Source organism: Macrotis lagotis, chromosome 6 (genome assembly GCF_037893015.1).
Source record: "Macrotis lagotis isolate mMagLag1 chromosome 6, bilby.v1.9.chrom.fasta, whole genome shotgun sequence".
Taxonomy (NCBI): Eukaryota; Metazoa; Chordata; class Mammalia; order Peramelemorphia; family Peramelidae; genus Macrotis; species Macrotis lagotis.
In genome coordinates, this window is record NC_133663.1 from 132040466 (window position 1) to 132112554 (window position 72089).

A 72089-nucleotide genomic window follows, 5' to 3' on the forward strand; every position below is an offset into this window, starting at 1 on the left:
CAAGGAATGCAGGGTTGGTTCAATATTAGAAAAACTATCAGTATAATTGACCATATCAATAACAAACCTAACAGAAATCATATGATTATCTCTTTAGATGCTGACATTTTTTTGACAATATACATCACTTATTCCTACTTAAAACTCTAGAGAGCATAGGAATAAATAGATTATTCCTTAAAATGATAGGCAGTATCTAAAAACCATCAACAAACATTATATGTAATAAGGACAAGCTAGAAGCATTTCCAATAAGCTCAGGGGTGAAATAAAGATGCCTGTTGTCACTACAATTATTCAATATCAGAAATGTTAGCTTTAGAATAAGAGAAGAAAAAGAAATTAAAGGAACTAGGATAGGTAACAAAGAAATAAAACTCTCAGTCTTTGCAGATGATATGACAGTATATCCAGAGTACCCTAGAAAATCATCTAAAAAGCACCTGGAAATAATTAGCAACTTTAGCAAAGTTGCAGGCTATAAAATCAACCCACATAATGCTCAGCATTTCTCTATATTACTAACAAGATACAGCAGCAAGAGGTTAATTTAAAATAATTTCAGACTATATAAAATATTTGGGAGTCTACCTATCAAGGCAGACTTAATAACTCTATGAAAACAACTAAAAAACACTTTTCACACAAATAAAATCAAGTCTAAATAACTGGGTCAATATCAATTGCTCATGTGTAGGTTAAGCTAATATAATAAAAAATGGCAATTCTACCTAAATTAAATTTCTTATTTAGTTTCATATCAATCAAATGTCCAAAAAGTCATTTAGTGAGTTAGAAAAAAATATTAACTAAATTCACATGGAGGAACAAAAGAGCAAGAATACCAAGGGAATTGGTGAAAAGAAATGCAAAGGAAGGTAGCATGGCCATACTAGATCTAAAATTACATTATAAAGCACCAGTCATCAAAACTGTCTGGTACTGGCTAAGAAATAGAGTGGTGGATCAGTAGAATAGTACAAAAAGAGAAAGCAATCTTTGATAAACCCAAAGATTCTGGTTCTGGGATAAGAACCCACTCTTTAATAAAAAAAAAAACCTTATGGGAAAACCGGAATTTAGTATGACAGAAACTAGGAATAGCCTAAGATCTCATACCCTATACCAAGAAAAGGTCAAAATGGATGCAGAAGTTAGACATAAAAGATAATATTATAAATCAATTAGGAGAGCAAGGAATAGTTTATCTATTAGATCTATGGAAAGAGGAGCAATTTATGACCAAAGAAGAGATTGAGGACATTATAAAAACAAACTGGATAATTCTGATTACATTAAATTAAAAAGGTTTGGAACAAACTAAACTACTGCAACCAAGATTAAAGGAGATGTAGTAAATTGGGAGACAATTTTTACAACTAGTATTTCTTACAAAAGGACTCATTTCTAAAATATATAGAAAACTGAGTCCAATTTATAAAAAATGTCACTCCCCAATTGATAAATGGTCAAAGGACATGGAGAGGCATTTCTCAGACAAAGAAATCAAAGCTATCTATATTCATATGAAAAATTACTTCCAAATTAATCAGTATTGATTAAAGAAATGAAAATTAAAGCATCTCTGAAGTATCACTTCACACCTCTTAGATTGGCCAATATAACTAGGAAGGATAATGATCAGTATTGGAGGGGATGTAGCAAAACTGGGACACTAATGCATTGTTGGTGGAATGAACTGTTCCAACCTTTCTGGAGAGCAATTTGGAATTAAACCCAAAAGGCAATAAAACTGTACTTACCCTTTGATCCAGCAAAACCACTACCGGGTCTGTATCCTGAAGAGATTATGAAAAAGGGGGAAAAACCCCACATGTACAAAAATATTCATAGCAGTTCTTTTCATAGAGGCAAAGAATTGGAAATTGAGGAGATGCCCAGCAATTGTGAAATGGCTGTGGTATGTGTATGTGATATAACACTATTGTTCTACAAGAAATCATGAAAGACAGGATTTCAGAAAAAACTTGGAAAGACTTATATGAATTAATGCTGAATGAAATGAACAGAACCAGAAAAACATTATACATATTAATAAAAACATGGGGAATTGGTTGGCCATGATGGACTTGTTCATTTCAGCAATGTAATAATCAAAGAAAATTTAAAAAGATTTGTGATGGAAAATACCATCCATATCCAGAGAAGGAACTGAGGTGTTTAAATGAAGACCAAAGCTTATTATTTTCAATTTTTAAAAGTTCTCTTATGTATTATGTATAATGCAATTTTGTTCTCTCCAATGTTTTATTTCTTCTGTTTGGATCTGATTCTTCTCTTCCAACACATTCAATTTCAATCCACAGTTTTAGCTTGGCTACTAATGTAAATCCTGTATCACATTGCTTTCTTTTGGAAGTAGGGGGAGGGAAGGGAGGGAGGGGAAAAACTGTAAAACTCAGAGACTTGCAAAAATGATTGGTTAAAACTATCACTGTATGTAATTGGAAAAATAAAATACCAAAGAACAATCACACATCACATTGTGATGCTATTGGTCCTCTTTGAAAATGAAGGATGAGCAGCAACAGCCCTCTCATAAAAAAGTCATAGTCAAGTAAAACAAATTTCCTTTTTAGTCATGTCTAAAACAAAAAAGGTATACACTTCAGTCTGAAACCTCTGAAACCCATTGTGTTGATACATGCACCTAAGTTGTTCAGAATTGTTTGTCTTAGGGGCATTTAGGTGGCGCAGTGGATAGAGCACTGGCTCTGAAGTCAGGAGTACTTGAGTTCAAATCCAGCCTCAGATACTTAATAATTACCTAGCTGTGTGGCCTTGGGCAAGCCACTTAACCCCATTTGCCTTGCAAAAAAAAATCCTTAAAAAAAAGGAATTGTTTGTCTTATAATACTGTTATATATTTTATGATACTTTTGCCTTTCTCACTTGCATGTTTTAGTACACATATCTTCCTTGAATTTCAAGAGTCACTTCTCAGAAAGAGGAAAAATGGTTTTTTTGACCTTTCCAAGTGTTAATATAATGTTAAAAATTATTTTTGCTACTGTTATGATAGGTTTTGGGGGTTGTTTGCATGAGAACAAATCCCTGGCAATTCTTTTTTATCTATTTTACTTTTTTTACTTTTTTTTGTTTTTTGCAAGGCAACGGGGTTAAGGGATTGCCCAAGATCACACAGCTAGGTAATTATTAAGTGTCTGAGGTCAAATTTGAACTCAGGACCTTCTGACCCCAGGGTAGTGCTCTATCCCTTATGCCACCTAGTTACCCCCTTTTTAAATCTATTTTAGATGTATTTTTATTAATTTTTGAAAATCATTCACATTTATTTTGGTATTCCGTCTTTTTTCCCTCCTACAGAGTCATCTTTTATAACAAAAATGAGGCAGAAAAACATAGCAACAAAACCAATAAAAATATCTTTTAAATTACATTATATGACATCTCTGCAAAGTAGAGGGAACAGGAGTCTTCCCATGACTCTACATTGGTTTAATTTTGATATTTTCTCAACATTCAGTTTTGACTATCATGTGATAGTTCTTTCCATTTACACCGTTTCAGCTATTGTGTACATTGTTTCCTAGTTCTGTTCACTTTACATTGCATTCAGTCCCTATTAGGCTTCCCATGCTTGTTCATCTTTTCTAGAATCCAGTCATACTTCATTGTAATAATTTATACAGTGCTATTTAATTACATTTATGTGCAAGATTTGGTTTTGCCATTTCTGAATAGATGGACTTCTTTATTTCCAGGTCACTGCTACAAGAAATGCCACTGTAAACATTTTGATGTACCCAGAGTCTTTTTGTCAGTGACCTTCTTGGGGCTTAAGCCTAGCTGTTGAATGTCTTTGTATTCTTCCTATTTAGAGAACAAATAAGGAGGCTTCAAAAATGCTGCTGATGTTGGTCACTTTTACTGATTCCATTATGGCCATTAATGCTTCATTAATGCAGAGTAACTGGCAGTCTTTTTTTTGCAGTCATTTGTTTTCTTATTTTGAGGTTTTGAAGGCTAGTCAGGATGTAGATAATTCTTTTGCAAAGGGGCATGGATATTGATAGACCATAATCTGACTTCATTCTAGCTGCTGAAGTTCATAGCCTCTAGATTACGTGGGTGGGGGAGAGACAATTAAGGACAGATAGCAGCAAATGACTCTACCATTATCTCTACAGAGATTGTTGGGGTTTTTTGGGTTTGAGATCACAGAACTAGAAAAACTTGGAGTGTGAGTGTGTATATGTATATGTGTGTCTGTGTGTCTATGTGTCTGTGGGTGTGTATCCATGTCTGTGCAGTTGCAGTTTGAACTGAATAAGGAAACAAGATGCAGGATCAAAATCCAAACTTTCAATTCACAAAAGCAACCTATCAAGAAGAGCAGACAAAAGATTGTGATCTAAATCCATATATAAATCCAAGTGATGCATGGTCCATTGAATATAATATCTTTTCATATGGGGATTCCCTCCAAGAAATGTATATCACAATCCAACCTTGTCCATATCATCCTATCAGCTTGACAGAATAAGAAGGATATTTTTTTTTATTTCTCTTGGCAATGTTGGTGTGTCCAACTCTTCTTGACTGGATTTGTAGTTTTCTTAGACAAAGATACTAGAATGATATGCCATTCCCATTTCCAGCTCATTTTATAGATGAAGAACTGAGGCAATCAGGGTTCATTGATTTGAGGATCACACAGTCAATATCTGAGACCAAATTTGAGCTCAGAAAGATGAGTTTTCTGAATCTAGACCCAATGTTTTATCTACTTTATGCCACTTAGCTGCCTCTTGATACTAGGGGAAAAAACTAGTAAAGGACTTGGTCTCTCCTTCAATTATCCTTTGTTCTGCTCATGTGACTAGATCATTTTTTAAATGACATCTGTTATTCTGGTTCACTTTCAAAATTAATTATTTGTAATATCTTACAGTATTTTCAGGACTCCTTGTACCTCTTCACTGCCCTATAAAAGATAAGCATTTTTAATTCTTCAAAGGCTTTCAAGATCCATGGTTCAAATATGTATGATACCAGAAGTATGTTGATATTTTAAAAAATGTGTTTTTGTTTCAAAGGGAAATTTAAAGTCAAAAGCCGATTGATATCTGGGGAGAATTTAAGGCACCAAGATTAGGAAGACATGAAGGAAGTATGAAGCAAAGGAAGGAGAATGTTGACCACTTTCTAAATTTGCTATAGTCCCATAGCTGTGAATTTCCCCTAAAAATAACTCTTTTTCACCCCACCTAATCCAACCTGTTCCACTCCAAGGAGGGAACCCCTTCCCCTTTACATAGTTTCCATTCATTGTACATAAGTCTGTTTCATAAATTTTGTACAGTTCTGTGAAATTCAGAGAAAAGCTTTTCATGTAACTTTAAAAGAGGTTCAATTTCACTTAGAATATTCAGGCCAGTGAAATAAATGAGACTGCAATAAAATAATTTATGACTATTTTGTTTAGACTAGCTATTTATTAGCTACATGGAAATGCCCAGGATGCCAAAATCCATTTCATTATTTATCAGGGCCAATCAGAGTTCCAAAGGATTTCAGTAACCATCAAATGTAAAAGATCTAGACTTCTCTGTATCCCTTTTCTGAAGTAAAAACAGGGTATGTCCTATATGATGGTCTAGCAACATAGGCTTATAGGGAAAGGCTCAAAAAAATGCTAAAAATTATTTCAAAGTTCTTCATCCTTTCTTTTTTTTTGTTTTATTAAAAATTGGTGCAATTTCTAAACCAAGCAAGTACATATAGTAAGTAATATAGTTAGAATTGCAGTATGTACTGTCAAGGGAAAATAAATAGATATTTGTAAAGATTACAACGTCACAACTAAGTATTTGGTTCAGTGTGTTTCGTCAGATGGGAGAAAAACCCCAGAACCATGTTGTTGGAAGACATCAAAATTATAATTCTGTTGTGGGTGACTAGGCAAATCTAGGAGTGGTGGCAAAATTACCATTCTAGCAGAAACAGTCGCTTGTACCATCAGTCTCATCTGCACCATTAAAAATAATTAAAAATATTGAACAACTGCATAAGAATAGGAAAATCAGAATGTTAGTAGGTATATCTGTTCCCAACCCCAATAAAGCCCCCATAACCACAAACCAGGGGAACATTACAATGGAATTCATAAACGAAATGGGTATTCTTTCATAGATAAAATATTTTCACATCATTCTCAAACTTGTTCTGTGAAGTATGTAGTATAATTATCATTGTTTCCATTTTATGGATGACAAAACAGAGACTCAAAGAAGGGCCAGGGTTACATAGTTAATAAGTGATGGGACTCATTTCTCTCAATATGTGCTGTTAAATAAATATCTTATCCTGTCTATGTAAGGCACTCAAATCTGGGTAACTGTTTGAATGTATGTAATAAATCATTAATGAGTATACACTGTTTAATCATTAATTAACAATATATTAAGAGGAAAAAATAAGCAACAAGCCTTAATGTATCTAGATACTAATAATATTATATACCTATTGATGCATGCTATTAATTAGTTGTCTAATGTCTTTTTTATTAACAATTTGCAATTAATTGATTGCTAGTGATTGAATGGCACTAACTACCCAAATAGCATTAGTTTTGTGAGAATATGTGACTGATTTTACTTAGTAGCCTTGAAGTAATATTCATGATGAAAAAGATTTGGTCCATCCTAGTTTCCTTTTCTTAATATGCCTGATGTCAAAATAGTTTATTTATAAACATAGTTTTATACCTACTGCATTTTTATTTGTTTGTGAGAAAAGATTCCTCACATTTTCTCTCTTTGGGGATTAGCTGAGGATGAGCTTTAATGGGTAATTAACTTCAATTCCAATATAAACAACTACAAAACTCCAAGACAGTTGGAGTCTGATATTTGTTCCCTTTCCACAGCTTTGGCATATGTTACCAAAACCCATATAGCATGAAGAATATGCATGTTAAATATTCATGCATGTTATCTTGACTTTTATTCATATAACAAACCTCTTATTTAAACATTTTATTAATGCTGCTAATAGCAGAAATATCAGTATATATTTCCTCTAATTATTTCATGTAGTTTCATCATGATACTCCTAAGTGCCTGGGGTCACATAGCTAGTAAGGGTGTGAGGGCATGTTTGAACTCAAGCCTTACTGACTGTAGGCACTCTTTGCACTATGGCACCACCTAGCTGCTATGTGAACCAAAGACAGTTTTTTTCTTATCATGAAAGGTAAATTTGCTCAATAGTAAATTATTTTAATTAAGATTATAATATATTGGTAATTACTTGGAAAATGCTAAAAGTAATTTATGCAAAAAGTGGTAGGATTTAACACATAAGTTCTGGAATTGACTTTCCCATGGTCACATGATGTTGATGATGATGTTTGTCCTTCAGTTTCAAAGACCATGTCATCAGGGAGGTGATACCATGACATGCACACGAATTGGATTTGAGGGGGTAGGGAACTGAGCAAAGTCACCAGGCTCACTTTCTCCTCCAGAGATATTTCAGTGGTCAGAGTTGAACCAGAATGACTGGAGATGGCCTGGGTTTGAGGGTTAAATGACTTTCCCAAGGTCAGAGCTATTAAAGTCAAATTTTAACTCAGATCCTTCTAACTTCAGGTTCAGCATTCTACCTACTGTACCATTTAGTTGCCCTTAGTTGTGCCTAGGATTACATTGCTCTTAGGGCTAAAACAAGCTTTAAAATCGGGTCATCCTGGGGCGGCTAGGTGGCACAGTGGATAAAGCACCAGCCCTGGAGTCAGGAGTACCTGGGTTCAGATCTGGTCTCAGACACTTAATAATTACCTAGCTGTGTGGTCTTGGGCAAGCCACTTAACCCCATTGCCTAGCAAAAAAACTAAAAAAACCAGGTCATCCTAATAGTAGTGCTGTTATATCTTTTAAAAATAAGTTCATCAGAGAACCATAGTCACTTTTTTAAATTCCTTGTCTTCTTTGTAATATTTGACATTGTTCACCACCTATTTGTTTTTGGATAGATACTCTTTTTTTCCCTGGCTTCAAGGGCACCTAACTATTTAGTTTAACCTTCTATTTCTAAATGTTACTTCTCTGTATTCTTCTGACAAGACCTGAGAGACCACCTATAGGCACCTAACTTTTAGATCCAGATCACCAATCCTTACATCGTTCATTAAATCTCAATAGGCTAGATATACTAAGAAAACAGGCTATGCATACATCAAAAAATCCAGCAAATTAATGGAATGTGAGTGCAATATGAATTAATAATGTGATATAGGATTCCCCCAAAACCTAGTATGATTTTAGGCAGCATTAAGAATCATAGATTCTCAGGAGGTGGAACCAAGATGGCAACAGGAGAGGATCGTCTCTTAGGTCCTGTCTCTCTGATATTTCCAAACTTATAAAATAAGGACTCTAACTTAATTTTCGAGAGACAGAACCCACAGAGGGATCCAGTGAGGCAATTCTCCAGTCCAAGGAAACCTGGAAAAGAGCAGAAAGGCTCCTCTCGACAGGGTTAGAGAGGTGGCCTACCAGAGTAAAGGAACTTCAGCCTCCCGGAGGCAGCCCCAGGGCACTGGGAGCTGTGACTCCAGGCAGCAGGGGCAGTTTCCTGACTTGCACCCCTGGGAGCACCAGGTATAACTTGGGGGATCAGTGGGGGGGGACCTCTGCCAGAACGAGCCTGTGAAGCCCAGCCCTTAGAGCACTCAATGAGAAGCATGACCACAGCAGCCCAGATCCAGCAACTGGAAGCAGAAGTTGGTAAGCAGGAGCCCCCAGGGCATGACTACTTAGCCTAGGGAGGGGAGTGGAGAGAGACTACTGAGGTCTGTCTTCTGTCCCTAGAACAGGATTCTAGGACTCTGACCACACTCAGATCCTGATCACAATCTAGGCACCCCCATAGAACAGCAGGTCCCCCCCAATCTCAGCCTCATGGCCGAGGGTTGTGCTCGTGGACATTCACATACCAGGAAGGAAGACAGAACCTCACACATGGATATCCTTGTGGGGGAGGGTGTCACAGTAATACTCAAAAGCTTAGGAAGCACCCCAAAACCAGGCACAGGCTGGAGAAATGAGTAAGCAGAGAAAAAAGAGGAACACCATTGATAAATACTTTGTCTATGATCCCAATAAGGATAAAATACTCAATCTGAAGATGAGGAAGTACAAGTTCCTGCATCTAAAGACTCCAAGAAAAACCTGAAATTGGGCTCAGGCTATGATAGAGCTCAAAAAAGACTTTGAAAATCAATTGAGGGAGATAGAAGAAAAATTTGGAAAAGAAATGAGAGAGAATGCAGGAAAAACATGAAAAAGATGTCAGCAGCTTAGTCAAGGAGATCCAAAAAATGCTGAAGAAAATAACATGTTAAAAACCAGCATAGGTCAAATGGATAAAACAGTTCAAAAAGTTACTGAGGAGAAGAATGCTTTAAAAAGCAGAATTGGCCAGATGGAAAAAGAGATAAGAAAGCTCTCTGAGGAAAACAAATCCTTCAGATGTAGAATGGAACTTAGGGAAGCTGCTGATTTTATGAGAAATCAAGACACAATACTTCAAAACCAAAAGAATGAAAAGTTAGAAGAAAATGTGAAACATCTCATTGAAAAAACAGCTGATCTGAAAAACAGATTCATGAAAGATAAATTAAAATTTATTGGGATACATGTAAGTCATGATGAGGAAAAGAGCCCTGCCCTGATATCCTAGAAGCTGAGGACAAAATAGAAATTGAGAGAATCCACCGATTTCCCCCAGAAAGAGATCCATAAAAAAAAACAACCCCCAGGCATACTATGGCCAAGTTACAGAACTCCCAAGTCAAAGAGAAATTATTACCAGCATCCAGAAGGACACAATTCAAATACTGTGGAGCTGCAGTCAGGATCGTACAGGACCTAGCAGCAACTACATTAAAAGCTCATAGGGCTTGGAATATGATATTCTGGAAGGCAAAAGAACTCTGAATGCAACCGAGAATCAACTACCCAGGAAAACTGAGTGTCTTCTTCCAGGGAAAAAAAGATGAACTTTCAATGAACCAGGGGAATTTCAAATGTTCCTATTGGAATGGCCAGAGCTGAACAGAAAGTTTGATCTTCAAATACAGCACTCAGGTGAAGAGTAGAGAGTGGAGGAGAAGAGTAAAATACGAGGGACTTGATGATGAACTACTTGTATTCCTGCATAGAAAAATGATTCTGATAATACTCATATGAACCTTCTCATTTAATAGAGCAGGTAGAAGGAGCTATTATAGATGAAGCACAGGAGAGAGCTGAAATTGAAGGTATAATATAGGGTAAAATGGTGTCAATGGCTAAAAGGGAAATGTAATGGGAGAAAGAAAAAGGAGATGTAGAATAGGCTAAGATATTTCATATAATAAGATTTTTATTACAACAAACTATGAACTATTGCAATGATATGGAAGGGGGGGAAGGCAAGGGGGAATGAGGGAACATTTGCTATCATCAGAGGTGGCTAGGAGAGGGAACAGCATATATACTCAATGGGGTATAGACATCTAGAGTAAGAAGGAGAGAAGGGGAACAGGAGGAAGGGGGGATGTGAGTGATGGAGGAGAGGATGGAGCATGCGGGGAGAGTGGTCAGATATAACACATTTTCTTTTTTACTTCTTGCAAGGGGCTGGGATTGGATGGCCTGTCCGGGAACATAAGGCCAGGTGGATGCTGGGCCTAAGGGGTGGTATGTGGGTTTGGGACCTCTTTGCCCCAGTGCTGGGGATTTGTATGCTGAGCCACTCAGCTACCTTACATCACATTTAAGAAGAGGGACAGAGTTAAAGGATAGAGAAAATATAGTATATGGTGGTGGGGAAGTACAAATGAGGGAGTTGCGATCAGCAATGGCAACAGTGGAAAAATATGGAAGTAGCTTTTGTGATGGACCTGTCATAAAGAATGTGATCCACTCATGACAGAACTGGAGGCATTGGAACACAAACTGATGCACAATTATTATTATTATTATTATTATGATTATTATTATTATTACTATTATTATTATTTTGGGGGGGAGGGTTTGTAGGGCTAATGGGGCTGGGTGGCTGCATGGGGCTGCACAGTTGGGTGTTTGTTGGATGTCTAAGGCCAGATTTGCACCCAGGTGCCCCTGGCTCCAGGGCCAGTGCTCTTTCCACTGTGCCACCTGGCCTCCACTGCGATTATTATTATTATTAATATTAATTTATTCTATTTGGGGTCTTTTAGTTGCTGTTTTTTGCAGGACAGTGAGGTTGGGGTGGATTACCCAGGGTCACACAGCTGGGTGATTGTTGGGTGTCTGGGGCTAGATTTGGGCTCAGATGCTCCTGGTTCCAGGGCCAGTGCTCTGTCCACTGAGCCACCTGGCTGCACCTATTATTATTATTATTTTTAATTTTAATTTTAATTTTTTTCTCTTTACTTTATTGCTCATGTGAGTCTATATTTTTTGGGGGAGGGGTATCATGTTTACTCTTAAACAAGAGTATTTTAGTAATGTATAAAAATCATTTGTACAAAAATAAGAATAAATAAATTTTAAAAAATCATATAATCCCAAGAATTCTAGCCAAGATGGTAGAAAAAAGACATGCACCGTGTTAAGTGCTCCTGATTCCCTCAAAAATAACATGAAAGAAGCCTCTTAACAGAAATTCCATCGACAAGACCCAGAAAGAGAAGCTAGGAGAAGAACACCTAACCAAAGCTCTGTCTCAAGGGGATCATGGGTGAACCCAGAGGGGAGACCAGAGGGCCAGCTCAGGGATAGCAGTGGGGGGAAGCCAGAGGACCAGCCTTAATCACAGAGGCTTTGGTGAGTGGCAGGTTCAAGGACCAACTTAAGTCACAGAATCTTTGGCTGAGGCAGGGGTTGGGGGCAGGGAGGCACTCTGATGAGCCCCAGATGGCAATGGTCTGAATTCTAACATGCAGAATCACAGAGCATGCCTGGAAAATGACCAGCTGGACCAGGAACTGAGCTCCATACTTTTTGTGGAGACTTCTTCCCAGAACGAAAGGTAAACAAACCCCCACCCCTTCAGGCTCAGGTGAGGGCAACAGAGTTCACTCAGCTTAAAAGGAGATTAACTCCCTCTCCCAGGGTCCAGACCACTGTTCAAGTTCAACTCAGACCCTGCTGCTGAGAGCCTCAATCACTCCAGAGAGAGCAACAAGTGCCCCCCTACTGGCTGACTCTTGGAATTACTAAGCCAAGTGAACAAAGCCTCTAAGGGTTTCAAAAGCAAACCTCTGAGAGCCAGTCGACCCCAAAAATAAGATCCTAGGAAAATGAAGAAATGCCAGCAGTAAGGAGGTCCATGGAGAAATACTTAGAAGAAATAGATTCTAGTCCAGAGAGATCTAGCACTTCTTATGGGAATATGAATTGCACTCCAGCCCAGAAAGACTTCCCTGAAGAAATCAGGAAGGAGTTTAAAAATCAACTGGAAAAATTGAGAAATGAAACTCAAGAGAAAATTAACATGTTGCAAGAGAAAATTAACATCTCACAACAAGAAAACAAATCCTTGGAAAATACAATTGGACAGGGGGTGGCTAGATGGCACAGTGGATAGAGCACCGGCCCTGGAGTCAGGAGTACCTGAGTTCAAATCTGGCCTCAGACACTTAATAATTACCTAGCTATGTGGCCTTGGGCAAGCCACTTAACCCCATTTGCCTTGCAAATATAAAAAAAATGCAATTGGACAAATACAAAATGAGAACAATTCTCTCAGATCCTCAATTAGGCAAATGCAAAAAGAAAATAATTCTCTGAAATCCTCAATTGGGAAAATGCAAAAAGAAAATACTTTTCTCAAAACTATAGTTGGGCCAATGGAAACCTCCTTCAAAAATAGAATTGACCAACTGGAAAAGGAGTTGCAAAAGGTAAATGAAGAAAATTCTTCTCTTAAACAAAGAATGGAATTGGTGGAAACTAATGACTTCTTGAGACAACAAGATTCTGTTAAACAAAAACAAAAGATCAAAAAAATAGAAGAAAATGTAAAATGCCTCATCAGCAAAACCACTGACTTCAAGAATAGATCAAGAAGGGACAACCTGGGAATTATAGGCCTTCCTGAAAACATTGTATAGAAAAAAAAAAAGCATGGACTTAATATTACAAGATTTAGTGATGGAAAATTGCCCTGATATCATGGAACAAGAGGGAAAAATTGTTATTGAAAGAATATATCAATGTCCTCCTGAAAGAAATCCTAAAATGAAAACACCAAGGAATGCTGTGACCAAATTCCATAACTATCAGATAAAAAAGAAAATCCTGCAAGCAGCCAGAAAGAAACAATTTAAATACCAAGGAGCCACAGTAAGGACTATGCAGCACCTGGCTGTATGATCATTATGGGATTGAAGGACTTGGTATGAGATATTCCTAAGAGCAAGGGAGCTTGGAATTCATTGAAGAATCGACTATCTAGCAAAGCTGAGCCTTCTCTTCCAGGGGAAAAGATGGAAATTTAACAAAATGGGAGACTTCCAACATTTCCTGATGAAAAGATCAGAGCTAAATAGAAAATTTGGGCATCAAACAGGATACCGAAGAGACATTTTCAAAGGTTAAAAAAAGGGGGGTAAAGGCAAAAAAACTGCTATCCAATAAGATGAAACTGGCTATATCCCTACCTAGAAGAAAGACTCTAATAACTCTTGAGAATTGTAACTCTATTATAGAGAATATACATAGCCAGAAGTAATGGACACTCATGGTTTTCCTGTGACTCAGATAGAATGATTTAAAAACAATAGCTGCTTAAAAGGGGGGGGGGACAGTAAGGAGAGGAGAGAATGGAGGAGATTTAATGGGGTAAATCTCATTAAATTCAGAGGTACAAAGGACCTATTGTAATAGAGGTGAAGAAGGAAGGAGTTGAGAACCACCTGAATCTTAATCACATCAGACTTGACTTAAAATTAACTTAAACACACTCAGTTAAGTTAAGAAACTTATCTTACTGAACTTTCAGGTATTAAAAGGCAAAATGGGGAGGGGAGTACAGTAAGGGGGAGAAAAGGGGGAACTAGCAGAAGGAAGGGGAGGAAGAAGGGGAAAGGGAAAGGGGAAAGAAAGGGGAGGAGCATGATATAGGAGGGCAAACACACTGAAGGTGGCAGTAGTCAGAAAAAATACTGGTGAATATGGATAAAGGGAAAAAAGGGGAAAATATAAACAGAGGGAAGATAGCATGGAGGGCAATAAAGAGTTAGTAATTATAACTTTGAATGTGAATGGGATGAACTCTCCCTTAAAACGTAAGCAAAAAAGCAGAGTGGACTGAAAACCAGAATCCTACAATTAAATACCAAGGAGCCACAGTAAGGATTCTACAGGACCTGGCTGCATCAACATTATGGGATGGAAGAGCCTGAAATAATATATTCTGAAGAGAAGCCAAGAATGCAGCCAAGAATCCACTATCCATGATTTGAAGCAGAGAGATACATATAAAGTAAAGGTAAAAGGTTGGAGCAAAATATATTTAGCTTCAGTTGAAGTGAAAAAAAGCAGGGCTAGCAATCTTTATCTCAGACAAAAAAGCTGCAAAAATAGATAGCAGTAAAAGAGATAAGGAGGGAAACTATACCTTTCTAAAAGGTACCATAGACTCTACAATAATTTCAATACTAAATATTTATGCACCCAAAGGTATAGCATCCAAATTCTTAGAGAAGTTGAAAGAGCTTTAGGAAGATATAAACAGCAAAACTCTACTAAGTGGGAGACCTCAACCTCCCACTCTTAGATTTAGATAAATCATAAAATAAATAAGAAGGAAGTTAAGGAGGTAAATAGATTGTTAGAAAACCTAGATATGATAGACTTATGGAGTAAATTGAATGGGGATAGAAAGGAATTTTCTTTTGTTCTGCAGTACATAGCACTTACACAAAAATTGACCTAGTACTAGGTCATTAAAAACCTAATGATCAATTGCAGAAAAGCAGAAATAGTGAGTACATCTTTCTCAGATCATAATTGAATAAAAATCATATGCAATATTAGGCCAGGGAGATATAGACCCAGTACTAATTGGAAACTAAATAACCTCATTTTTTAGGGTTTTTTTTCTGTGGCAATGGGGTTAAGTGGCTTGTTGAAGGCCACACAGCTAGGTAAGTATTAAGTGTCTGAGGCTGGATTTGAACTCATGTACTCCTGACTCCAGGGCCAGTGCTCTATCCACTGTGCAACCTAGGCACCCCTACATAACCTCATTTTAAAAAATGAGTAGATCAAGCAACAAATTATAAAAAGTATTATTTTATCCTAGATAATGGCAATAATGAAACAACATACCAAACAAAACCTATGGGATACACTGAGAGTGGCTGTCAGAGCATATATTATATCTTTATATGCTTACATGAATAAATTAAAGAAAGAGGAAATCAATGAACTAAATATGCAACTAAAAACGTTAGAGAAAGAACAAATTAAACCCCCCCCAATTAAATACCAAATTAGATATTCTAAAAATTGATGGAGAAATTAACAAAATCAAAAGCAAGAAAATCATTGAACTAATAAATAAAACCAAGAGCTGATTTTATGAATAAAACCAATAAAACTGATAAAACTCTGGTCAATTTGATTAAAAAAGAAAGAAGAAAACTCAAATGCTAGTATCATAAATGAAAAAAGGTGACTTCATTACAAATGAGGAGGAAATTAAAGTAATAATAATAATAACTCCTTGCCAATAAATTTGACAATCTAAGTGAAATGAACAAATATTTACTAAAATATAAGTTGCCCAGATGAAATGAAGAGGAAATTAAAAACCTAAATAATCCTATCTCAAAAAAAGAAATTTAACAAATCATTATTGAACTCCCTAAGGAAAAATCTCCAGGGCCAGATGTATTCACAAATGAATTCTATCAAACATTTAAGGAAGAATTGGTTCCAATTCTACATAAACTCTGGAAAATAGGTGAAAACGGAACTCTGCCTAAGTCTTTCTATGACACCAATATGGTGCTGAAACCTAAACCAGGAAGAGTTAAAACAGAGAAAGAAAATTATAAATCTCTCTCCCTGATGAATATAGATGCAAAAATCTTAAATAAAATCTTAGCAAAATGATTGCCACAAGTTATCACTATGATAATACATTATGACCTTGTAGGATTTATCCCAGGAATGAAGGGTTGGTTCAATAGTAGTTAGTATAATTCATTAGTATAATTAATTATATCAATAACAAACCTATCAAGAATCATATGATTATATCAATAGATGCTGAAAAAGCTTTTGACAAATACAGCTCAAATTCCTACTAAAACACTAGAGAGTGTAGGAGTAAATGAATTGTTGCTTAGAATAATAAGCAGTGTCTATCTGAAGCCATCAACAAGCATTATATGCAGCAGGATTAGGCTAGAGGCAATCTCAGCAAGATCCGGGGGTGAAACAAGGATGCCCATTATCACCACTGTGATTCAGTATTGTATTAGAAATGGTAGTTTAAGGAATAAGAGAAGAAAAACAAATTGGAGAAATTAGAATTTGGAAGGAAGAGACAAAACTCTCACTCTTCGCAGATGACATGATGGTATATCTAGAGAAACCCAAAAATTCATTAAAAAACTACTATAAATAATTAACAACTTTGGCAAAGTCACAGGTTATAAAATAATCCCTCATAAATACTCAACATATCTATATATGACTAGCAAGATGCCACAGAAAGAACTACAAAGAGAAATCCCATTCAAAGTAACTTCAGACAACAAAATAACTGGGAGTCTACTTGCCAAGGCAGACTCAAAAACTTTTTGAAAACAATTACAAAATACTTCTCACACAAAATCAGATTTAAATAACTGCTAATATAATAAAAATGACAATTCTACCAAAACTAAACTACTTTAATGCCATACTAATCAAAATTCCCCCAAAATTATTTAAATGGGTTAGAAAAAGTTGTAAGTAAATTCATATGGAGAAATAAAAAGTCAAGAATTTCCAGGGATTCAATGAAAAAAATACAAAAGAAGGATGCTTATCTTTACCAGATCTAAAATTATATTATAAAGTGACAGTCATCAAAACTGTATGGCATTGGCTAAGAAATAGAGTGGTGGATCAGTGGAATAGACTAGGTGCAAAAACAGGAAATCATTATAGTAATCTGCTATTTGATAAACCCCAAGAGTCCAGCTAATGGGATAAAAACTCTCTCTCTTCAATAAAAACTGTGGGGGAAATTTGGAAGTTAGTATGAAAGAAACATGCATTAGATCAAAACCTCACACCCTATACCAATATAAGATCAAAATGGATACAGGATTTAGACATAAAAAACAATATAAGCAAACTAGAAGATCAAAGAGTAGTATATTTGTCAGATCTATGGAAAGGGAAGCAGGAAGAGTTGGAGAATATCATTAAACACAAACTAGATAATTTGGATTACTTTAAATTTAAAAGCTTTTGCACAGACAAAACCACTGTAACCAAGGTAAAAACAAATGTAGTAAGTTGGGAAACAATTTTTACAACTAGTATTTCTGACAAAGGATTCATTTCTAAAATATACAGTGAACTGAGTCAAATTTTCAAAAAAACAAGCCATTCCCCAATTGACAAATGGTCAAATGATATGCAAAGGCAATTTGCAGATGAGTAAATCAAAGTAATCCATAGTCATATGAAAAATTACTCTAAATCACTACTTATTAGAGAAATACAAATTAAAGCATCTCTGAGGTATCACCTCACACCTCTCAGACTAACCAATATGACCAGAAAGGACAATGATCAATGTTAGAAGGGATGTGGCAAATCTGAGACACTAATGCATTGTTGGTGGAGCTGTGAATTCATCTAACCTTTCTGGAGAGAAATTTGTAATTATGCCTGAAGGGCAACAAAAATGTGCATAGCCTTTGATCCAGTAATACTACTACTGGGTCTTTACCCTGAAGATATGATGAAAAAGGGTAAAAACATCACTTGTACAAAAATATTCATAGCAGCCCTGTTTGTGGTGCAAAGAACTGGAAATTGAGGGGATGTCTATTAATTGGGGAACTTCATAAACTGGTATATGTATGCGATGGAACACTATTGTTCTATTACAAACCAGGAGGGATGGGAATTCAGGGAAGCCTGGAAGGATTTACATGAACCGATGCTGAGTGAGATGAGCAGAAGCAGAAAAATATTGTGCACCCTAACAGCAACATGGGGGTGATGGTCCACCTTGATAGACTTCCTCATTCTATCTGTGCAACTATCAGGGACAATTTTGGGCTATCTGAGATGAAGAATACCATCTGTATCCAGAGAAAGAATTGTGGAGTTTGAACAAAGACCAAAAACTATTACTTTCAATTTAGGGAAAAAAACCTGTTATCTTATTACATCATTTTTCTATCTCTTATACTTTATTTTTCTTCTTTAATGATATGATTTCTCTCTCATCACATTCAACATTGATTGATGTATACCATGGAAACAGTGTAAAGACTAACAGACTGCCTTCTGTGGGGTATGGGGGGAGGAAAGCAAGAATAGAAGAAAAATTATAAAACTTAAACAAAATCTTTCTTTAAAAAAAAAAACAGAATCTCATAAAACCATCTCTATCAACCTTCTCTGAATAAAATCCTCCATATAACAAATTCAAAAAATTATTTCTCTGGTCTTTGCCTGAAGAGCTCTAGGACGGTAGACTGCCATTTCCTAACTAAGTAAATTCAACTTTTTTCTACCTGGTTGGTTTTCCTGAACTTTTTTATGCTATCACTGTCCTGCAAGAATCCTGCAACCTGAAACTTGCTCAGTTCTATTAATCCCTGAATTTTAGGTTCCCTCCCTCTCACTGATTGGAGATCCAAGATCCTCCATTTCCAGAGGGAACTTAGGGCAGCCACCTCTTCATTTTCTTCATGGCTGTACTCCACTGGACTTCATCATGCATGATAGATAGCTGTCTTGCTTGCCTTCCTTAAATGGACTGATCACCTGTCTCTTTCCCCCTTTTCAGCTTCTTTTAACACATGATCTTCCCTCCCCCATTAGATTGTAAGCCAACTGAGAGCAGGAACTCTTTATCTTTTGCCCTTCTTTGTATTCCCACTGTTTATTAGAGTGATTTATATGATTAATATATATATATGTATATATACATGAGTACATATAATAGATGTATAATAAATATTTCATGATTGACTGATTTTTGCATAATGGTTATTTCTGAGAAGGTGATTATACTTTGTCCTGGTCAGATTATATCTGGAGTATTATGTTCTGTCCTGAGTATTGTATATTAGGAAGGATGGTGATATGTTGAAGAGCATCTAAGAAGGACAATCAGGGAAATAATTGTCATGGGATTTCTGAACATATGAGGAGCAGGTAAAGGAACTGAGTGGATTTAGCTTGGAGAAAAGAAGATGTGGGTTTGGACATGAGAGTTGTCTTCAAGTGATGAAATTCAATTGTATGAAAGAAGAATTTGCTGAGAAGCAGATTTAGATTTGATATAAAGAAAAAACTTCCATGTAATTAGAAGTATCAAAAATATAGAATGATCTGTATTCAGGAAGGGGAGTTTCCCTCACTTAGGGTCTTCAAGAATTGGATGACTATATGTACCCTTTGTGAGTGAAAGGAGTGGCCACACTGCAAGTCAGTTGGATTATAAAGCCTTTCTACCTTTCTTTTTTCCCTTTCCTTTCTTCTCTCCTTTGTTCCTTTCTTCTTTTCTTCTTTCCTTCCCTTCTTTCCCTCCCACTTTCCCTCCTTTTCTTCCTTCTCTCCCTTTCCTTCTTTTTCTTCCCTGCCAATGCACTGCCTAAAAGCCTGGTAAGATATCTTGGGGTTCATAGTCCCCAAATAACTCTGTTCTCATTGATTGATTTTCAAAGGGTCTCAAACTAAACCCTGGGTCCTGATTGGCTCAGAGTGAATGTAAATAGCAATTGTTTCTGTTTTGACCAGAAACCCTGAGAGTCTTCCCTCCTCAGATTGTGGTGTTTTTGTTTTGTTTTCCTTTTAACTATGCAAAAGAAGATATTATTTGCTTCTTTTCTTTCTTTCCTGCATCTATCACTGACAAACTCTGAAGGTTTTTCCCAGCCAGTTTAATTTTTTTTGGACTGTGTAAAAGTGGTCATTATTTGCCTCATATCTTTCTTATATAGCCTTAATCACTGAATAAAAATTATTTCAATCAATCTGAGACCTGTTAAAAGATCTTAGTTCAAAAAGACCAAGGTCTCCTACTGTTTCCAGGTCCATTTCCAGTCATCCTGATCCATATCTGGCCACTGTACCCAAGTGACTCAGGATGCTGGAGACTTTGCACAGTGCAATCCCATGCCCCCTCCCCTTAAATGCCATGGTCTTCTTCTTCAAGAATAGGGACAAACAGCAAGAATAACAGATGATATTGGGACCTCTTTAGGACCTTTTCAAATAAGATTCTGATATTCTGAGTTAGATTTCCAATTGCCTACAGTTTGTCCTTTCCTAAATACTCCCTTCAGCTATATCTCAATTCATATGGAAGAGTTTTATCCTTTCTCTTAAACCTGCTCCTTCTCAATCTAGCATCCTGGGTTTGAATCTTTTGATTCCCTTCCTAACTTCTCTTCCAATTTCTCATCAAACCTTAATAATTCCTCCTCTGCTACATATCTAATAACCATCTATTTCTTCTCCCCATCTCATTATTTGGTTGGTTGTCCTTGGTTCTAAAAAGAAAACGACATCTCTATATTAGAATCAAGTTATAGTAAATTGGATTGTGGTTGATCATACCAGAATATTCAGTGCAGGTTGGGCACAAATAGTCTCTAAATTTGTGGATTTCATGGGGTTTTTTTTGAGCTACTTCAGTTATACTTTACTCAAAGAGCCCAGGATTTTCTCTGATATATATCCTCCGGCAGGCCTGTGCCAGTGTCTCCTTTGCCACACAATCAATTCCAAAGTTCTTAAGAGAAATCTTATATCACTTTTCTGACCACCATGTGAGCACCATCCTGTGTTAGTCTCCCTAAAATAGTCTTTTTGACAAGTGTACATTTGGCATTGAAACAAAGTGACCAGACCTCTCTGTAACCCACCTCATTATCACCTCCCTGAACAATTTAAATTGTTTAAATTAGCAGGTTTCCTACTACAAATACTCTCCTTTTCCAAATCATCCTCTACAGCTCTGACAGTACTTGGTAAATATTAATTGTACAATAAATTTTATATAATTATTTTGTATGATTAATCATATATTATATATTATTTATTATTTGTATAATTAATTATATAATAAATATTCGTGGATTAATTGATGGAATAACCTTCCCTATGTACAAATTTAATGATATAATTTCTCTCTAAATGTATAACCAGTTTATATTGATAATATAATTTGTTCTTAATTTTTATTAAAAGAAAATCTATTTAGTTCATATAACAATAATAAATTCTTATTTCTTTTGAATTATCATGATAAAATCATATTAAATATGATTTTATATGTGCATATATCTGCAAAACGATATACATTATATTCACAAAGGCATAAAGATGAAAAGAGAGAAATTAAGCAAAAGAGACTGAAAAAGATTGAAAAAGAGATTTTGAGAAAGACTGAGAAATAATGAGATCAAGATTGCCTGCTGAAATAAAGTTCGGATTCTTTTTACTCAGCATTCAAGGCTTTTCAAACAGACCCTACCCTACTTTTCCCTTTTTACCCTCTTCTACTGTTGAATTTCTCACCATCCTTTAAATTTCAATTCAAATAATATTTTCTTCCATCATTTCTCAGTAATAATCTCTTAGATTTCTCATAGTACTTTGTATTAGCTCTTTAATACATATCTTTATTACAAATTTCTGTGTATTGTATCAGTGACTTCTCTGTGCCCATCTCAGTTAAGATCCATGAGACAGGGAACAGCCTAAACTAAATTCTGCATCTTCTCTTTCACATAATTGAAATTTTTATTAAATTCACTTGAAAGTTTGTATGTAGATAACAACTAATTTTTTAAAGCAAAAATAAAAACCTGGGAGGGCTTTATCATCTGAATCTACTCATTCAGTTCTTGCTGTGGGTCATGAGAGGGTTAAAAAATGCCATAACTCCAGTTCTATTAGAGGTAGGCAAAAGGGGAGCTTAGAAAAGGAGGGAAAATTGACCAAGCTAATTAAGCAATTAAGAACTGGCTGAATCCTCTTTATCAATATAATCTCTGGGACTTAAGGACCATAAAATCATTGACTTCATTTTTATTATTTGTAAATCATTTTGAAACTCAGACAAATACTTATAGTTGTATCTCACTAACTCCTTTTATTTATTTAACTTTCCTTTTGTTAGTTATTTATTCTTATTATTTCTAATCATGTGCAGTTTGACATGTTGCTTAACTTTAAAAATGGGGGGGGCTCTTCTTTGGGAGAGAAGGGAACAGGAGATAACTGTATCTAGAACTGGGAGAGGCAAAGGAGAGAGGAGACCTGGTGTTAGGGAAAACATTTAGTAAAAAATAAATATTAGAAATAGTGAAAAGTTTTAAGGAGCTTGTTACTCCACATGGTGATCGTCTTTGATCTCACTCTGTCCTCTATTTGAATAAGACAATTAAAATATTTTTTCACTTGCAGGGAAATAGCTTATAGCAGGTGAGGTAAGCAGACATTTCTAAAGAGTACTTATTTTACTTGTTGTCCATTTCCATTAGCTTCTTGGTAAGAATATGGTACTAATGAAGCCAAAATCACAGATTCGATTCTTGTAAAGACCAATTAATTTTTCCCAGGGAAAAACTCTGTTCCCAGGCAACAGGCTGCACCCTTAACCTCAGCTAGCTTCATCATTTCTCAGGAGTGAGATTTGGTGAGTTGAGTTCAGATGGCTCAGTGCAACCTATCACTACTGGGAAAAGAACTCAAAACATGCATTCATCTTTCTGTCAGTGTGCCAGTAGTGTCCCCACCCTAAATGAGGCCTGGCCCGTGGATTCTAAAATTGTCTGATTCTGTCATAAAATGAGCTGCAGCAGTCTTATTGAAAATTTAGTAATTTTTAAAGCATCATTCTATCAATTTACTTCTCTTTGAAAGACATCTACCTAATAATAGGGCAGATTTTCTTCATGCTGGAAATTTTCAAAAGACTAAAGTCACCAGTCAAATTAGTCAAGTTCTGTGTGTGTGTGTGTGTGTGTGTGTGTGTGTGTGTTTGGGGAGTTTGGAGTGAGGAATAGAAGAGGATGGGGGCCATATTGTACAATTTCCCATAGAATAAGATGTGACTGATTGAACAAAAAAAAAATACAAAGATATTTATTTTGCCCAGGAAATAAAAAAAGTGTAGCTAAAACATGAATGGACACTTGGATTATTGCCACAGGGGGGAAATAACAGCATTTGAAATCTATTGATCAAATGAAAAATATATGTCTGAAAAGTAACAAACCAGGTTAAAAAGGCAGGAAACACTAAATACTGCCAAGCTAGAAATTCCATATAAATAAATTAAATAGTCTGTTTCAATCGAATCAACATCTACTATAAAACTCATGTTTCCCATAAATTATATGAGTCCTAAAGGATTTGTTTGCTACAAAGATATGATTATATCATCAGCAGTTATAAAGGACATTAGGGTCTTTTGGAAAAACAAGTCATTCAATTATCATAGACTAAGTTTAGAAACCTCTACCACTGCAATGTGGGTACCACCTTTGCACTTGAGCTCTTGCAAGAACATCTACTATGACTCCAAAGGTCAACTTAATTCTTTAGGTAATGTGGTTGGCCCACAGCCAAACTCTGAATTCCTTCCTTTGCTTGGTTGCTTAATTAAAAACACCTGTTCCCTTGCAGAACTTTCTATAGCTTCAGTATTGTTTTTCTTTTCTTCCTTGCCAGTAAAAAAATGGAAGAATATGCAAAAGAGGAGCACATGATGAAGGAGAAATTTTTAAACATTCCTAAAAATGTGTCACCTTCTCCCACCCTTTCTCCTTGCATTTAAAAAATGTCCATCAGAAGCAAACTCTGTGGCTACTTCAAAAGGCATTAATTAAACATTACATAGAGTAGGAGGAAAAACCTGTATCTTCTTTTATGGGAGCAAATACCATATTCAGACATCATCAGTATTTTTTCCCCACTTGAAAAAATATTCCATTTTGAAAAGATGTTGGATTTAAACCCCCTTTTCAATGGAACAAATAAGAGGGAGACTTTTTACGTTATCTCCTTGCAAGCCCATGTCAATCATTCCATTTATAATACAAATGGATATGAACATCCTAAACAGCCCTGTTGTCTTTCCACCTTCTATTTTAGTAGCTAAGTAGGATCATAAATATTGAATTATGAAACTCAAGGATCCTGAAAACCAGTAGCTACACTTAAGACATTATTTCCACATCATTTTCCCCCTCTGCTACCTTCCCCAGTAACTGTCAGTAGTTTAAAAGGCTGCATCTGAATGCTTATGTTTTCACTGATTAAATAACTTAATTTATTAGCTACTAATGAATGAATTGAATGCCTATCTTTTCACACTAAACATTTCTATGGGCATCTTGATTTAGTCATATTAAGTACACAACCCTTCATTTTCTTCACATATGACTAAACCACTTTCTATTCGAAGAAATACTTTACTTATATTAATTGATTTACCAGCACCTCTTGATTTGAGAAAAGGTCAGGACTAACTGCATTTCCCCAAAGAAAATCTATAATTTGTGTGTTTGTGTGTGTGTGTGTGTGTGTGTGTGTGTGTGTGTGTTTTCTTTCCAAATTCACAAGAAATCATATGCAGTAAAGGGTGCTTGTCAAGGAAAATGTCAACCAAGTTTAAAAAGAATAGTCTGAGAAAAACTAAAAAGTAAATTATTTAAGTGGAGTTGTAGCAGAAGCTTGAAAGAATTCTGTTTGGAGAGTTTCTTTGCTTCATTCTGCCAATGGAAGGGAAACTCTGAATTTCTCACTAGTGAGGCTCTGTCATAACTAGGGCTGACAGTTCACATTGAAAATTCTGTTTTCTTCCTTCCCAGGAAAGCAAGTCAAAGTTAAGCCAACAAACTGTTGTTGGCAAGTACCTTACCTTTGTTTCCTGTTCTTTAAATTAACCATTTGGGGTTTCTAACTTACTTTGTGAATGGATTTCTAGAACTGAGAACCTCAGTTTGTCAGTGGGTCTGAAAATGTTTGGTGAAAAGGAAAGTGTAGACCTTTTTGTGGTGAATGGTTTGGTTAGTAGAACATAGAATTCTGGATCATAAGGAGAGATCAATAGTGATGGGTAGAAGAAGAGGATAGAGAAACTTCTTGGTCAATCATTGATCAAATATAGTGGTAGGTTTGTTGTTGTTATATTTTTTCGTTTTTGTGAAATGCAAGTGACAATGGAAGCTTGCAATGGAAGCTACCTGAGAATAGATATTCATTCTATAGTTTTCTAGCAGATTTATTTCATTCAGAAGAAATCTATGATTTTGAACCACATGGGCAGCTTAAGCCATGTTTACTGTAACATTTTTCATTTTCTTCATATATGACTCTCATTCTACTCACAGAAATATTTTACTTATATTAATTGTTATGTATAGTTTTGTCATTATGGGAAGACCTGGTAACAAAATTTGGTTTGTGGTTTTCTTTTTGTTTTGATTTTATGTTTGCAAAACTTGCCTTGCCAATTAATGACATAACTAGCTGGTATGCTATTTTGACATATAATCTTATTACAGTTATGGTATAGAAAGGCACACTTTGCTTTAGGAAAAATTTGATAATAGTATTATAGATTTTCAACTGAAAAGGCTCTTAGAGATCATTTGGTTTTATGCTCTCATTTTATATATGAGGAAACTAAGATTCAAAAACCTTTGATTTGTCAAAGGTCATACAAGTAGAATTGACAAAATTACATTTCAAACACAAATCTTCTTACTCCAAGCCAGCACTATAAACATTTTACTAAACTAATAAAAAATCTAACCTTCCTACCAGATTCAATCATGCAGAATTTGGCAAATATTTGTATTAGGGAGTGACTATTCACACTTCACAGGAATTCTGGACTTTACAAAAGGACTTACTTGAGAATTCCTTTAAACAACAAACTTCTCTGCTATAGCACATGGTAGGTGCACAGTCAGTGCTTGATGAATCAGTTTAGTTAACTTTGCATTAATATGATTTGACTTACAAATTTCTGATTAAACATAACTTTTCAGGATAACATCTATTACATGAAACAAGATACACCTGTATTTAATATCAAGCCTCAAATCATTTAGAAACATACTGCCAATTTTATTATAGTTTACTTTGGACAGAGAAATAAAGTAAACTGTATATGTTTTCCATAGACTATATAACTTCATGAAGTAGTTATGTGTATACATTGAGTGTGTATTAGCTGTATATTTGTTTAGCTAGGTATCTTTATGGGTGTCCACCACATCCCTACACAGACACATGACTATGTCCTTTCCCTAATTGACTTATCAGTATCTACTACGGCATGTGCAAGGCCAGTTCATTAAGGTTAATTTGTTCAAAAATATTAGAATCATTAATTTCTGGCTCCTAGCTAATGGTGGTTCTCAGCCAGTGTCTTGTTTCATCATTAGTGTCAGTAAGATTATAACTCACACCCAACTGTTTTTACACGATCTAATAGAATCAATTGATGCCATGGTTGACAAGATGCTGGTTTGCATTTTGTCATCTCACTAATGTACATGGCTTAAAGGCATTGGCATCCATAATGTGGGGCAGTTTCGTAGGAGGCTGGAATAGGCTGAAGCTGCAAGGGCCATTTTCATAAAATATTAATGAAATTGAAAAATACACTGGGGTTGAAGGCTTGTCTGCTAAATGTAAGGTAAAATCTATTCTGCTCTGCTTTCTGATGACTGTAATTAGCAGCCCTAATTAAAAATTCAAACCTTGTGTATATTTGAAAGCATGAATCTTAGCTCTCATCGTGTTTATTTCCTTTACAAAGTATTTTATTTTACAACACTAATTGAACAGGATCCTTCCTAGTCTGACAGCCACAGCTGGCTGGAGCCAGTTTATGTATCCAGTCTCTCTAGACTACTTCCTTTTGTAAGCAATAAAACATCTTTAAAAAACATGTATATGCTCTCTATGAGCCATTAACTCTGTGTCATCCAGCACCAGGCTGGCCCTTTCCCTCCTCATTGTTGTTTTCTTCACTTAAATGTGACCTCTTTGAAGAGGCTGCTTTTTTCTGATCTTCAATATTTAATGTGGATTTACTTACATTAAATGACCACCTTTCTAAAGGAGCATGGGCCCACTTCTGACATTATTTATGAACCATGTGCACAGTGCAAAAATACGGAAGGAATTGCCCCCTGAATATCTATTAGTTCCGGTAGAAAAAAATTACTTTTTTTTTCATCATTTTGTGTAGTTATTTTGAAATTGGTGGTCAAGATGTTGAAGTTTCACTGGGGAATGTGTGACAGCAATCAACGTCTAAATTGATTATAATCATATTACATAGTGAGAAATAGGGACAAGCAGGCAAAGTGAAGGCAGAGGGTAGATCCTGAGCCCTTCACATTTGAATGAACAGGAGTCCTTTTCAGTCCCCTTTTCCATGACCAAAAGTATCAAGACACCATCCTATAACCAGTATTTGTCTAAGATAAAAAAAGAAAAGAAGACATATATGAGCTCTCTGATTTAAAATAGTCACCAGAAGATGCAGTCTTTTGTTTATTTGGCTAAATGGCATACCTACTTTTCACAGGTTGATCAAACCATGAACAAAAGGGAAATGGAACTAGGAAACAGGCACCTAGAATATATGGAAAAAAGTATGTGCCTTAATCATTTATATTACTGAATTTGGAATAAGAAAATCTATTTAATCTTTACCATAACAACTATTATTTGTCTATTCATCAGAAAATCACTCCCACCTCTCTGAGTTTCAATTTCATCATCTGTAAAAAATGAAGGGATAGTAACACATTACAAAAAAAAAATCATTTCCAGAGGTAAAACCTATAGTACACAAAGCATACAAAAATCAATGCTTCTCAAAACTTAAAAAGAAACTTGTGGGATTAGGGGAGGAAGGAATCAGCTTCCGTCCCTCACTCTCTCTTCCATGCCATATCCAATTTGTTGCCAAGGTCTGTTGATTTTAATTTCATAACATCACTCATATACTTTTTACTCTGTCATTGCCACCACCCTGGTAGAGAGCCTCATTACTTCATTTCTGGATATTGCAATTGCTCTATGATTAGTTTCTTTACCACAAGTCTCTTCTTACTTCAAGCCATTATCCATTCAGTTGGGAAAATGATTTTCCTAAATAAAGCACACATCTGACCATGTCATAATTCTTCTCAATATACTCCAGTGATTCCCTATACCTCCAAGAATTAAATATAAAATAATCTTTTTAATGCTTATAACCAAAGCTTCCCTATCTTTTTTCTGCAAGCAATGGGGTTAAGTGGCTTGCCCAAGGCCACACAGCTAGGTAATTATTAAGTGTTTGAGACTGGATTTGAACTCAGGTTCTTCTGACTCCAGGGTTGTCTCCTTATCTTTCTAATCTTCTTACATCTTCTTACACCTGATACTGCCTTTCCCATGTAAATTGTATTGCCATATATTGGCTTTTTTGTGTTCCTAGCATAAGATGCTACATTTCTGGTCATTTTCACTGGTTGTCCTCTAATGCTTGAATTGGTTACCTCTTCCTCCCCTTCTAGGTCTCCTGGCTTCCTTCAAGTCTGAGCTAAAATCCCACCTTATAGAGGAAGGCTTTTTCAATCTCCCTTAATTCAAGTACCTTCTCTCTGAGATTATCACTAATTTAGCATTTATATACCTTGATTAAAGAGGTATAGTTAGGAGATATTGTAGGTTTGGTTCCAGATTGTCACAATTAAGTAAATATCTTTAAAAAATAATCACATGAATATTTTGGTTTCCCATTGCATTGAAAAGTTATCCTTATTTAATACTTCAGTCTTTTAAATGTGTAATAGTATTATGCCTTGAAAAGCAATATACATTTTTAATTAAAAATACTTTATGGCTAAAAATGCTTAGTTATATCATTTGAACCTTCAGCAAGTTGCAGTCTTATTGCTGGTAGAGGGTCTTGCCTTGATGTTGATTGCTACTGACCCATCAAGAGAGTGGTCACTGAAGGTTGGGATGATAGCAGCAATTTCTTAAAATAAAACAATGATGTTTGCTACATTGATTAACTTTTCCTATCACTAGAACACTTAGAAGCCATTGTAAGGTTATTAACTGGTCTAATTCCAATATTGTTGTGTCTCAGGGAATAGGAAAGCCAGAGGAGAGGGAGAGGAGGGGAATGTCTAGTCAGTAGAGCAGTCAGAACACATGCAACTTTTATTGATTATGGGAGCTGCTTGTGGTGTCTCAAAACAATTACAATAGCACCATCAAAGATCATTGATCACAGATCACCATAACAGATGTAATAATAATAATGAAAAAGCTTGAAATATTGAGAAAATTACCAAAATGTGACACAGGGATATGATGTGAGTATATACTATTGAAAAAAATGGCACCCATAGATTTACTCAATGCACAGTTGCGACAAAAAATTCACTATCTGCAAAGTGCAATAAAGCAAACTATGGCTCTATATGTTGTCTTATATATTAAGCTGCAAGCTTCTTGCAGTCAGGGACTGTTTTTTTTTAATTTTCTTTATATTCACAGTGATTAGAAGATTGTTTGGCACCCAGTAGACATTTAACTAGTATTTTTCTTTCCTTTCATATTTTAAAAAGTTCTGGGGTATTTTTCCAAATATTCTATTCTAGATATTTTCCTGGAATCCAAACATACACAAAGTTTGGTATCATTTGAAAATTAAGATTATAATTGGTTATATCTCAATCCTTGTGTTTTTAAATGATTAAAGGTCAGCCTTAAGATACTTTTTTTCAGGTTTTTGCAAGGCAATAGGGTTAATTGGCTTGCCCAAGGCCACACAGCTAGGTAATTATTAAGTGTCTGAGGTTGCATTTGAACTCAGGTACTCCTGACTCCAGGGCCGGTGCTCTATGCACTGCACCACCTAGCCTCCCCTTAAGATATTCTTAATTAATGAATAAGCAACACTGTTTTATGGGGAAAGGTTAACAGCTGTATAAAAGACCAAGAGTTTTCATTATGGGTAATGAAAATAGTTTATTCTCTACAACTCCATACAACTTAGTTTGCAGGATCCTTTAAGCTGTAACCTAAGTCTAGGGTGTGTGTGTGTGTGTGTGTGTGTGTGTGTGTGTGTGTGTGTGTGTGTGTGTTTTCTGAAGTAAGGGATATTGAACATGAAACTATTAAGAGCATGTGAATCCTGCAAATATTTCATTTGGATCACCAATCTCAGGAGATAAATGTCATTTATTCCTCTTCCCACAAATATACCTTTCCTGTTGATTATTGAGGCTGATGCTTCCTGCATTTTAGAATGTGTAAAAGAGAGAAAAGTAATATTTATTTCAGCTTTGATTGTGTAGAGATGTAAACATCTAATGCCTCCTTCCTCCCTCCTTTCTGAAGAAAAATGGCCAGGAATAGTCAGAGGACTCTTAGTCAGAGGACTCCTAGGTTTGCCTAGAAGGGAGATTGTCAGGGCAATTCTTAAAGACTATATCTTTTTTTGATCCTGGGACACAGTAGGCAATTAATAAATATTTATTGATTTATTACAATAGTATTAAATACTTATTGTATATTATTTGGTTCCAATGTGAAATCATTAAAGATGATGAAAGACTGAAAGATTGAAAATTAAAGATTGAAATTAAAGATTGATGAAATATGCTTGAAAGGCGTCTAGCCACAAGTAACCGATGTGTGACTTGTTGGCAGCTAACTGATCTGGTCTACTAGCAAAGCCCATACTTAAGAGTGAGAGAGAAACAAAGTGAAATTTGTCTCCTCAGTTCTAGGAGACTTAAAGTAGAACCTGTTCAGAAGGAAAAGGAGGGGAATAAGAGGAGTCTGTCCTTTTAATTTTATCCCAAAAAATCATCACTAAGGGTCACTCATGAAAATGTTAAATACATTTTTATACTAATGTATCCTGTCTTTATACCTTTACCCTAGGTGTCACTCACACTTAAAATCACCTACTCCTCACTCTATTCTCTTAGAAGGGTGAAATTCCTCCAAAGCTTGGTTCAAGTGCTGCTTCCTTTCTGAAGCCTTTCTTGAAATTCACCCATAACAATTACCTTGTATATTATTATTATGCATGCATTTTCAGATATATATATATATATATATATATATATATATATATATATATACATATAAACACAGTACAGGTTATCTTCCTTTATAGAATATTAATTCCATGAAGGCAGGGTGTATTTTCCTCTGTATAAGCACCACATTACTTAACAATTGTAGACACTAAAAAAATTATTTACTGTTTACTGGTTGGTTGATACTAAAGCATGAATTTAGAAATATACTAAAGTTGACAGATAAACAGGCTACAATTTTTCCCTAAACACATGGGGTGCAAAATACCTGCAAATCACAGTTCTTTAGAGTTTATCATTGCAACATAGATGTTCATAATTGTGACTGTCAAAAAAAAAAGCCTTTATTTGGAGGTTCTATATCATAGCTCTTGAAAATAACAATAGTCTTGTTAAAAATAAACTACTTTTATCTCATTGTTTTGCCATCCCTTAGATCTACCTCCTGGCTTTCCTTTCCTAGACTTTGTCATTTATATTTCATTTTCTCAAACTGCCTCTGAAATGCAATTCAGATTTTGGTTAGTTATCAATCTATTTTTTGCAAGATTTGGCCACATTGCACTTCCCTGCAGCATACAGATAAGGTTGGAAGGCAGGTCCTTCCATATTGAAAAATTTTGAGTATGGACCTGGTCTTGATTTGATGGACATTTGAACTTGGAAAATCTTACTAGCAGAGGTTGTTAATCAGTCAATTAGGTTTTTGTTTGTTTGTTTTTAGCCCTGAAGAAATTTGATTGAGATAATATAGGTTTGTGATAGATAAGAGGCACTACTAACAAGGAAATGATGAATATTTAATGCAAACATGACTAGCCAGCCTGTTCAGTGTGACATATCTTTCTTCTAATTTTCTGGACCATTTACCTGGGTGTTTGAAGGATAAATACATATTTTTTCTGGCATCATGGACAAGCAAATTAATTTAAGACTAGAACAGATCTTAACTTATCTGCAATTATTAACTACCTCCTGCATGCTCATACTAAGTACTTAGGATTACAAACACAAAAATGAAGTAGTTTTTCCCCTTAAGGATCTTAAATTTCTTTCAGAAGACAATAGTTTACCTATTGATCTTTGAGTCTGCCATACATTCATTGGAGTCTCTACCCTAGGATGACCATGCATGTATTCTTTTGAAACCACTTACATGGAAATAATCTGATACATATCTTCTGGTTACTACTGACAATGATCCAAACTAAAAGGTTTAGTCAAAGGCTCTGCCCCTCACATAGGCACATGAAAGAGGGAGAAATAAGAAGAGCATGCTTCTGAGTTAAATCAGAAAGTGTTCCCAAGGGGCGGCTAGGTGGCACAATGGATAAAGCACTGGCTCTGGAGTCTGGAGTACCTGGGTTCAAATCCGGTCTCAGACACTTAATAATTACCTAGCTGTGTGGCCTTGGGCAAGCCACTTAACCCGTTTGCCTTGCAAAAACCAAAAACCAAAAACAAAAGAAGCATTCGCAGAGAATTGGGAGTTTGTGCTTTCAGACTATAGGAGTTTGATACTTCCTCACTCTCCCTCTCTCCTCTGGACATTTGTGTAATGGATATAGTACCAACCTGGAGTCAGAAAAACCTGAGTCTAAATCCAGGCTCAGATGTTTACTAGCTGTGTGACCTGGGGCAATAAACTTAACCCTGTTTGTCTCAGTTCCTTCAACTATAAAATGAGCTGGAGAAGGAAATGACAAAGGACTCCAGTATTTTTGCCAAGAAAATCTCAAAAAAGGGTCAGAAAGAGTCAGAAACAATTGAAAATGTCCAATCAACAACATAAGACAAGCCCAGTGCAGAAAAGGTAGGAAGGAAAGAAAGAAGGCCAGTATAATTCTTTTCATTAGATCTTCTAGAGTTAGCAAGGTGGCAAAGTCGGTGTAAAATGTTCAGAGGAAGTGAAGTTTGTGATGCCCTCTCATTTCCATTCTACACACTTCTTCAATATCTCATAGACTTCAGAAACTTTTTGTAATCTCTTCTCCTCACACCACTTTCTGGCCGTGAAAGTCTATTCTCCTCTAAAATGTAAATGTCTCAGTGCATTCCCTCTATTTCCTTTGCCTTCCTCTGCTAAAATGCCAGTTTCCTTCATGGGGACAAATACAGGCTAGCGTAATCATTTTAAAAAAGGCTATAATCCTCTCTCTCTCTCTCTCTCTCTCTCTCTCTCTCTCTCTCTCTCTCTCTCTCTCTCCATCTTTCTCTCCCTATCCCGCTCTCTCTTCTCTTCCCTTCCCTCCCTATCCCCTTTTCTTTCCTATTCTCTTCCACTCCCTCCCTCTCTCTCTCTCTCTCGTCTCTTCTCCTCCTTCTCCCACTCTCCCTTTCTCTCTCTCTCTCTCTCTCTCTCTCTCTCTCTCTCTCTCTCTCTCCTCTCTCTCTCTCTCTCTCTCTCTCTTCTCTCTCTCTCTCCCCCCCCTCCTCCTGTTCTCCACCCCTCTCATTCATGGACCTTCTAAGCTCCTTGTCTAATTTTCACTATGCACTATGAACAAGAGTTTATTGGTATGTTTTCCTAAAGTAATTCATACAGTCACTCTATTGACTAGATAATTCACACTGCTGTTCCCTTGATAAAGAATAGCTAGAAGTAGCTGGGCAGCACCCGGGTTGAGAGCTATATACTAAGCACAATTCAGTGCACTATTATTGGTGTATTATTTATTCTTTATATAGGGCATTCCTTCTGAGCTGCCCAAAGTACTTTCCTGTACACTAAATAAATGATTAACCCTCAGAACCCTGCTATGAGGAAAGCAGATATGCAAAGGAGATGAGAAGATAAGGAGAAATTTAAATCCCACACATGGAAAAAAATATATCAAAAGTGGCTCAGAGCAGTTTCTGGGTCTAAAGATATAAAGATAGGAATTGAATGGGGGAAATGTAGTCCCTTAGCTACACTACCTTGGGATCCCACAATGATGTCCAAAACACTTTTCTATACAAATTAGGTTTCTTGTCATTATTGGGTTCAGGAATATAGATGCCACTCTGTTTACAGTTACATTACAAAATAGCTAAAATGGATTAACTGGGTCTTTAAAAAGGTGTAATTTCAAAGATATGGACATTATCTCTGGTACTTCCCTTTATATTCATCCAAATGGAACTGTCATGGCAGTTAAAGGCTCTTGAGATGGGTCTTGATTATTCTACAGTTCAAGATAATTTTGTTTTGACATCCCAGAGCTACGGGATCCCTTGACCTCTAATAATAAGGGCTCTCCCTTATTTTTCCTTTGGATTCAGTAATCTGTTTCCTTCATTCATGGCAAGGTTTAGTGAAAGTAAAAATGTTAAAAGACTATCTAATGTTAAAAATAGGTGCTTGGTAGCCTGCCAGAGTCACTGATGTACATTGATGATGTAAAACAATACATTATTCCCGTCCTACTTCAATGGCAAGAAGAACTCCAGTTCTCCAATTTCTTCTAAGGATGGAGATTCTAGCCCATTGATTCATGGAATCAAATAAGAAAGTATGAGGGTGTATCCATTTTAAATTCTATAGATAAAGAAGCAAAAATTACATCCTGCCCTGTTACTACTCCCACTGACAGGTTGTAGCCTGCTTACTAGTAAACCAATGTCATATAACCTCCCTGGGACTCAGTTTACTCAAACTGAGGAGCTTAGATTCAATGACCTTAAGTCTTCTTTTAGTCTCTTATTGTCTAACTTCTAGAAGTAGTGTTTACTTGTCTGTTTTAGGGTGTTCTGATATCCCTTATTCTACCTACCCAGGGTCCATTTTGTTAGAGAGAATCATTGGGTCATTTCCAATTTTTATAAACATTTCTCTAGTCCTCCCAAAGTACTTGTTTTGGACCTTATTTTTTTAACCACTTTTTGCCTTACTCAGCTAATTTTGTTTGATGAGAGGTTTGACTATTAACTCTCAATATATCATTTAGCTAATGACTTTTTTCTGTAATCTCATCAACATACTCCAAGAATGATTAAAGTCCAGAGTAGTCTGAAGGATTCCATTTAGAAGTTGCTTTTGGACTCTCCTCTTGATTGGGGGCTATTAATATAGTCCTCTCAAAACTTAACATTTCCATAGAAGTGTTGTAGCCACAGATAATAAAAATCAAATTTGTTCACTTTGCAGATAGAGAAACTGAAGTCTAGCCAGACTAAGCTACATTCCCAAGGACATGTGGCTAATAAAGGGTAGACATAGATCTAGACTTCTGGTTGTCTAAACCCCAGGCCACTATTCTTTCTTCTAAAGTATTTTTGTCCTCTTGAATGCATCAAATATAACATTTATTGGTTGGAATAAGAAATCTCATGTGCATATGAAATTAATGTCAATTATGCCCCTGTTTCTGTTGGAGATATTGTTTGGAAATGAAATTTTTTTCCCAAATGACATTTTCAGGAGGTGAGTCTATAAGATGTATGTAAGATTATTCCTCTGTAGGTTCATCAGAATAACTACATTTATAAGACCATTCACTCATGGACTCAAATATAGCTACCTAGATCTTCATTTGTTCATCTGAATAATATAATATTGTGTTTGCAATTGTGAGCACATAAAATCATAAGTCTGCCCTTCATACACAGAAAATGTTATAAAGGGTTCAGTCAGAAGACATTTAGGTTTGATGCATGCCTCTGACATTAACTTAGTGGTAAAGATGAAGTGCCTGACTTTAAAGCCTCAGTTTTCTCCCTTGTAAAATATAGATAATACTTGCTTTATCATTAGTTCTTATGAAATTCAAGTAAGATGATGTATAAATAAGCCTTAATTTGCAATTGATGACACAATTGCAAAAGTGCTTGACTTGGAGTCAGGAAAATCTGAATTTAAATCCTGCCTGGAATTTCCTACTCCTTGCCTATCTGTATAGCCCTGGACAGGTCCCTTCACCATTATCAGTCTGTTTCCTCATCCGATAAATAAGAATAATCATATAATTATAATATATACTTCACAAATTGTGAGGATCAAATTAGACTAAATGAAAAGTACTTTGTGAATCTTAAGGATTTAAATGATTGCTAGCTATTATTATATCAGTTATTTTATATGATTACTGATAGTCATGTAAAAAACTAAAAGATTATAGTTTACTTCCCTACAACCCTATGCAGTATTAAATAGAAATATGAAAGTCCACATTTTATAGAAGAAACCAAGACTCAAGGGATTAAGCAGCAAAACTAAGATTCAAACACAAATCTTTCAACTTCAAGATCATGTCTCATTCAACTACAATTTAGAGTTAATATGCATGATGTAATAATTTATATAAGGTTATTATAATAACCAACATTAATGGAAGTAAAACTATAAGTTTTGCAAAGTGCATTTCATATAAGTTTCAGGTTTCATCATTTGATCTTCATCACAACATTGTGAAGTGGTTATTATTATACATATGGAATATAAGAATTGCCATTATATGGTATAGAACAAGCATCTGAATGAATCAGCTTTGTAAAAGTCCTTTTTTAAATCAACAAGAGGCAAATTTCAGAAAATCTAGTAAAGAAAAACTTAATAATTACAGCTTCCAAAATGGAATGGCCTCTCTTTTGGGGCGGGGAGGGGTTCCCACACTGGATGTTACACAAACAAAATTAATGTTCATCCTTCTTTTTCCAAGTAGACTGATCATAGGATGGTGTCTTGTTTCATGTATGAATTGTATTTAAGCAATGAAGAGTTACACAAACCTGTGAACTTCACTCTCTCTTCCAGAGTCATCAAAGATCAGTGACAAGACAAAAGTCATGATGACTGGCAATGGCCCAGGATGTCGTGGATGACGTTAATGTCTAATCACTCAAGCTAATCTAATGGCTTCAACTGTTTTATGTCTCTTGGAACAAATTGTTCTCATTCACCCATTCTGCTAGGTGAAGTATTTACAAAATGCTTGGGGTAGACATTCCCTCAATAGATTTGAAACTTTTCAGTTATCTTCTGTTGGCTGGGATATTCAAGAAGAACTAGACTCTCTGGTGTGAGGGCTTCCTGAACCTTTTTCAGGGACACCTTTGGTGTCCACCTTACAGCCAACTCACCTGTGGCTTCAAAAAGCTGTGGCATGCACAGAGGTTATGCCCAAGTAAAATAGCTGTTAAGCTGTTAAATGATCATTCTGTATATGTATGTATATATATATATATATATGTATATGTCTCATATATAAAATTGTGGGATTTACTTTTTGTATTGAGTGTAGTGATTGGCCATTAAGGTTTCTTCTAACTCTGAAATTCCAATTCTGTTCTAAAGCAGTAATATATGTATATATTTTCAATTCAACAACTAGTCATTACTGAGTAACCTACATGCTTTAATCTCCACTTCCCCTCCTAATACTTACCTTTCAACGCTTTGCAATCAGGCTACTGAACTCCTAATTTATCTATTCTTAATCGCACACTCGACCTTTTCTCGGTCCTCATCCTCCTTCAGATCTTTGTTAGTACTTAACTACTCTGAGAGTAGTAATACTATTGCTCATCAACTCAAATAAGAGAGTCAAAAGCCTCTGGCCTATGGATTCATAATCCAAACCCAATTGGTTAGAGGAGCAACTAATAATATGCAAAGATCCAATTTTGGTTATCAGAAAACTATGGCCTGAGTTAGGGCTTGCTGAACTCTTTTCAGAGCTAATTATCCAACTTTGGCATTCATTCAAATTTTACCTGGAGTTCCAGGAAGTTGTAACAGGTGTTATAGTCATACCCTGGTAATGAACTGAATCAGACTGAGGGTAACCAATAGAATTAGAGGTATGTATTGAGAATGTGAAGTCTTCCCTCAACAGACTTGGAGAATGAGAACATTTTGTTCCAACAGCCATGATGGCAACGAAATCAATGTAGTTTGATTAGAGATCAGTCAGACATTAAAGACACCAAAGTGATCTATTGAATTTCAGATCATTGTCAGCTTTCTTGACTTTTGTCATGCCACTAGACTTCGATGATTCTGGAAGAGAGTGAGGATGATGACTGTGCAACTCTGCCTCACTTAAATCCAATTCACATACAAGTCAAGACATCATCCTTTGAAAAAAGGGACAAACTACTACAACAAATCCAAAGTGGTTTATAGGAAGACACAGAAAGGGGTTTGGAGAACTAAATGTTTTAAATAAATAGTGGTCTTTTTTCATAGCAAGAATGTTTCCAAAGCTGACAGCCTTGTCTGTCCTGCATCCACTTTTGCCTTCTAGAAGTTCAGCTAAAGGCAATAAATCTGTGGAATTATTTCCTGTGGGCATTCCTTTAGGTGTCCCAAAGTTCATCATTTTGCTTGTGTGTTTGTGTTGCTTTGTCAACTATTATCACAAAAGTATTATGAGACAATTTGGGGGAATTCATTTAAATAGATGTGACGTAAATAGAGGGGAAACTTTGAAGCCTAGAAGACCTGCAATCCTCTGACATACTGGATGCAGGCAGCAAGGCCATTTAACCTTTCTGAGCTCTAGACAACTCTTTAAGACAAATAGTTGACAAGGTACTAATTTGCTTTGGCAAAAGGAATTTTGTCATTCTTATTTTCTCTATATCAACACAAACACAGGTCTAGTCCCTATCCTTTTGATTTGTTCCATTATCATTATCAACACAATTATTATCAATCAATCAATAAGTACTTATGAAGTATTGACTATGAGTGTTTAATATATAATTTTAATCCCCCAATTCTTAGAAAATACATCCTGTATTTTTCTTTCTCTGGGGCAGCTAGGTGGCACAGTGGATAACAGCACTGGACTTAGAATCAGGAAGACTCATCTTCCTGAGTTCAAATCTGACCCCAGACTCTTGCTTGCTATGTGCTTCTGCTCAAGTCACTTACCCTGTTTGCCTCAGTTCCTCAACTGAACTAGAGAAGAGAAATACAAAGCACTCCAGTATCTTTTCTAAGAAAACATCAAAAGTGGGGTCATAGGGGTGGCTAGGTTGCGCAGTGGATAGAGCACAGGCCCTGCAGTCAGGAGTACATGAGTTCAAATCCAGCCTCAGACACTTAATTACCTAGCTGTGAAGGCTTGGACAAGCCACTTAAGCCCATTGCCTTGCAAAAACCTAAAATAAATAAATAAATAAAAATTTAAAAATGTGGTTATGGAGAGTCACACATGACTTGAATGCAACAAAAATTTTCCTTTTTCTAGCTTGTTAAGCAAGCATGTTTGTAGAAAAATGTTACTTTAAAAATTTGAAGTAGCAGAACATTATCCCATGTTCTGGTTTCTCATTACTTTGAGAAAACCCACCAAAAAATCTAAAAATAGAATATAAAGAGGTGATTAGTCAGATCACAGAAGATAGATTGCCAAAAGGTCCACTTAAATAGGAAGCTCCCAGAGTTCAGTGAAGTGTGTTTGTATCATGAACACAGGAACATAGATTTAATACTATAAGAAACTTCAGAAGCCATCAATTCCAAACCCTCCACTTTTCCAGAAGAAGAAATTGAGTCTGAAAAAGATTAGACATCTTGTCCTGGTATGCAACTAGTCAAATATCTAAGGAAAGGATTTGAACTCAGATCTTGCTGATCCTAAGACCAGCATTCTATTTATTACACCACTTTGCGGTGCCTGTAAACTTTTCAGGAAAGATATTTTACAAATTCCTTGAATAAATCTTTGGAGAAAGATTTCAAATTTGAAATGCAATATGGATTTAGCACTTGGTTCTCAATGTCTATTCTATGTCAGTGGAGGAAAGCCTCTTGTGATTATTGAGAGGAATGCACTTTACAAAACTCAATGCATAATATATCTGTGATTTATTAGCAGTAATTAGCAGGTGGTTGGAGAACTATGAATTCAGGACGACCTCAGTTAAGTTTCTATTTTTTGACACATACTGGCTATGTGAGTATAGGCAAGTTATTTAATTTCCCAGTATCCTAGGCAACCCTCTAAGACTATAAATTACTGAGATGATACCAATCTGCATTGAAGGAGTTTCCTCATCTTGGAGTTGAGAATGATAGTAGTGATGATGATAACCAATATTTATATAGAGCTTTAAGGTGCCAAAGAGCTTAACATTTGTTATCTATTTGCTCAACCAATGAGTTCACAAGGAATAATTTTTATCCCCTCTTCATACTATTAGTAGTATATAGAAAGATTTCAAATACAGGTTTATTGTTCAATAGGTAGCCTAGTTAAGTTCAGAGAGACTCATCATCAGAGACCTGGACACTGAGAGATAAATAATTTAGCCACAACACTTGTTAAAGATCTTCTAAAGCATAGAGAAGGCAGGATCTGTGTTACTAGAGAGTCCCACAATAATGGAATTATGTAATCTTGAAATATTGAAGTATTAAAATGAAAGTCATTTATTTTTTTGTTACTATCATCTATTTACATATAATCTTTATTTTCAAATGCAACCTCTCTGTCCCTATTCAGAAATATGTCCCTTAGGATAAACTGTAAAAGAGAGAACAAAAATGTAGCTAATCACTTTATGTTGTATTCCAAAACTATAATCCCTTTGCCTCTGCAAATAATAATGAAGGTGCATTTTTTCATATTTCCTGTGTTGAAAACATGATCAACATAATTATATAGCATTCCACTTCATCTTTTGTTCTTACTATTTTTATTGCTATAGTCATCATGGGTATTTTTTCTTAGCTTATTTTACTTTGCATCAGTTCATGTCTTCTACTTCTCTGAATTCTTTATATTTGTAGTTTCTTATAGTTCAGTAACGTTACATTATATTTAGTACCAGTTTGTTTAGCCTATTTATTGATATCTACATTGTTTCTAGTTCTTTGATTTTACAAAAATGTATTTCTATTAACATTTAAGTGTTTATGGGGCCTTACTGTCTTTGATCTTGCTTTTCCTCACACACATCTGCCTCTGTCTCTGTTATTTCTTACTTTTTAACCAGTTATTTCCCATACCTAGAATGGTCTCCCTCCGAACCTCTAACTCAAAGAATTTCTGACTTCTTTCAGGACTCAGTTCAAAGGCTAGCTTCTGCAAAATGCCCTTCTGGGTTCCCTTAGTTGATATGGCCTTCCCATCTCAAGCTACCTTCCATCTGTTCTATATGTATTTTGAGTATAATTATTTGTTTATATGCTATCTTCCTATTAATATGTGGGAATTTGTACATATGATGGTGATCATTCCCTATAATCACCTCTATTTAGTCAAGTTGAATTCAGAAAATATTAATCAAATAGCTATGAACATTTCTTAAGTACCCATTGCAAGCTGACTACTATACTATATGGTAGTTTTTGCAGTAGGTTAAAATCAATTGCATGTCCACTCCAAATCCGACATATCTATGGTGAAACCTTGGGAAAGGTAGGACTGCTAGGCTGCCTAAAGAGAGACTTGAATCTGAAATGGTCTATCAGAAACCCAGTAGTACCAAAATATCCTTGCTGATCCACATTAATATCTGACTGTGGAAGGTCATTGTACTTCAAGCCTCGGAAAAATAGAAAGACCCATTCATATAAAGATTCACAAAGAGGGAAAGAGTTCAGACTTGCAATTATTCCTCACTTATTTTATCTGTTATATTAGTTTTATCTATGTGGAATTTTTCTGACAATAAATGATCATTTTTCCCAGATCAGAAACTCAGTATCACTCCTTTTAAAAGAATCATCACATTTGAGAAGTGGAACCACAAAAATTGATCTCCAGAGTTTCTTAGGGGGAAAAGTCCACTTGGAGACAAATCAACAAGCATTTTATTAAGTATTTTCTGTGTATCAAGCACTATGCTGAACTTAGAATAGGAATACAAGTATAAAGAAAAAGAGTCCCTGCCCCCAAGACTTTACTTTCTAATGGGCAAAGACAACAAAATAAAAGGAGCTAAAAATGGAAATAATGAGCTTAGGAAAGAATTTCATGGGTAGTTTTCCCTTCCACCTTATGACTTTCCCTATGTAGGTTTTGATCTATAATGGGCATAAGAAATTAAATGAGAATTTGGGGGAAGAGTGCAAAAACTGCAGATGACACACAAAAGTCAGAAGACAAAACAGAAAAAAACTTTAGAAACTCAAAAATGCATAAAACAGATGTATAATATTGTATAATATCATCATATTTTTATCTTTTAATTATAATTAAAACTTCTGTAGTATGAAAGGAAGGTCAAAAATTTATATAGATCGGGCAGATTGTGGAGACAAGTGTCTCCACAATTTTGAAGGGAAAACTATAGATAATGTCTGGGAGAGCCAGTAATGTTGCCTGAAGAGAGTGAAGACATGGCTGGTCTGAGCTCCTGGTTCTTTAATATACTGCTTCTTGGAAGAATCAGACAATCGGAGGAAGAGGTTGTAGGTGGGGCGAGGGAAGGGGAAAGATACAGTATGAGAAGTTACAGAATGAAGTGAGCTTCCCAGGTGAAAAGTTTCTGGCACATTGTAGAGAAAGTCATAGAGAATCAAAAGTTTAGCCTGGAAAGGAATGAAGACTTGAAGGACTCACTCTGAGGTTTTCTGGAGATACTAAAATCCATTTTATTTTTAGAAATTTAATAATCAGAGTGCTGTGTCAATTTTTGTTCTTAAGAAATATTCGAGGCAATTCAACAAACATTCATTAAACATCTATGGTACACTATGAAAAGCACTGGGAATAAAACTCAAGTCAAATAAAACAAGCATTTTTAAACACCTACTAGATATATTGAACCCTATGCTAATACAAAAATGAAAGTCTCTATATCTAAAAGTTTAAATGGACAAGGGATTAGATGTAGAATTATATACATTGGAAAATCTATATTTAAATACATTCTCTTTTCCCCCTCTTCCAATTATCATTGAAATTGCTTTCTACTGTTTCCTACCACCTTGAAAAAGTATTTGGTTATGAAGTGTGAAAGGTAGGATCCAGGGTATCATGGTGAAGATTATCCTCAATATATTTCTGTGTAAATAAGTTTCTATCTCATTACATCTCCTAGTATTTCAATGAGAGGCACTAGCTCTCACCATTGAGATTTAAAACCACATTTGAAATTATATAGCATCATTGTTAGGTTTCACCAGTGCCATTTTAGATGTACAAAATTGAAGTGTTAACTGAGAGGAGTGGGGGAGGGTGGCTATGGGGGAAGAGAGAGGGGAGGGGAGACAGAGAGATAGACAGACAGAGCAGACAGAGGAGGGAGAGAGAGAGAGAGAGAGAGAGAGAGAGAGAGAGAGAGAGAGAGAGAGAGAGAGAGAGAGAAACTCATGTATAATTTTAGATGATTTGTTAGCTACATATCATGATAGATTGTTTTTATTTTCCCCATGCAATTTGGACCTGAATTTTTCACTGTGATCTACTTGCAGTTGCTTTCTTTCTGTGTTCCATTTTTTTTCCATGTGAGTTGGGTAAAGATGAGTTTTTCAACAGTACCATTCTTATGGATGGTATGGGACTCATTGGTTATTCTGTTTATTAGATAATAAATATGAACTCAAGCACATTGCTGCAGGTCTTCAATAGACTGCATTCACCAGCAATGAACACATAGTGTCACTGTGACCACACACTAATAACATACAAATTCTAAAAAACTTTGCCTAAATTTCAGTTATTTGCTTGTCATCTGCGTGTTCCTTTGGAACTTTTCCTATTAATTGTCTTTAGTTCACATAGCACAAGGTTTGAATTTTAATCATCTTCATTTTCACCAACAAGGTTTTCCCATCTTCTACAGTGATGCTTCTTCTGACAGCATAAAAAAATCAGGAAAAAAACAGTCAGAAGACCTCACTAGTGTAGTTTTCATGTCCGATGCATCACCTTTGTGAATTAATGTGCAGAGGAGAAATAAATTGGTTTGTGGAAGTCAATAATGACCCACTAGCATGCATTTCTGGTCAGCTATGCTTAATCAATGTGCTAGAAAAAGATGTTCTGCTCAAAACAGTAAAGAATACAAATTCACCCAGAATGGCTAATGTTTGTCTTGGATGGTAATTGAACTCTTGAAAAACTGCTACTTTTTTTCCCTTTAACTCATATATATGCTTATCAACAGTTACTGTATGTGGTACTTTTGAATCAGCATAAAAAGACTTTGTTCTTCATTTTTGTTTTCTCCCTCATCTAATTATATAAACTTTTCCCATGATAGAATGAAGGACATCAAGAAGCATGATAGAGCAAAGAATAGATAAATATTCATTTAATGACCACTACGTGCCAGACACAATGCTAGGCTCCTAGGCTTTAGAGCTAGAAATTAAAAAGCATCTCTACCCTCTGGAGTTTATATGTTACTGATATATTTGTATATTTACATACATAAATATATATATATGTATGTATACTGTATATATATATATATATATTATAGCTAGTTTATATAGAGAGATAATGTAATTAGTATCTACGAATAATGAAGTCAAAGTTAACATTTTCATGTAAAATCTCCCAGACAATTTAATCCTTATTCTACAAAAACAAATCATTTCTGGAGAAGGTGGGAGGGAGACATCATTGAACTTACTGCCCTCATTTGTTCAAAAAATTGTTTTTTGTGGGATGCAAACTAAAATGAAATTTCAGCCCTAATTGAAAACCAAACTAAATTATATAACATCACATAAGCCATGACTAAAACAATATTCTCTACTGTATTGCATTGTAATATACTATACTGATCTCTTACAATCTTATATATTTCCCTTTTATTTTTTGCCATTTTCCTTTGTTCAGTCTGTTTTTCTTTGACCTGTTTCCTCCAGGCTAGTTCTAACTCGCCTTGACCTTATTGTAGGTCAGAATACATCAGTTCACATTGCTTTCATCTTACAATTTTTCGAAATCATACTCACATTGGGATATGGAGCAAAAATATCTTTAGGAATCATTATCCCTTTACTAATCAGCATGGGGACACATATATACATCTCCCCCCACCCCAGTAGTCCCAGAATTGGAAGTTCTGGCCTTAAGTCAAATCTCTGCCACTTCTAACTGGGTGCCAATGGGCAGGTCATTTGACCTGAATTTACCTCTAAAAGATTCATCTCTCAGGAGTGTTGTAAAGATTAGTTAAATCCTGTGAAGAACCTCAGGAAAAAAAAATGAAATGTTCGATATTATGACTAAATTTTAAAATGTCACTTGTAATGAAGTTGGCATGAAGCCGATAAAATTCCTTCAGCAACAGCATGTCAAAAAGGTTCCTTTTATTCCCCACCCAGAAGCTGAAAAAACTGCACCTGGAGCATTATTTGACTTTTTAAACCCCCCTTGAGTAATTTCCTTTTTAAGAGTTTAAATTGGCAAGGTTCCAAAGTCATACAAAGTTCTACTAACTCACCTGCAAGGTCTTAGTTTCAGAGTGTAAGTTGAACCAAATTCTCCTAGGAATTGAGGTCCCTCAATTTAATGCTGCTATTGAGATGAGGAGTTTGGAAATGTTCTCTGGGGAAGGAATGTTTAAGGACTAAAACAAAAAAAAAAAAACAAAATCCATAAATTCAAGGCAGAAGACTAAAAAAAGAGTGTTATCATAAGATCTCATAGTAATAGATATATTTTATATAGTACTTTAAAAGATAGTGCAGTCTGATTGTATTATCTTAATAAAGTCTTTTAACAATTCTGTGAGATAATTACTAAAGCTATTATCATCTATATTTTGATTTACAGATGAGGAATTGTTGCCCAGAAAGGCTAAGTAACTTGCTCAGGGACACACAGCAACCAAACATGATTCAAATCCTGAATTTCCAGGCTCCAAGACAAACACACTCTATTCACCTCAGTGCATTGTTTCTCTTATATAGACTATAAGAGGTTTGCTTTCTTGAAAACTGTTTTTTGAGGAAATGAAGGCAGTAAGTTCAATGATGCCCTCCTGCCCTCTCCAGCAATGATTTGTTATTGTAGGATAAGACAGAATTGAATTGTTCAGGAGATTTTGAATGGAAATGTTGCATTTTATTTCATCACTCTCAGATACTAATTATAGTATCTACATATCAGCTAGCTTTTATCTTTTATTAAGAAAAACAAAAAAGTTAGGAGTTCATAAACTCGGTGTGTATATAAGTCTCATGAATTTGACTACTATCAGTCTATTTTCAAATAGCATGAAAGTGGGAACAAATAGATAATAATAATTCACAATTATATCATAATATAAATTTTAAGAAAAATTTTTATTCTTAACAACCATATTATAACCTGAAATTTACAGAAGAGCAAACTGGAACTCAGAGAGGATATAGCTTTCCCAGCCACTGGTCAGTAAGTCTATACTGACCCCCAAAATGCCCATTCAGAAGACTTTCCAGCAGGACAGAGCATAATGTAGATTATCTTTGTGGTAGGCATTTCCATCTTATTGGAGGATCAATAAGCATTTATTAAACACCAGTGTGGCTTCAGATATTGTGCTAGGTACTGTGGTTATAACAACTAGTTTTGCAGGTGAGAGTAGGGAAGAAGTTAGAAATCCTGCCTCAGCTACTTAGTTTAATTTCCCTGGACAATTCACTCAATCACCAAGTTAAGCCTCAGTTTCTTCATCTGTAAAATGGAAATAACGCATTTAACTCACAGGGCTGTGGTCAATTAGATAACTTGTAAAGTATTTTGAATATCTTAAATTGCTGTATAAATGATAGCTATTGTCACTGTTCATATTACTACCACTATCACTATTATTATTAATTATCGATACTTATGGGACAGTGAGGTGGCATAATGGATGGAGTGCCAGAACTGGAGTCAGGAAGACTCATCTTCCTGAGTTCAAATCTGGCCTCAGATACTTATAAGTTGTCTGGGCAAGTCACTTAACCCTGTTTGCCTCAGTCTCCTCAGCAGCTGAAGAAGGAAATGTCAAACCATTTTAGTACCTTTCCCAAGAAAACCCCAAATGGAGACACAGAGAACTGGTCATGGAAGGACAAAAAAATGATAATTACGGCTGACTAGCTACTCCAGTCTTTTGTAATTTTGTAATTTTTGTAATTTTATCTAGGGTCTTACTGTTCTCTTCACTGCTACCTTTCTCTCAAAGGGTTGTAAAAAGGCTAGGGGCAGTCAGAGATTTGCTCTAGACCATCATAATTTAGAGCATACAGCTTATATAGTCCTCCAGCTGCTAGAAACAATTGAATTTAGCACCTAGTTAGTAATAATACTTAATTAAAATGAGAAGCTGAAAGAAGAGATTTCCTGCCTTGTCTCTGACCATGGACACTGAACCTTTAGTAAGCAAATTTATCTAAAAAATGTTGGTCTAAAGGCACAGCTTGTGATGATGCTTATCTCAGGCACTGAGATTGCTAATTATGACTCTGCTCACAGTAAATTTCTCCCAAACCTTGCTACTCAAATCATCTCCCTGCTCCATTCATTGACTTCAACAGTAATTGAAAGCTCCAAACTTTTCCCTGACTTTCTGATTTTTCATTATCAAACTGAAATTGTTCACATATACTTTCAAATCTTTTGCTTGTTCCTGATTTCATTTCTTCAAATATTCACCTTCTTTTATTTCTTCAGTGGAGACTGACTGCTTTATCCATCCTTGGGAAAACTCATTTCTTCCCTCACAGACAGTTTTTTCACTTCATTCAATATTACCTCTTTCCCTTAAAACAAATATCAAGTTTAAAAAGTGCCAGAAAAATAGAACTTCACCTCCTTTAAGAGAACATAAACATCAACTCTCTATTCAGCTCTCTTAAAAAACAAAAACAAACAAAAACACCATTCTAATAGTGAGATAGAGAAAAATTATTTGTTCTCACACCAAAATTATTTGTTCTCACAACTGAACTGGAGAAATTTAGTGAAACATCGTAAGGCATTAAAATAAAATGTGTGTCTAGTATTGACCTTCTACAGAAAAATAATAAAGGAAGAAAAAGGAGATCTGGTTCTACTTTTAAGGGAATCACATGGAAGACATTGCAGTTAAATGGAGAAATGGAGAAATTAAAAAAAAGCTAGATTTCATTATTTTTCTTGGAAATGAAGAAAGAACATATAGTCGGTCCCTTCATTACTAAAATTTTCTACCTTTTAGCTGAAACTTTGATCATGTCAAAGTGATAAATTGTTAAGGAGACTGGAGTATTGATGTTTGTGAAAGGATTACTGTATTGGTCAAATTTCAGTAGTAGGTTTAAATCAGTGATATCACAACCACATGCCTTATGTCTGCCAGCAACACTTCCAAATACATCTTGAGTCTTATCAAAATGTAATTGAAAAATATTTAATAAAACAAACAAAATATAATAAAATATAGCTAATATAAATTTGTGGACTTTTTAAGTCAATTTTTGATCATATCCACACTTTAGCGACCCTGTTTCCATTAGGTTTTGACACTTTTGATCTAGATTATTTCTAAGACCTCTCCAATTCTATGATTTTATGATTTTATGATGCTATGAAATAGACTTCAATAGTTTATCCAGGTATGTGATTGTACCATGAGGAATTATAAATACATTTTTTCATATTTGGAGTCATACAATAAATGGCATATTCAAAATAGAGAATAGTGGTTTCATTCTTCATCTTTTGTTTCCTTGTTTTCATGTTTCTCAAACTTATCCTAGTTATAGATGGAAAAGGACAATTCTTTTTTATATTACAAAGTACATGTGGTGCTAAAAAGAAGCCTAGTCCCTAACCTTATACTTAGTCAATACTCAGCATATAACATCCATAAATAAATCCATCAGTAAGGCAATCTATACATTTCCTCCAAATAAGGCTACTGGAGGGCACTTCCCAACTACTTGTCATGAACAAAGGTGGGAGAGCTACCTAGTAGAGTGGAAGAGTCCTCTTTCTTCTCTGTTACCTTCACTGACTCCTGTGCCTGCCTGAGCAGATGGAATTGTCACATCTTTCATTGTTTTCCATCACATGTTCTACACAGTTACATGGAAATTATTCTAGAGCTAGGGTTGTGTCTCTTGTCACTCTAATTACAAGATATAAAGTATAGCAGATTATTCTACTGATGGCCTTATTTTTAGATTTCTGTTCCGTGGGGTTGAAAATCTGGCACAGTCCATTAAAATAACAAGAAAATCCTGGCAACCATAGTAAAACTGAATAAAACATATAAAACTATTTATATGGCATGGTCAATTACAGTAGCTATGAGAATTTTTCTTGTATCCAAATGCTATCATAATGGCAAGTAGTTGATCCAAATCCTAAAGAAAATGTTTTCATTCAAATGATGTAACAACTCCATATGCAAATTTTATGATGCTTTGATTCTTGGCAAGAGGATCTCTCTCTCTCTCTCTCTCTCTCTCTCTCTCTCTCTCTCTCTCTCTCTCCATGTATATATATAAAATATTTTATATATATATTATATATATAATATTTCAATTAAAGGTTAATGCTAATAGATTGAATGGATTCATATGACATCAGTACAGATAACTGTAAGTACTGGTAACTGATAAGAGGTTTTATTGCTGTTATTATTATTTAATTATTTCAGTAGTGTACATCTTTTGTGGCCCCATTTGGTGCTTCCCTAGCAAGGATACTGTAGTTTTTTTTTGCCATTTCCTACTCTGGTTCATTTTATGTTTAAGAAAATTGAGGCAAACAGGGTTAAGTGATTTGCCTAGGGTTACATAGTCAGTAAGTGTCTGAGGCTAGAGTGGTTTGCCATTTCCTTTTCCCCTGTGACCCCATTTTATAGATGAAGAACTAAGACAAATAGGTGTTAAGTGACTTGCCCAGGGTCTCATAACTATTAAGGTTCTGAGGACAAATTCAAACTCAGCTCCTCCTGACTCCAGGTTCAGTGCTTTATCCACTGCACCACCTAGCTGCCCCCAGGGCTTTAACTATTGTGCCACCTAGCTACTAGGGTTCTATAAACAAGGAGTCATTTAGGAACCTAGTAGGAAACACAACCAAGAATGCTAAGTTCCACCATGATAGCTGACAATGCTATAAATAACTATTGACTTCAAAACTAATCACAATGCATAACAATTCCATATATCAATTATTCTTGGAAGGAGCAGAGGATCTGGAATATGATTTCACTGATATGAACTCCTTTTATGAAAATTTTCTTCATTAATGAAGCTAAACAACTCTTGATAGATACTGATAAGGGAACTGAAGCTCATTGCATTAAATGAATTGTACTTGGTCATACAGCAAATAAATATCAAAGGTAATATTTGAAGTGAATTCATCCTAACTTAATGTCCAGCAATCTATCCATTAGTCATTCCCTCTTCTCAGTTTCTTAAAATGTGTCAAAAACACTTTTTCTTTGTCCTTCAGGGAAGGATAATTGTTTCTAGTATATGTAGGTCAAATGATATAATTTATGCAAAGGATATGTGCAAATTTTAAAACTTAATATAAACAAGGTCAGTTACTTTAAAGTCATTGATCTTGGGTTCAAATCCTATTTCTGACACTTCTCCCTTCTCTGTGACCTTGTAAATATCATTTAACCATCTTGAGTTTTAGACTCTTTAAGTGAGATAATATTTATAGAATATTTGAAGAATTTGTAGGCAGTTAGGTGGCACAGTGGATATAGCACTGACCTTGAACTCAGGAGAATGAGACTTTGAATTCCAGCCTCAAATACTGGACACTTACTAGCTGTGTAACCTTGGGCAAGTCACTTAACCCTGATTGCCTCACATCCAGGACCATCTCTAGTTGTCCTGATTCATGTATGACCATTGGACCCAGATGACTCTAGAGAAGAGAGTGAGTTTGGTGACTTAGCAGAGAACCCCCTTCACTCAAATCCAATTCACCTGCACATTATGGTATCACCTCCCTAATGTCATGGTCTTTTTTTGAGAATGAAGAACAAATATCATATTTGTAGAAGGAAATGTGAAGTGTTCAGGGAGGACTAGCACCTTTGGTGTGAAGATTGTTGAGCTCTTTTCAGGGATGCTCATCTGGTTTTGATGTCTACCTGTCATCCACCCCTCACCCATGGCTACAAGAAGCTGTAGCATGTACAACAGCTACATCCTGGTAGTAAACCCTCTTGGCAGATGGGCTAAACCAGTTTGAGGGTAACTGAAAAATCTCAAACTTTTTAGTGAGTTGGCGATGTCTACCCCAGGATTTCCCCTGGCCAAATGGATAGATAGATGAGAACAATTTGTTCCAAAAGCCATGAAGTCGGTAAAAGCAGGTTCTGTAAAGCGTCTATAGTTTGGTCAGACATCAAAGACCCAAATTCATCCATCGCATCCCAGGTCATCTCCAGTTGTCCTGACTTCTATCTTGCAACTGGATTTTGATGACTTTATGTCACTCTCCTTCATCTAAATCTAGATCATGCATAAGTCAAGACAACACCTGTGATGTCATTAGTCCTCTGAAAACTAATGACAAAGAACTTTTTTAAAGCATTTAGAACGGTATCCATCACATCAAAGACACTCAGTAAATATGTTCTCCTTTCCCTCCCCAGCTAGAAAAGGAAGGGGATGGACCAGATGAAACTCCTTCTATGTCTATGATCATATAATTTTATTTTAGCTATATTATATATATATATATTGTGTATATATGTCTTATATATATATAATACATATATACATATATATTTAGCAACATGAGAAGCTTTGACTTATATATCATAAATTCTAATTGCCTTCTTTGATTGGAGAAAACCTGGAATCCAGGATTGCAGCAGATGAAGAAACAGTGAACTGAGAACATTTAAGTGATCAAGATCAAAGAGAGACAGAAAAGCAGAACCAACCTCTCATTGGTACTTGGAAGTACAGTTGTTTTATTTAACAGTGCTGAGTCAAATAACAAATTTCCATCAGACTGATGCTTTAAGGGGTTTCCAGATCATGGTGAGAGTAGAAAGCAGAAAATGAAGTATGTATAGATAAGACAGAAAACTGAATTTATCTCCTTCAAGGTCCAACTGCTATATCACCTTCTCCATGGTGGCTTTCTTGAAACCCCTCAGTCTAGAGATTTTCCCTTGAATCTTTCATGTCACTCTTCGTGAACCTTTCTAACAGCCTAATGGGAATTGAAGCTATCTGTGTACATGCATCATCTCCCTTGAAGTCCCTTCACCATTAGACAGGGAATGAGAGAACAGCAACAGTGTTGTTTTATCTTTAGATAACTTGTGTTAATCATGGTGCCTACACATTAAAGGTTCTTAGAACATGCTTATTAGATTAAATTTTTTGAATTCTTTACCACTCTGTGACTCAGTCCTTTCTGACTCCAAGCACAATTTGGGTTTTGGTCCAGTAAAGCTCTAAGTGGTTTCTAATGTTTAGATTGTATGAGAGCTTTGGGGACAAAGGTAAAAACCATGAACCTGAAAGAGATGGTATGAAAGCATTGAGGAAAAATTGAGCTATGGAATTACAAAGTTTGTGTTAAAAAAAAAAACCTAGTCCATGATAAGTTTGCTGCCAGGACTACTCTGATTTCCCTCTTGCTGGGCATTTAAGTGGGCTCGGATATTAGGGATTTCTTCTTGTCTTGGCCCTTTTAAAACTGCAATGAACTGTCAGCTCTGCCAGTGAAACCATACCCTTCAAATCGCACAAGCCTGACCTTGCAAGGTTACTACTCTCTGTCCAGAGGGCATGCTTCTCCTGGAGCTGAGCTGGCAATGAAGAGAAAACTACAAAAGATACATATATAAAAAAGACAACACACATCTTTCAAGCCAGCAAGAAATTCAAACCCTTTTGCCTACAGGTGCCTGGCTTATTTTTATTATTATATCTGACACCAATCTGGGAGGAAACAGAAGGCACCTGTGTAAAAAAAATTTGCAACCACAGAATTCTGATTTTTTATTTCATTTCAAGACTGAGATTCCTCTCTATCACCATTAGATTTCGCTCAACGCAGATCTCTGACCTGCCTAGGTTCCTGCATAACCTATGCCCCTCCTCAGATGATAACTTCCCCAATATGCCCAACTATTTTAAATCACCAGCAGGCCAAAGAAGTAGTATTCCACAATGAAATCCAGTCTTTCATTTCCCCCTAAAATGATTGGAATGCAGATTTGATTCTTTGTATTGTACTTCTATTTGAAACTTTGAAAGGTCTGGTGAAATAATCACACTGTCTCTGATGTCAGGTTCAAGTTCCTGGCACTGGTGACTTCCTGGGTAACTTAACCATGCTGTGCCTCAATTTCCTCACTTGCAAGGGGTTGGCCTAGATGATCTCTGTGGTCCCTTCCACTGATGAATCTATGATTTCCTAAGTTCAGCACTGTCAAACTTAAGTAGTAGTAAATGGTATTTGTTCTGAAGAGGCTTCAAAACGAAAGTCAATCAAATAAGAAAATATTTTAAGAGGCTATTACTGAAAGTAAATATCTCAGATAAATTAACAAAAATATGTACATAAAATATACTAATGTATAAAACAAATATATTTGGAATGGTCATTTATACCCCCCAAAGTAATCACTACAGTTTTTCTTTGAACATTGAACCCCCTAGATATTCTTAAAATGATTTGAATTAAAACAATTTAATTTACAAAGAACTCAATCTGTTCTATTTGTTGGCATTATCTGTACTGCATTATGCTTCTTGTTTAAGTATAATATAAAACAATCATATATACTGTTACAGTGCTTTCCTATTAGACTGAATATCTAGACATCCCATTTGAACTTCACAATAACCATGTAGGGATATATAGTACTAGCTTAATACCTACATTTTACAAATGAAGAGATAAAGGAATTTTGTTTTCTATAGTCTCACAACTAGTAAGTGGTGGAGCTAGTACTTGTAAGTAGGCTTCTGTCAAGATGTTTGGCATTAGTAGGGAGGGTTTCATATTTTTGCTATAAGATTTCTGTGTTTATAGGGTTCCCAAATACATCTACATATATTTATAGTTACATAAGCCAAAAGACAAAGGGAAATTGTTATAAATAATAAAAGTCTATTTTCTTCCTGTATGTCATTTTTTAACCTTCTAAGTAAGAATTTAAGTCTGTAGAATACAAATAGAGATGGAAAACAGTTATAATAAAAACACTTTAGAGAAAGGAATATAAACTTGGGGTTGTCTTTTGACTTAATTCCAAGTCCTTGACTTGTCATATTTGCCACTTATAAAAGAGAGATAAATAAACTTGTCAGCTTCCCTAGTGAATTCCTTCACTCTCCAAGTTTATAAAATTTATCCACATCTATAGCTACATTGCTTGTGGAGATAAACTTAAAATAATTTCCTCTTCCACCCCAAATACTACATCATTGTTACACATGTTAATAAATTTAGAAACACTGTGTGTGCTATGTGTATTTGTGAGAGTTATACTAAATGATCTTTAAGATTCTTTCTAGTTTTAAAATCCATGATCTTAATTGACCTCAAAATCTGACTTATTTTTAAATAAAAGGGGAAGCTGGGTGCAGCTAGGTGGTGTAGTGGATAAAGCACTGGCCTTGGAGTCAGTAGTACTTGGGTTCAAATCTGGTCTCAGACACTTAATGATTACCTAGCTGTGTGGCCTTGGGCAAGCCACTTAACCCCATTTGCCTTGCAAAAACCTAAAAAAAAGGAGGGGGGCGGAGTTCCCAGCCTTCTCCATAGACCTGTGGAATCTTTTGGACAGATATGAGTAAATAGAGTTATATACTGATCTCTATTCTTTTGAAGACACAATCTGTCATCTTGAAAAGTTTAGGGGCTGTATCTGTGCTGTTGAAACTCACTACATTCAAAATGTACCTTGAGTCAGAGCAATCAGTCCTCAACACTATAATAAAATGTTTACAACTTCTAAGTAAATAATTTTTTGAAATGAGCTGCTATATTATTCCTGGTAAGCAATGTTCTTTATAATTGATACCATAATGAGAAAATTATTATTAAATTTATTGTGATTTTTAATAAATGAACCCTCCAAAATAAAAAGTTCATCTTGATAAACTGGGATTGTATGAACGGCAAATAATGACATTGCCTAGTTAATTTTGAAGTAAAATAAGACAGATAAAGCTTTAAAAAAATTTAATCTTAAAATTTGCTTGTTCTCTTATTCATAAGAGTAACCACATAAAACTGCCAACATCTGCAGCTCTCATACATAGAATTGGTTCTTTTAAAACATAGATTATTACACTGTAATGTCAGCATGAGGTTGCTGAAATCCAAAGAGGACTAATGACAAACTTGCCATTTAAATCATCTTCACTAATATTTATATGCATGAAATCTTAAAGAACATTTAATGTGACTATAATCCTGAACATTTGACAGCTTTTACATAATATTCTAGGCAAAGGTGACCTGATCCTCCTAGGCTGTTGACAGTGCAGCTAAAATGGCCCTCCAATAAATGAAGCAGGATTAACTAGCCATCATGGTAAACAACAGCTCATATATGCATCAGGAAATTTCCATAGCACATTGGATCTTTGCCTTCAATGACACATAGATCATGTCTGAATATAAAATACACATTTCCCCTGGCAATTGATAAGTTTTAAGAGACAAGAAGAGTCAGAATTTACTTTGGATTTCGAATTGGTTTTGTTCTTCATCCTTAAAATGAAGTAACTTACCATTAAAAAAATCTTTAAAAATGATATGATGCCATATTGTTGCTCCTGAGTCTTCCTCTCATGGTTATTTTTTGATTCTCAAATTCATGGTTGAGTTGTCCTAGCTCCCAGCACCATGCATTACTTGACAATTAATATACATGTTCTGTGAATTAAATTTAGTAAGTTTGCATAATATATTAGTGATTCACAAAGGTATAATACAGTGTGTTATCAATAAATGAGGACTAGAAAATTACATAAAGAATAATCAAACTATATATATATATATATATATATATATATATATATATATATATATATATATATAAAACCCTATCTTAACAGTACCATAGTTACAGTGTGGTAGAATGATAGAATGTAAAAATTTTTGGATGTTTGATGATAATCTGCAGGAAATAGAGAAAATTCAGCTTTCACTGTAAATTAGCAGCTCCACAGTCAGCTTTGCTAAATGCTCTTCCTTTAGTTGGTAGCTTGACAAAGAGAATACCACAGAATATCAGTACTGATCTTTTACAAGTCTTTACCAGAGCAGCCTCAGCATTAGTTGTGTTGGTGTGGTAACAGCATTAGAGAATTGAGTTTATTCATTCTCAGAAGACAAATATACAATCCTTGTTATGGCTTTAAGACTATTGATGAGGGGGGTGGCTTATTAAGCCCGTATGCATTTCCTCACACAAAACTCAACTTCTCCATATGAAATAATCAAAGACACAAATAGGAAGAGGTTAATTGTGAAAGCAAGAAAGTACGGAATAAGGAGGGGTCTAAGACAGGCATCTCTGTTTAAAGAATTTAAGATAGGGTGGGAATTAGGGGAAGGAGAGGAATGCCCAGATGGCAACATGATATGTTGCCTAAATGCAATGCTGAGTATTATAAGATAGAAAATCAGAAAAATAAATGTAATGCTTTTTATCACTTCAGAATGACAAGGGTATCTTGGGGTTCTCAGAGACACTATGGAAGGCAACACTCTTAAGGCTGAGATGAAAAATAAGTCTTAATATATGCAAGTTGGGGATCTGATGGCATTCAAAAGTCAGAACTTTTTGAAGTGCTTTCTATAGACAGTACTCAGAAATGAATGGTAAAGTTTTCATGAAAAGATTTCAGTTGATTTGGGAAAACCTGGGGACAATATTTATGTTTTAGATTAAACTTAGACTGAAATGTAATCATTGATGCTTACTGAAAAATTATAACATGACCTAATTTTTCAGCAGTGACTGTAACAACAGAAGTAGGAATTTTATAAAATATCTTCATGTTTGGTACATTGGGAAGCCTGAAAAGCCAGGAAAATAGGTTTGAGCCTTGCCTCCAATAAATGAATTATGTCATCTTCAGTCAGTCACTTAACTTCTCTTTGAAGCAACTCTGTAAGACAAAGATTCTTAATTTGGGGTCTATAGACCCCAAAGATGTCATGGATAGATTTCAGGAATCCTTGAATTTGAATAAAAAAATTAAAAATAATTTTCACTGTTTTAAGTAAAATTGAGCATTTCCTTCAATCATTTGAAAATATTTTTTATGAGAAGGGATGTATGGATTTCACCAGACTATCAAAGGCATCCATGATACAAAAAAGTTTAAGAATCTCTATTCTTTATTATACTGATGTATAGAGATTTCGTTTTGGTTCTGTTTGAAAATGAAGGATAACAATCATATCATGCCTTTCAGAGGAACTACTCACCTGTAGTGTAGAGGAGAATTTCCTCACCTGGGTTTTCTTTACACCAGTGGAATTTCAGGCCCACTGCTTCTCCATATCTTGGGAAGAAAAAATAGAAATATCAATGAAAAAGTACTAAAATTATTTCCAGAAGTTGTGAATTTTATGATCACATGAAATACAATGATGATTTAATGAAAAAATGTAATCTGTGTTTTAAGCATGAGATTAAACCAAAGTTTAGTTGACTTGATGGTCTTTCAAACATTCTATAAATAGCACAACTTTTTTTTTAATTCCATATATCCTGGTTCTCTCTAGCCATCATGAACCAGCCAATCCTATGACTATGTACTAGTTCCTAATTATCTATCACAGAACTAGAAATTCCTATTGCAATCATGACAGCTGTGATGGAGCTATGTCATTACTTCTTGCTTAAGAACATTATGGAATTAAGATATAGTTTTTTTTAAATATATTTTATTGATATATTTGTTTTTCATAACTTGGATTTTCCTTTATATCCCTTCCTTCTCTTCCTTCTCAGGAAACCATTGATGATGAGGATGAGGATGATGATGATAACTAACATTTATATAACTCTTTAAAGTTTGTCAAATTCTTTACAAACATCTCATTTGATCTTCACAACAACTCTAGGAGGTAGGTGTTATTATTTATTCGCATTTTACAGAAGGAAAACTGAAGTAGAGGTGCAGAGATTTGTTCAGATAAATACCTGAGCCTGGATTTAAAACGCTGTCTTTCCTGATTTTAGATCCAACAAGATTTTTTAAAAATTTACAAAAGGAGGAAGAGAATATATAGAAAATCAGGCTATCAAAAAAAAAATCTGACAATGTATATAATGTTCCTCACCTGTGTATCCCTCCATTTTTGCAAAGGAGTAGGAGGAATACATCTTCTCACAGCTCTTCACTGCAACCAAGCTTGTAATTTGTGAATGTTTATTTTTGATCGGTTTATAGTTATTGATCTTTCCATATATATATATATATATATATATATATGTGTGTGTGTGTGTACATATATGTATATACGTATAAAAAGAGAGTATTATTGGCTATGCTTGTCTCACTTTGTATCAGTTTATGAAAGTCTTTCTATACTTCTCTATATTAATTACATTCATTGCTTCTTATAGTACATTAATATTCCATTAATTCATCTGCCAAAATTTCTTTAACAATTCCCTAATTGATGGATATCTACTTTGATTCCTGTTTTTTTTCCCTACCACAATAAGTACTGCCATAAATACTTTAGTGTATATGGAATCTTTATTTGTCAATGAACTCCTTGGGGTATATTGTGGTCTTTTTAGCAATCTTATTCCCATATTTCTAAATTACTTTCCAAAATGGTTTATCTAAATAAAAACTTTACCAGCAATATGCAACAGTAGCTTTTTTCAATACTCCTCTTTCCCAACATTAACTATTCCCATATTTTGTTACCTTTACCAATTTGCTGGGGTAAGATATATTCTCTTCTAATGCAATTTTTTCAGGGGCAGATGTCTAATACTGCAGAATTTGTTCACAATATACTTATACTCTATTGAATAAATATATTATGGATATCATATGATCAAGGTTACCAATGTTAACATTTTGTAGACATAAATTATCCAGTCTCCAATATGTAGACAATATATAGTCTCCCCATTGTTGTGGATTAGTTTTATAAATAGATAAAATATTTCAGCACTTCAATTCAATTAAACAATTAACTAAAAATTTACTAAATGATTATTTCTGTGCAAGGCACTGTGCTAAGCACTAGGAATAGAAAGCTAGCTTCCCACTCTTCTCTCTTCTAATGGATTTAATCATCTCTGGTTTGATGACTAAGACTTTCAGATCTATTAGAACAATGTGAATTTCTTGTGATTAGGAACTATTCTTTGTATTTGTGTTCCCAACACACAGTAAACTCTGTGCACTGTAAAGTCTTAATAAATACTTCTTTCCATATTTTATTATATCTCTCCTAAGCTCCAAAGACCAATTATGCATTTTGAACTGTATATCCCAAAGACATTTTAAATTCAACTTGTCTAAAAAAGAATTCATGCACAACTTCCAAATTTTTCTATTCTGTTGAGGATTCTATCACTGAGAGTATAATCAAGGTTCTAAATCTCAGTATCAGCACTGACTACTCACCTTAAATATCCATTCAGTTCCCAAATCATCTTATTTATATCTTCATAAGATCTCTTATATCCATGTCCTTCTCTCTACTCACACTGCCAAACACCTTGGTACAGTCACTCATAACCTCTTACTGGGATTATTAGAATAGCTTTCTGATTGGTCTCCCTATCCTAAGTCTCTCCTTATTCCAGTATATCCTCCTTACATTTGTCAAAATAATTTTCTTAGTAAAGGTTTGACTTCCCCTTCTCAAAACACTCTCTAGGGGTAGCTAGGTGGCCCAGTGGATAGAGCACCAGCCCTGGAGTCAGGAGGATCTGAGTTCAAATGCGACTTCAGACACTTAATAAATACCTGTATGGCCTTGGGCAAGCTACTTAACCCCATTAACCCCTTGCCAAAAAAAAAGAACCCTAAAGTAACTGCAGACAACATTAAATACTTGGGAATATACATCCCAGACAAACCCAGAAATTATATGAACACAATTAGAAAACATTTCACACAAATAAAATCAGATCTAAACAATTGGGAAAATATCAATTACTTGTGGTTAGATAGAGTAAATATAATTTTAAAAAATGACAATTCAAAACACTCTCTACTCCATAAAGTCCAATAGCTTCCTATTGCCTGATCAAATATAAAGTCTTCTATTTAGTAGTTAAAGCCCTATAGAATCTTGGTCTGAAACTATCAACAGAACTAAGTGGAATAGTGGTTAGGGTGCTGGCTCTGAAATTAGGAAGACCTGTTAAGCAGTCAAAATGAGTCACTTAACTGTCTCAGGATCCTCATCTGAAAAAAAATGGCAGCAAAAAATAGCACCTACTCTCCAGAGTTATTATAAGGATCAAATGAGATGTATTTTGTAAAGTGCTTAGCATAGTGCTTACTTAATGCTTTCCTCTTTCTTTCCTGCCTTTTCAACCTTATTGAGCATTATTCCCTCCATGCATACAGTTGAACTGGCCTTCTGAGGAGACCCTATGCTTTTGTATTATCTTCCATGTCTAAAATGCATCCCCCCTTCATCTCCTAAGGGCTTTATTTGAATAGCTAATCTTCAAGTATCAGCTGTCAGCTTCTACAAAAAGGCTCCTCATTCCTGCTCAATTGCACTGCTTAACTCGAGTTGTTAATTCTTCATTCCAAAAAGTCTTGTATTTCTTTTGCATATATTGTGTGTGCCTATATACTTATAAAAGAACATGTTTTCTCTCCACTGAGTCTGGAAACTCCTCTAGACTATAAATATTATAGGTTCAGGACCTAAAATATAATAGTTGTTTAATAAATACTAGTTTATTGATTGATTGGATCTGTAGTCTAGAGGAATTGCCCTTTGCTACTTACCAATCATTTAATCTCCATTTCCTACAAGTTGGATTATGTGATCATTAATGCTCCTTCCCACACAAAATCTATGATCAAAGAAGATTACAATTTAAGGCCAAACACACAAAAATTTATTTATCAATGTAAAATACAGCATAATTGCAAATATTTTATGAGTAATAGATTTTGAGCTGTTTAGTTTTGTTTTTTAAATTGTCTTTGATTTTGATAAGATTGCATAACTCTGCCAAACCCCAATCCCAACTTTCAACTAGAAAAAAAATCTTTAAAATGCTCTGGAAATGCAAAAAGATAACAGGTACTGTGTGTGCATTGGGTTGGCGAAATGCACTAAGTGATGGTTACCACAGGGATCTGTATTAGAGCCTTTCCAACTTAACATCTTTATTAAAGATCTGGGAGAAGATGCAGATCTGGAAACATATTCATGAAATTTTAAGAAGATTCTAACTTGGGAGGAGTATGGGATTCCAGTGAGACTAGAAATAGAATTGGAAAAAGCCAGAAATATTCACATGAAAAGAAATTCAGCCTTCACAAATTGCAAATGAATAGATGGGGAGGAAATGGTTTGAATTCTTTTCAGGCAAGAAAAAAATTAATATGGTCAGCTGAAAAAGTTTCTTAGGGTTGCTAAGAAGTTTTAATTTAACTGCGTGAATAATGTTATAGAGCTGAAAAAAATTCTGCGTCATTTTAAATTACATTTAGAGAGGCATGGGGTGACAGCTTAGGAAAGTGGTTGACCTCTTGAAGATGTCCTATTTGTACAAGGATTTTTATTTGGTTCTTGTTTATTTAGGAACATGGTTAAAATACAGGAATCATAGGGAATAGTGACACATCTGATCAAGGGCAAAGTCTGAAAAAAATCTTGACATATGTTCCTTAACTAAATAACTATTTTTCTTAAATTGAACTGGATGGACTAAGAAATACCAAGTTATAGTATACAAATAAACATAAAATCATGTTATTTCTTCTTCTAATGTTATAAGACCTAATCAAAGCAGACCCAGCAGCAAGGTGTATTGGAAAAACATGGAATTTGTTGTCAGAAATACTTGGTTCAAATTCTAACTTGAATCTATGATTTGAGTTGTCATTTAACTGTCCTGAATCTCAGTTTTCCCTTGTGGAAAATGAGAAGGTTGGACTAGATTATTTATAAGAGCCTTCACCTTTATATTTTATGATTCTTTAAAATAAAAAAACAAAGTTAATGTTTGAACAGTATAAAAATCCCCAAAGAGTCTATTAAAAAAAACAGATGTTTTGGAACTATAAGAAATTGTGTTTCAGGGGAAGGTATGACACAATGTTTTGAAATTTACTTTGTATTTATGATTCATATTTTAAAATCAGGCTCTGACTGATGCATCAAAAACATTGGCAACCTTTAATCCAGAATAAAACAACCAATAATTTAATATTGTAATACATACAAGACAGAGAATAAAGTTTAGCAGCTATTCCATTTTATTAAGCCTTAGGCAAAAATCACATGCAGATCAAAGGCATTTTCTCAGAAGAATGAAAAAGGCAAAAAGATGAACAATGCAATGGAGTTGGTAAATAATCAGAAAGAGAATAAGATCAACTCCTTTGGAAGAGACTAGAACAGGATCATTGAAAAGGAAATAACAAAATATGAGATGATATCTTCATATAATGCATATCCAAAATATATTGTACCCTTTCTATTGAATTCCCAAAAAATTGTTGACGTTCTTATTTTATACAATTTGTAACAAAATGAGAGTCAAAATAAGGGAATAACAAGCAGGATAAGATGTTGTTATTCTGTGGTTTCTGTAGTGTCTGACTCTTTATGACTACCATTTGGGGTTTTCTTGGCAAAGGTACTGGAATGTTTTGCTACTTACTTCTCCAACTCATTTTTACAAATGAGGAAATGAGGCAGAGGTTAAGTGACTTGCCCAAGATCATATCCTATTTGGGGTGTTCACTATCTTCTGCCTAGCATACTGCAGCAACTCCCTAATTTGGTCTGTATACCTCCACTCTTAATTTTTCAACCTATCTTCCAAATAGCTACCAAATTACTTCCTATAGTACAAAATGCAAACTCTTCTGTTCGACATTTAAAGTCTTTTACAATATGAATCCAATCTCCAGACTTAGTTCCCTTTATATAATATACCTTTTAGCAAAATGTCTGAATTTTCTGATTCCTCTTCTATATGATATTTCATCTCATGCCTCCACACATTTTCCTTGATCTAAAATGTGCTCATTCTTCCCTTTAGACTCTTGAAATACTCTTTCCAAGAGTCAAAATCACATGTTACCACTCTTCCCAGTCCTTATTTCTCTCTTCACCTAAAATTTTATATTTTTCTCTGTAGCTATTTTGTATTAATGTATCTCCTCCTGCAACTGTTTTCTTTCTAACTTTGTAACATAAAATTCAGCACAGTGTCTCCTTTTACAATGTTATATTAAGTCAAATTGATAAAGAAAATATGACAAGGACCAAGCTGCATGTATAATATCTTGTACACCTCCCAATCCTCTCTTTCTCTCCCTTAAAATAATTTCTAATAAACTTGGGTCAATCCAACAATTAAGCAGTTTGGGTAGAGAAACAGCTGAACCATTTTTGTTTTGTTTTATGTTGCTGACTGGGTATAGCTATAATCTCCTTGTGATGAAATGGTTAGCACATTAAGTGTGGTCAGCAGAATATAGTTAAAAAGAAAAATAGAAGGGAGGGGAAGAATGGAGGAAGATTCATAGCCATTTGATATAAACAGCTACTGGCAGAAGAAAATTATGACCACAAATAAAGGAGACAAGGAATGCAATTATAAAAACTCAACAAACATTTAAAAAGTAGAGGTACTCTTTTCTCACCATTAGGGATATAAAGATGAAAAATGACTCAGTTTCTACTCTTTTACAGTCTAATAATGAGGGAATGTACAAAGATAAGTATGATGAAGGCAGCATTAGATTAGGACAAAGAAGAGATCCTGTCAAAGTGAAATAAGATCATTTTCATCTGGAAGTGGAAGGTAAGGACAGTCTTCTTAGAGAAGACAGCATCCAAGTTTGAGTCTTGAAGAAAAAAAGACCTATAAATGGTTTACATAAATTCATAGGGGCATGGAGATAGATGCAAGGTTCAATCAGAGATTAACTCTGTATCCTGAAATCTAGTATGAATCAAGCTGGAAAAAGTATATTGTAGAGAAGAATAATCCACACAATTAGCACAATAATATAAAGTAAAAACAATGCTGAAAGACTTCATAACTCTGATCAAGGCAATGTGTCACCAGTTATGTCTTCAAAGGACTTGTTGGTGACTTTACTGAAAAAGAAGTAATGAGCAACAGATGTATAATGAAGCAAAGCTTTCATACATACTTGATATTTTCATCTCATTTATTATAAGAGAAAATTCTACTGCTAGAATGGAGGCATGTTATAAAGTTGTGGTGGGCATTAATAGGCAATAATAAAGCTTTTTTAAGGCAGGGAGACCTAGACAGTACATATATATGTATATGTGTGTGTGTGTGTGTGTGTATGTAATTGTGGAAAAATGAATTTGAAATTTGCTCCTAGTTAGTTAAATTTGTGAAGATAGGCAGATCCCTTAAAATCTCCTATCTTCAGCTTCTTCATCCACAAAATAAGAATAATGATACGTCTATTACCTACTTCAAATGGTTAGTAGCAAGATTAGATAAACTTAATAAACTTATAGAAGTGAATCCTATTATTTCTTTATAAAGATTAAGGAAGAACTAAAAAAAATTAAGCAGGACTAGGCATCATAAAATGAGAAAATTATTTTAGTCGGTATATTAAGTATAGGTTGAAAAAGAAGAGGACCAAGAGGTGGGTAGACCACTTAGGACATTATATAATAGTTCAGGTAGAGGTGACAAAAGTCTGAACTAGGTAGTAGAGGTACAATTGTGGAGGTGCAATGATAAGACATGGGATTGAATTATTGTAGGGCATGAGGCAATAGTACATGTATAACCTATATCAGATTGCTCAGTGTTATGAGGAGGGAAGAATGAAAGGAGGATGGTAGAAAAATGTGGAATACAAAAGCTTTCAAAAAGGTTGAATGTTGAAAAGTATCTTAGTATGAAATTGGAAAAAAAATTTAAAAATTCAATGCAGGGGGGGTGAAAGAGAAAGATATTATCAAATTTTAATTCAAAGAATTGGAGCTTCATTGATGTTAAGAGGAAAGTGATGCCATCAATAGGAATGAGAAAGTTGGATGAAGGAATGGTTTTTGGAGATGGCTAGTTCAGTTCTGTATATTAGTTGTAAAAAATTAAGAAAATAAATGAACACTTTGACAATATGGAGAGTAAAATAATGGATAAGCACAGATGTCTTTTAGAGAGATTCCTCCTCCATCTCTTATTTTTTTCTTTTACTTATATATTATTCATCATATGTGCGCTATTTTGTATGTGATACTTCTGAATTATACAATCTTTCATGAAACTACTAGGGAAAAATAAGTAGAATAAAGGATAGATGTATAAAGGATATTTATTCCAAAGGTGAGTTTTCTCACCCTTTCCAAGATTTCTGTAAAAAACAATTTAGGGAGGGGTGGCTAGGTGGCACAGTGGATAGAGCACTGGCCCTGGAGTCAGGAGTACCTGAGTTCAAATCTAGCCTCAGACACTTGATAATTATTTAGCTGTGTGGCCTTGAGCAAGCCACTTAACCCCATTTGCCTTGCAAAAACCTAAAAAAAACCACTTTAGGGGTCACTTCAGTGTGCTGGAGGTAGTGGCAAACAAGTTGAAATGACTTTGAATGATGTTGATAATGGAAATTACTTTTTGTTTTATTGAGCAAAACTCAGTTCTACTTGGAGTTCAGCTTATCGAGATATACTTGATGGTATAATGAATGTCATAAAAATTTTAGATAGATTGTTTTGAAAGATATATCTAGAAATGTTCTAACCATATTTAAGTATTCTAAGCCCTCTCTCCAAATGGGATCTGTCCAAGAAAGATATCTATTCTATTTTGACAACCCCAATGTATGAATAGTTTCATAATAATTAATCCAAATTTTTCCTCCTACAATATTAATTTACTGTGCTTTTAAAAAAATTTCTCTTATAGATAAGTTCCATTTTCAACATTTTGGAGCTAACAGGTGATGCTCAATGGAAACTCAGGGTTAGACTTTTGGATACAAAGGCGGCTAGGTGGTACAGTGGATAAAGCACCAGCCTTGGACTCAGGAGTACCTGGGTTCAAATCTGGTCTCAGACACTTAATAATTACCTAGCTGTGTGGCCTTGGGCAAGCCACTTAACCCCATTTGCCTTGCAAAAAACCTTAAAAAAAGTATTTTGGATACATATTTAGAAGTCATCTGTGTAGAGATGAATATTGATCACATTGATGTTGATAAGCTTACCAAGAGAGATTGTGTAAAGAGAACAAGAGAAGAGGGCTCATGTAGAAAGGACTTTGGTAAGTATGCGTGGTTTGAAGAGAGCACATAGAGAATGATGTAGCAAAGGATACTGAAAAGGACTGGTCAGAAAAGAACAAGAAGGATGTATCACTGAAGACATCAAAATTATTGCTTACAGGTATAGACAAGTAAATAATGGTTAAATCAATGCCCCAAGACCAAACACAAGTCTACTGAAACCACTCCTGGAAAGAAGTTTCGAAAGACTCATTTATGGTTTAATGCAGAAAAAAAACTTCCTAACAGTTAACCCAAAGTAGAATGAATTACTTTGTGAGGTAATAGGTTTCTACATCAGTAGAAATCTTTAAGCAGATGTTAAATGGCCTTATGTCAGGGATACTGTCTATAGAAGGGATTTATTGTTCAAGTAAGGATTTAACTAGCTAATATCCCAAGTCTCACTGAACGTTCAAAATTAATAATAACAATAAGACTAGCAATAGCTCAAAATTACATAGAACTTTAAAGTTTTCAAAGTACTTGACATGCATTATTTTATTTGCTCCCCATAAGAACCTTTTAAGGTAGATGCTATTATTATCTGCATTTGACATTTGAGGAAATTGAGGCTGGATAAGGTTAAGTAATTTGCTCATGATAACATAGCTAGTAACTTTTAGAGGTAGGATCTGAACCCAGATTTTCTTTAATTCTAATCTAGTGTTCTTTCTACTACCCCATGCTGTCTCTTTTTCTCCATTGGGGACAGTCCAGTTTTAAGATCCAATGTCTATTAGATAAATGATATCTAAAACATCAGGACCTCATTGATACTAGGGAATCATAATTGTATAATAATTATCAAATCAAATCAATATACATCCATCATTTTCATTTTGTAGCTTCACCTACTTTAGCATTGTTCCCTCACAGTGTAAAGGACACAACCCTGTGCTTCTACATTTGATTGAAGGCTTCATTTATACTCTACCTTCTCTCATTAGAGTGGCACCATTTCTTCTGCAATATGAATGAGAGTTTCTATTTATAAACTGCTATTATGGAGGGTAGAGACTCATGTACAAGGTCTTATCTCAGGAGATTGCTTTTTAAAGAAGACTGAAAAAATCACTTTGGAAAATTCCATTTAATCCTAAAGCAAGACAAACCAGTATGGTTTACATATTCTGAATATGACTAATCATTTTATTGCTATTTAATATTTATGGTTCTAAATCTCAAACTTTATGCTCAACCTTTCATTTTTACATAGCCTCTATGTTGCTCAGAGGTTATGTAATGAAGTTGGGGTAAGAAGAAGATAAAGCAGACTAAAATAATGAAGAAATCATCAAATAACTTCATTTTTAGCTCAGGTGAAAGCACAAAGTTGTGTATTTCCCCTACAGCCTACATAATTGATTAGCCTTTAATCTTTTCCCTTTGTCCCCATTAGGCATCCTGGCACAGATTACCTAAAATAGTCTTAAAGGAATTCTTAGATGATTTAATCCAGTCTAATCAGTCTTTTCTGAACTTAAAATGTTTGATTGGACAAGACATTTATGAGAACTCAGGACTGGAAAAGATCTCAGATCATTGCCTAAAATATCACTATTAATACCTCACTATTCTAGGAGTTGATGAAAAGAAATGAGGTCAGCTTCCTTGGAAACAAAATGTTTTGTGTTCTCCTAAGATGACATTATCATATGTAATTTATAAGCTCAATTGTCTTTGGTATTGATCATATGTAAGCAATGATCTTAAGTACCATAATTGATTATTAACTACTTTGATAGAGTTTTTACAATTTCATCTTGAATCCTTAAGGCTTAGCATATACAAAGTACTAAACATTGTACATAGTAATTATTTAATAAATCCTTAGTGAATTTAATTTGGCTATGCAAATTTAATACAAGATAGAACATAATTTTCTGTATTGGTTTCTTAGCACATTGAAATGAAAAGGACCATTTCATAGGTCTGTTAATTATTCTGTGGTATGGACATTGTCACTTATCTCAGTCTTTAAATACATATACCAGTGAACATAAGAAGAGAAGTTAAGAGAACCAGAATTTTTGCAAATCCATCATCCCTTCTATGAAAATACTGGTAGTGGATTAAGCTTATAAACTTAACTTTTTACATTCAACATAAAGCACTTGAAATAAATGCAATTCAACATAAATCATTTACTATGAAGAAGACAATCCACATACAAAGATAAAAATGATGATATAAAATTTTGCAACCTGAAATGTAAAATAGAGTATATATCTAAATAATTATAACATAAATTAGCACATTATCCTTGGTTTCTCTTAAAAAGATTGCCCATTTTTCTGTACCAACAGTAATGAGCACAATGCTTTTGTTTCTAAAATCAATAAGCTACTAAAATGTTTCGAGACTTTTTTCTTATATTATCTGTGCTATTATAAAATCAGAGTGTTAAACAAGTTATAGTTGATATTTTATAGATCAGTTGGTTCAGTACCTTCATTTTGACTCCAAATCTGTTATAAACTAAACTATTTAAGAAGTAATGCTCTAGGTACTTTCTTTGTCAATGGGCAAAAAGATACTTAGGGGATCAGACTCTCCATATAAATAATTTTTAGGGTGGAGAAAGAGAGAGAAAATAAGGGAGAAAGAGAGGTGTTGATGATGTAGTCTGTCAAGTATACAACTGATCAGAGAAATTCCTTTATGATCACCTTCTTTTGGGCCATATCTCTACTATAGAGCATGGCCTTTCTAAACCTGTTCATCTTCAATACTACCTTCCCTTAAAATTTCCTCTGAGAAGTCATTTAATATTCAGGAAGGTATTGATCCCAAGTGGATATCAAATGGGAATGCATCTATTCATAGAGTAATCTCTGGTTCTTTTTGTAGGGTATGCCAAATATCATTTCCAGTCATACAGATTTCTGATCAGATCTCTTTCTTACTCAGTACAAAATACAAAACCTTAATTTCTTCATATTCTTAATTTCTATAAATTGATTGTATCATCATTAACAATAACATTTTAACTGTAATACATTAACATTAACAGTAACAGAATAGTAACAATCTTTAGTAACATTAAAGCTATCAGGTATGCTGAAATTCCTGATGAACAAAACCACAAGAAAATGAATGTGTAGTTTTCTATTCTCCTGTCAAAAGAAAGCTCACAAGAATGAAGTTTTTAAGAAGACCTAGGTCTTTAAAGGCTACTTTATAACAGTCCACTTTTGGTCAACTTTGCTAAAATCTAGGCCTATTCTGCTCTAATAGCTTAAGAATATTTTTGCACCTTCTGTGTTCTAAACTCTGCAAGATCTGAACATCTGTTCCGTAAGAGTCCTGCCCTGTTACTAAGTAGAAAATTGCTGCCTCAAACCAGCAAGATGACTAAAGTTGACACCTACTTTCCTGTCAAATATTGTTCTGGCTGAAGCCAAAGGGAGGAAGGGCTAGTTACTAGGTCCCCTCCCCATTCCAAATAGCTAGCTGATGTTTACATATTGATAATTAATAATTAATAATTAAAGTGCTGCCAAGGGTGTCTAAGAAAATGGCCTCCTGATATTTCCTCCAATTTTTTCCCCTTTACAATTTTCTTTAACACATCCCTTAAAATAATTCCCCTGAAGCCAAGTTCTGACCATGTCATTCTCTTGCTCAAAAACCTACTATAGATGGAATAAGATGCAAATTATTTATTCTGACATTTCAGGTCTTTCTCTAAAAGTATGTTCCTAGTCTTACTTCACTCGATTGCCTTTTATGATTCTAAGTTCCAGCCAAACTGAAATACTTCTTTATTTGTTGCTATTCTTGACCTGTACCCTCATCAACCTTCAGGCAAATCCATTCTCCATGCCTAAAATTCACTCTCCTCTTATTTCTGCCTCATACTTCTCTTATTTATGGTTTCATGAGCAATTTTCTTTTTTTATAGTCTTCTGTTTCTAAGGAAACGAATGTTTACTGATATTCATAAAGTTCAAAACAATGAAAGAAAAAAGAAAAAATATTTCTTTTCCTCCAGAACCAAGCTTAGGTATCCATTCATGAAGCTTTTCCTTTCCCCTCATTTAAAAGTGACCTTTCCAATATAATATTAAATTTTCTTAGAACTCTTTCTGCTTACAGTATTCTATCTTGCAGCATTTTAATATTTTGTTTACATATTGTATACCCTCTATTACATAGTGATCTTCCTAAGAATGGATATCATGTTCTTATCCGTTTACTGTTGTTCAGTCATTTCAGTTTTGGACAACTGTTTGTGAGCCCATTTGGGTTTCCTATATGACCTCATTTGAGATGCTTAAGTATTTTGCCTCCTCCTACTCCAGCTCATTTTACAGATGAGGAAACTAAAGCAGACAGGATTAAATGACTTATCTAGGGTCACAGAATTGACCTAAGGTTAGATTTGAACACAGGAACATGAGTCTTACTGACTTTAGACCAGGCACTTCATTCACTGTGCTATCTAGCTGCCCTTGGTCTTTATACATATACATATACATATACATATACATATACATATACATATACATATACATATACATATACATATACATATACATATACATATACATATACATATACATATACATATACATATATATATATGTGTATATATACACACACATACAAATATATATATGTGTGTGTGTGTGTGTGTGTGTGTGTGTGGTGTGTATACATATATAGTACGTATTTACATTTTTGAGAGAATTCAGCTAAATAGTACCATTTAAATATAATATGAGAGATTAGATAGAAGAGGGAGATATGAGTGGATTAGGAGATAAGTGATAAAAGAAGCATTATAAAAGAAGAGGAGAAAGTATTTGATTTGCTCTTAAGGGAAGAAAAGTACTTCATCTGGTAGAGATATGGTGGGGAGTCCATTTCAAATACTGGGAGTGATGCTTGCAAATGAAGGAAGAAACAAGAAAGTAGCATAAGATGGAGGTAGAGCTAATAGTGCAATTTGTTAAAGTATTGAATATGTAAAAGGGTATAGCATGATATAATGCTCAAAATGTAGGTTAGATCTCACCTGCAAAAAAGACTGACAATCAATCTGTATTTTATATAAGGAGGCACGCAGAATTTTGAGCAGGGAAACAACAAGACCAGACCTGTGCCTTAGGAAGATTGCTTTGATAATGGTTTGAAAGTTGAATTGAAACAGGGTCAGGGGAGAGCAGAGCTGAAGGTGGGGGGATAACTTTGTGTTCTAATATGCAAGGTATATTGGAGAGACTCTTCTAGGTGAATCATTATTGTCAATTTTGAAATATTTCTGACTGCATGCAAGAGTTTAAAATTTTAAAGAGTGACACAGGATACCAGTGTCAATATCAAATTAATAACTTCCTAAATTTTCCTACATTACTTACATCTGTTAAATATTCAATCCATAAATTAGCCACTGAAAATACATGT